This window comes from Phoenix dactylifera, unplaced genomic scaffold, assembly GCF_009389715.1.
Source record: "Phoenix dactylifera cultivar Barhee BC4 unplaced genomic scaffold, palm_55x_up_171113_PBpolish2nd_filt_p 000768F, whole genome shotgun sequence".
NCBI lineage: Eukaryota > Viridiplantae > Streptophyta > Magnoliopsida > Arecales > Arecaceae > Phoenix > Phoenix dactylifera.
This window is the reverse complement of record NW_024068139.1, coordinates 83,419-155,507: the sequence shown is the minus strand read 5'-3', so window position 1 is coordinate 155,507 and position 72,089 is coordinate 83,419. Positions and strand designations below refer to the sequence as shown.

At 40.4% G+C, this 72,089-nt stretch overlaps 1 protein-coding gene and 1 long non-coding RNA gene across 6 annotated transcripts; both read right to left on the bottom strand.

The window, feature by feature from the left end:
* Positions 1–15,592: 15,592 nt before the first annotated feature.
* On the bottom strand, positions 15,593–27,039 carry LOC120107108. The gene is made up of 2 exons (XR_005509055.1): positions 26,836–27,039; positions 15,593–15,815 (listed from the first exon to the last, which is right to left on the bottom strand). It is a non-coding gene; the product is annotated as an uncharacterized LOC120107108 (long non-coding RNA).
* Positions 27,040–29,403: 2,364 nt separating this feature from the next.
* On the bottom strand, positions 29,404–55,502 carry LOC103697189 (probable glucan 1,3-alpha-glucosidase). 5 transcript variants are annotated; one of them, XR_005509053.1, is made up of 6 exons: positions 53,809–55,502; positions 50,912–51,185; positions 50,701–50,836; positions 44,329–44,464; positions 29,646–29,742; positions 29,404–29,504 (listed from the first exon to the last, which is right to left on the bottom strand). XR_005509053.1 is itself a non-coding variant. In XM_008778996.4 (3 exons), the coding sequence occupies exons 1-3, from the start codon at positions 55,411–55,413 to the stop codon at positions 50,697–50,699; spliced, it is 2,019 nt and encodes a 672-aa protein (XP_008777218.2). In that variant the 5' UTR covers positions 55,414–55,502. The 5 variants fall into 5 exon arrangements, 1 of the variants encoding a protein (XP_008777218.2); XR_005509052.1 differs by lacking the exon at positions 29,404–29,504 and adding an exon at positions 29,951–30,420 and having other exon boundaries at positions 44,329–44,482; XR_005509051.1 differs by lacking the exon at positions 29,404–29,504 and having other exon boundaries at positions 44,329–44,482.
* Between the last annotated feature and the right edge of the window lie 16,587 nt (positions 55,503–72,089).

Here is a 72,089-nt window from a genome sequence, read left to right as displayed (position 1 = left end):
AAAAAGATGAAAAAGTGGTGTTGGGTCGACTCAAAGTAAGCCGGAGTCGACTCAGGGCTGAGTGGGGTCGACCCAAGTTTGGTAGGATCGACTCTCTCAGAAAATCCCAGAGAATGGGGATTTTCGGCTCTGTGCTGGGGGTCGACTCAGGGTAAGCTGGGGTCGACTCTCAAATTTGGGGTCAACCCAAGATTTAGTAAAATTTTGGATTAAAAGGGATTCGATCCTTTCGCACACCATGACCCTATAGCATTGGTCCCACGGTGTGTGTAGGATACTCTTGCATCATGATTCATGTAAATTGAGGATTAATTTAATAAGAATAACGGAAAAAAGGAAAGGATTTAGAAAAAGGGGAGTTGAATCAATTAAAGTTTCCTATATTTATGATTGGCACGTAGATTATGGCCCTTGATACAAGACTAAATGTATTGTAAATGCATGTATCAGTTGGGCAAGAAGCTAGGGAACAAGAGGAGAAAGTTTTCCACTATCTGCTGTAGATTTTTGGAGGCGTATCAGGGCTGTGCCGGATTGACAGGTGAGTGGGAGTTTGTACTTTGCACCATGAGCACATTCTTTATTCATTTTCATGAATGTTGCCAAGTGTGACTTGATTCCACCTGAGCTTATTGATTAATTGTTATGGTAGATTCCTTTATGTTTTGTTCTCCATGCTTGATTATTCTGTACATGCATTTGAGGAAACATTGAGAGGAATTACGAGGAGTTGATGAGTAATCAAATTGATTCCGAATTGTGAAATGATTTCTTTTGTAAATTGATTTCATTTTCTCTATTTCAAAGACTTGTAGAGCCTCTTTTTGTGGTATATTGAGTTGCATTGCACTCCTTTAACCCCTCACTCCCAACCCTGATGTTAATTTATGATTGGGTCGGAGTCGAGTGAGTGGTAGTCTTGATTATGCTCCTTTTTAGTAGAATATTGGGAGGGTGCATTATGGCATTATGCATGGCTTGGCAGTATCTGCAGGACACCTATAGTCGATGGGGGTTGGACATCGGCCTGTGTGCACACAGTAGCCTTCTGGGTGGGCGGAGCCCAGTCGCTTCCTAGGGAGGGACACGGCCCTAGGCGTAGGATCGGCCGGTCCTACGACTTATATTCTGCTTGCCGGCGGGCATAGTAAGACCCCGCGAGGTGCAGTATGGCTTTCCGCGGATGTAGAATTCCTGCGAGGTGCCGTTTAGTATATAGATATGAGATAGATTTCTGTTCTGGATACTGGCCAGCATTTACATGATCAGTATGGTGTCTTATCCTGCATATGCATGTGACAGTAGGAAGTTGTTGCTGGTTCGCCTGGGGCGTAAAACCTGTTGGGAATTGTGTCCCAAAGCCAATTTTTATTGTAAGAATAATGTATATGTTAATGAATAATAAAATCTATTCTGGCATTCTTTTCATCACAAGTGTTGCATCTTCAAATAGGAACTCCTGTGTATTGTGATGAAGTCCTTAGGACTAATTTAGTGGATAAAGGAGGTTTTATCATTTAGTCCTTAAATTGGTTCGCGACCAATTGACAAGCTATTAATTGGACAATAGCTATGTCAAGTATAGGTCTTTGTATGCCATTTAGTTGGTTGTCCTCTTAACCAAGGAGTGTGGAGACACTGGTATGGCATATAGGTGAGATGTAGGAGTACATCGTCGCTGAACAGTGACTCACCTGTTGAGCACTCCACTGTCAGGAGTTAGCTCACAAAGCATATGGGCATAAGTATCCCTTAGACCTGAGACTATCACGGTGACTTGCAAGCAGCTCACTGTACTTTGGCACTGAACGATCTGAATTTCTAATTCAGATATTGAAAAGTTGCTGGGTGCAGTCAAGTACTCGCGAAGTCTGTGTATGAGTCAAGAAGGGATTGACCGCTCCATATTATAGGAGTTGATGTTTCGCTGTGTTTCAATTTAGTAAAACCTTGGCCAGGGTAAACCAAGTGATTGGTCACTTGAATTTAATTAATTGAAATACAATATGGATGACCGGACCAAAGTGTGGCAGTTCACTTTAGGTCATCTTGAGCATCGTTGGTCAAAAGGATGAATTATGCGGTAACCATATGAATGGGTTCTTGAATGTTGCTTTGCATATTCGACCTATCCGGACGTCGGGTATCATTGCTAGATGGTCACCTCGATTAGTGCATGAAGTGGTTCATGTACTACCGGCTTAGTGTTCGAACCTATCGGAGTCACGCACATAAGTCAAGTTAAGTAGGAAGGACTTGATCCAATTTAATTGAGAATTAAATTGTGGGTCATGTGAGATTTGGTTTTGTCTATGTTCAGCTAGCACTGAACATGAGGTACATACTGAATTTCATGGATGTGTATTTCATTATGTCTGTATTCTGGCTTAATCAAGTTTCAATTAATGTAATTGAAATTGATTTGGGCTCATTTGTTGAGTATGGTTTTGAATTGGATTCAAATAAATGTAATTGGGCTTTATGATGATTTATTCCATATTTATTCTAGTCCAAGTGTGACTCGGATTGATCTGAAAATTGAACTAATTGGAGTTCACATGAATCAGATTCATGTGGAATTTTTTCGGATCCAAAATCTTTCAAATTGGTCTTCAATTTGGTTTAGAACCAATAATGGACCCAAGCCCATTTTAATTCAGCCCATTTGAATTAACCCATTTAAGAAAAGTCAATTTGAATTGGGAATTTACTTAGATGCCCTCCTGAATTAATTGACTCGTTTCTGTGTTTCTTCTTCGGTCCACATAAGCCTGTGAACCACTTTTTCTGCTGAAACATTCTCCCGTGAACCACGTTTTTTCCCTTCTTCCGAACACATAAATTGACCGCTTGATCTTCCTCATCCTGCAACCATTTGAAGATCCGAAGAGACGTGTCTCTTCGGTTTTCAAAACTCTTTAATATAGTGCTGATTTAAATGAAATCAAACGGTTCAAAAAATTCAATAAAATCATGAAACGTTTGGCGTTCACTCTTCCCTTTTGGCGTTTTCTCTTCCCTGGTTCAGCCTTGTCTTTGCCTATAAATAGGCTAGCTTTCTCTTCATTCATAGCTAGAAATTTTATTTGGGGAGAGGGGAGATTCATGATTTTTTGAGTAGCCTGTAAAAGAGAGAAAAAGGAAACGGGAAGAAAGAAAAAAAAAAAAGAAGGGAAGAAAGAATTTTTGAAATTCTTTTCTTCCAGGGGTTTATTTGCAAAAGGGTTTTTGCACTATACAGACATCATCCTACCTTCCTGCATTTCTTGGCGTGCGTGTGAAGTAGAGGGTCCGTACATCTGGGCCTCGCATAGCACCAGATCCACCAGTACCAGATCCGGCACCAGATCCAGTTTTAGATCCAGTTTCCGATCCAGTACCAGATCTAGCATCCGATCCAGTATCTGATCCAGCACTTGGCCCTCTACCAGATTCTGTTCCAGAGTACCTCGACCATCTTCCACTGCGGGATCGAGGTATGGTAAATATAATATAGTTATGTTATTTATTTATACCTGTTATAAATAAATAGATAAAATTTTAAAACTGATTTTCTGACCTGGCATCCATTTTTATCGGATTTTGCGGGATATTTTTCCTTCAATTGGTATCAGAGCCAGATTGGCCGATGGAATTGGCCTATAATATCTAAAATTATGCATGATTTAATTTTTAAATTTAGATTAGATCTAGATTTATTGATAAAATATCAATCTTGTGCTGAATTATAAGGTTGTCCTGCTATAAGGTTAACCCCTTATAGTGAAAAGGTTGTCCTAGCACAAAATTGAGATTAATTTGTATCATAAAATAAATAGTTTATTTTTGTGAAATTATGCATAATTGATGTTTATGAAATTTCAGTTTTAAATTTATTATGGCCACAAAGTTTAAATATAAATTGTTTATATTTGGAATAAATTGACACCTTGAATCCATGATCATAATACATTTAATAAAGAATTCAAATGTTGAATTTAAAATTTAAAATTTGAATTTCAAATAAAGATTTAAAATTCAAAATTTGAAATTCGAATTAAAATTTAAATTTGAACATGGGTTTTGGGGCATGGGTTAGCACAATCAGATTAGTTGATTAGGTTAGACCTAATGTTAGAATTGAATTGGAATCAATAGTTGTATTAGACTAAATTTATTTTTCTAATTTGATCAAACTCAATAGTTTAGTTGATCATGTCCAAACACTTCAATTGGATCTGATTGTGGCTCAGTGGTCGAGCCTGAGTTCTCAATGACTATCTAAATCAACTTGACATACCATTTGGTGTCTAAGGCAAGTTGGATCTACGGTTATTAATTGGGGCTACCTCTTTCCTGGCCAACTCTGTTGGTGTCTAGGAAAGACGGTTAATGGCAGAACCCTCCCGTAATCTCTCTTACCTGGCCAATGTGGTCGTTCAAGCTTTGATTTAGATATCTTGAGACTTGGTACTCACCCATGTCAATAAGAAAATCAGTATGACTGATTTAGATGTCCATAGACCAATGAAATTCTATGTCCTCTATATGACTCAGTGCAGTCAGTGGGAGGATATAGAATTATCGGTCTCTCTAAAATTCTCTAAATTATTAGGTCCTTAAAATGATATAGTTATATAGATAACTAGGTCATAGCCTCCCATTAAAATGGATGATAATTGGTCCAGTATTTCAGTTGGACATGCAGGACGCTTCCGTCTGGTGTTCATCTGAATATTGGAATTATCCTTCATTATATGATAGCTCTTTGAGCTATCTGATTGTGATTAGGTTGGCCGAGCTTTCCTCGGGCCTGATCATACATTAGGTAGTGTCATCGAGTTAGTTCATTAATGGTTGGATCTGACCAGGATTTTCAGTGGAGGCCTCCGCCTACTGATTACCACCTGGGGCAAAATAAAATACTAGAAATTATTTAGAGAAATAATTGGTAATGTACCTACCCTTAGATGCATATGGGTTGGCCGAGCTTTCCTCGGGCCTGTATACAGTCCATGTGGATTCTAGTACCCGCTAAGGAATTAAAGTAATTCCTCGAATTAAAGGTAGAGGCTAAAAATTTGACTAAAATAGTGGGAGAAATCTTTAGACTGAAGTCCAAGTCTTTAGAATTAAAATAAATCATATACTAATTAGCTTTGGTTTTTCCTTTCAGATATGGCTAACTCTTTGTCCCTCCGAACACTCTTAGACAATGATAAACTTAATGGACCTAACTTCGATAGCTGGTATCGGAAGTTGAAAATTATATTAGAGCACGAGCGGATCCTATATGTGATATTGGATCCAGCACCTGAGGAACCTGCAGCAAATGCACCACGTGCAATCAGAGACGCTTATCAGAAGTGGCTTAATGATCGCACTACCGTACGCTGCATCATGAGGGCTTCGATGAATGACGAATTTAGTCGTAAATTCGAAGAAGCACGGCCTGTGGAAATATTTCAAATGTTGAAAGAGTCTTTTGGGACACCTGATGATGTCGAACGACATAAGACCTCCTGTGTGATTTTCAATGCCCGCATGAGGGAAGAGGAATCAATCACAGAACATGTATTGTACATGGTCGAGAAAATTGATCTCCTGAGTAAACTTGGTTTTCCTTTGCACGAGCAATTGGGCAAGGATGCTATTTTGAACTCACTTCCCAAATCCTACCTGACCTTCCTTAGTCATTATAGAATGACTAAACCTGCAGTATCCTATCATGGATTGCTAGGTTTACTGCAGACCTATGAGAAGGATCACCAACTCTTTAAGGGGTCGGTGAATGTGGTGGGTGGAACTTCTGCAGGTCGTTCTTCCTTTAAGAAAGGAAAGAAAAAGAAGGTAAATAAAGTTCGTGCTGGGGCTTCTAAGCCCAAACAGATTATGAAGCAGAAATCTGATCAGAGTAAGGCAGAATGCTTCTTCTGCAAGAAGCAGGGTCACTGGAAGCGGAACTGTCCGGCTTATTTAGCGTCCCTTGATCCAAATAGGCCAAAGAAGAAAATGCAGCAAACAGTTGCTGCACAAGGTAATTATATGATAACACCTTGTAATTTTTCTGTTTATGATTCTACTACCTGGGTATTGGATACCGGAAGTCCAATTAATATTTGCAATTCTTTGCAGGGACTTCAAGTAAGTAGAAGATTCAAGAACGGCGATCGATTCCTAAATGTTGGTGATGGAAGATCTGTTCCAGTCCTAGCTTTAGGAGTCATTGAGTTGTTTTTTGAGTCTGAAGTAGTTATGTTAGATGATTGTCACTTTTGTCCAGCATTCTTGATGAATGTCATCTCTGTAGGCTTTTTGGCCAAGAATGGTTATACCTTTTATATAAATGAAAGATTTTGTGATATCATTTTGAATGATACTAAAATTTTCAGTGGACAAATGAAATATGGCATTTATACTCTATCATTGCCTGTGAATGTAATGTACACATCTAATAAACACCCTAAATTAGATAAAGTCAATGAAACCTATTTATAGCATTGCCGGCTTGGTCATATAAACAAAAACAGGATAAACAGGTTAGCCCAACAAGGCATTTTAGAAATCAATAATTGTGAATCATTGCCAACTTGTGAATCTTGTCTTCTGGGTAAAATGACTAAGTCACCTTTTTCAGGAAAGGGTGAACGAGCCAGCGATGTTCTTGGCCTCATACATACTGATGTATGTGGACCTATGAACGTAAGTGCCAAAGGTGGTTATGCCTACTTCATAACCTTCACAGATGACCTATCCAGGTTTGGGTATATCTATCTGATGAAGCATAAGTCGGAATCATTTGAAATGTTCAAACGATTTCGTAATGAAGTAGAAAAACAGACTGGAAAGAGTATTAAGATCCTTTGGTCAGACCGAGGAGGAGAATACCTTTCCAGTGATTTCTTGACTTATCTAGAGGAGAATGGGATTCTCTCACAATGGACCCCTCCAGGAACACCTCAGCACAATGGTGTATCCGAAAAGAGGAATCGAACTCTGTTAGACATGGTTCGATCCATGATGGGGTTTACTAGTCTGCCTCTATCTTTTTGGGGTTATGCTTTAGAGTCTGCGTGTATAATACTAAATAAGGTTCCAAGTAAGTCTGTTGAGAAGACTCCATATGAGATATGGACTGGGCGTAAGCCGACACTTTCATACCTTAGGGTTTGGGGATGTCCGGCTTATGTTAAACGTTCTCAAACTGACAAACTGGGTCCTAGGTCCGATAAGTGTTATTTTGTAGGGTACCCCAAGCAAACTAGGGGTTATTACTTTTACCTTTCTAATGAACAAAAGGTGTTCGTAGGACTTAAGGCAACATTTTTGGAAAAGGAATTCCTTGGTGAAGGAATTGTTGCCTCTAAGGTTGAACTTAGTGAAGTTCAGCAGGTGGAAGATTTAACACAATCTACTGAACCCACAGAATCGGTTTTGATTAGATCAAATCCGGAGCCCAATGTAGAAGCACCATTAAGGCGATCCGGTAGAGTACCGCGTCAAGTGGATAGATACTACGGTTTTTTTGGTCCATGACGCGGATCCTATTGAGCTCGATGAGAACAATGAGGATCCGATCACCTATATGGATGCTATGCAGAGGTCCGACTCTGAGTTGTGGCTTAATGCCATGAAATCCGAAATGGAGTCCATGGAAATCAATAGTGTATGGACACTAGTTGATCCACCCGAAGGGATAAAACCCATAGGGTGCAAATGGATCTTCAAAAGAAAGAGAGGCGCAGACGGAAAGGTGGAGACCTATAAAGCCCGTCTGGTTGCCAAGGGATATCGTCAACGTTATGGTATCGATTATGACGAAACTTTTTCTCCTGTGGCAATGCTAAAATCTATTCGGATCATGCTAGCTATAGCAGCATATATGGATTATGAAATCTGGCAAATGGATGTGAAAACAGCTTTTCTAAATAGAGAGCTGGAAGAAGAGGTGTATATGATACAACCTGAGGGTTTTACATCCATAGACGAGTCCAAAGTATGCAAGCTACAAAAGTCCATTTATGGACTTAAGCAAGCTTCTCGAAGTTGGAACATACGTTTCGATAAAACTATCAAAACATATGGCTTCGTTAAGAACGAAGAAGAACCTTGTGTCTACAAGTGGGTTAACGGTTCAGTGATCACATTTCTTATGTTGTATGTGGATGACATTCTCTTAATTGGGAATGACATTCCTGCATTACAAAATGTGAAACTCTGGCTGTCATCACAGTTCTCCATGAAGGATCTGGGAGAAGCATCCTACATCCTAGGGATGAAAATCTATAGAGATAGATCTAAGAGGTTGCTTGGATTGTCCCAATCCACGTACATCGACACTATGTTGAAGCGGTTCAACATGGAGAATTCCAAGAAGGGCTATCTTCCGATAGGCCAAGGAATTTCTCTCTCTAAGAAAGATTATCCGACAACTTCCGAAGAAAGAGAGCGTATGAGTAGAATCCCATATGCTTCTGCAGTAGGTTCTATTATGTACGCCATGACATGTACAAGACCGGATGTTGCTTACTCACTAGCAGTAGCGAGTAGGTATCAGTCTAATCCAGGTGAGAACCATTGGAAGGTGGTAAAAACCATCCTTAAGTATTTAAGAAATACTAAGGACCAATGGTTAATCTATGGAGAATCTGACTTAAAACTTGTGGGGTTTACAGACTCTAGTTTTCAATCAGACCATGATGACAGTAAGAGTATGTCAGGATTTGTGTTTACCCTGAATGGAGGAGCAGTCTGCTGGAAAAGTTCCAAGCAGCATTCAGTAGCCGATTTTGTATGCGAAGCAGAGTATGTTGCTGTATCAGATGCGGCAAAAGAAGCTGTTTGGATCAAGAAGTTTGTAAATCAACTTGGTGTTGCTCCCTCAATCAACGGTCCAGTTCTTTTGTATTGTGACAATACTGGAGCTATTGCACAAGCGAAGGAACCAAAGTCTCACTATAAGACCAAGCACATTTTGCGTCGCTACCACCTTGTACAAGAGATTGTGGAACGAGGTGACGTCAATCTTCAAAAGATCGATGGAAAGGAGAACCTAGCTGACCCATTCACTAAAGCCCTTTCTGTAAAGGAGTTCGATTATCACAAATCGAAGATGGGTATTAGATACCGTACAAATTGGCTTTAGTTCAAGTGGGAGTTGTTGGGAATTGTGTCCCAAAGCCAATTTTTATTGTAAGAATAATGTATATGTTTTATTTAATGAATAATAAAATCTATTCTGGCATTCTTTTCATCACAAGTGTTGCATCTTCAAATAGAAACTCCTGTGTATTGTGATGAAGTCCTTAGGACTAATTTAGTGGATAAAGGAGGTTTTATCATTTAGTCCTTAAATTGGTTCGCGACCGATTGACAAGCTATTAATTGGACAATAGCTATGTCAAGTATAGGTCGTTGTATGCCATTTAGTTGGTTGTCCTCTTAACCAAGGAGTGTGGAGACACTGGTATGGCATATAGGTGAGATGTAGGAGTACATCGTCGCTGAACAGTGACTCACCTGTTGAGCACTCCACTGTCAAGAGTTAGCTCACAAAGCATATGGGCATAAGTATCCCTTAGACCTGAGACTATCACGGTGACTTGCAAGCAGCTCACTGTACTTTGGCACTGAACGATCTGAATTTCTAATTCAGATATTGAAAAGTTGCTGGGTGCAGTCAAGTACTCGCGAAGTATGTGTATGAGTCAAGAAGGGATTGACCGCTCCATATTATAGGAGTTAATGTTTCGCTGTGTTTTAATTTAGTAAAACCTTGGCCAGGGTAAACCAAGTGATTGGTCACTTGAATTTAATTAATTGAAATACAATATGGATGACCGGACCAAAGTGTGACAGTTCACTTTAGGTCATCTTGAGCATCGTTGGTCAAAAGGATGAATTATGCGGGTAACCATATGAATGGGTTCTTGAATGTTGCTTTGCATATTCGACCTATCCGGACGTCGGGTATCATTGCTAGATGGTCACCTCGATTAGTGCATGAAGTGGTTCATGTACTACCGGCTTAGTGTTCGAACCTATCGGAGTCACGCACATAAGTCAAGTTAAGTAGGAAGGACTTGATCCAATTTAATTGAGAATTAAATTGTGGGTCATGTGAGATTTGGTTTTGTCTATGTTCAGCTAGCACTGAACATGAGGTACATACTGAATTTCATGGATGTGTATTTCATTATGTCTGTATTCTGGCTTAATCAAGTTTCAATTAATGTAATTGAAATTGATTTGGGCTCATTTGTTGAGTATGGTTTTGAATTGGATTCAAATAAATGTAATTGGGCTTTATGATGATTTATTCCATATTTATTCTAGTCCAAGTGTGACTCGGATTGATCTGAAAATTGAACTAATTGGAGTTCACATTAATCAGATTCATGTGGAATTTTTTCGGATCCAAAATCTTTCAAATTGGTCTTCAATTTGGTTTAGAACCAATAATGGACCCAAGCCCATTTAATTCAGCCCATTTGAATTAACCCATTTAAGAAAAGTCAATTTGAATTGGGAATTTACTTAGATGCCCTCCTAAATTAATTGACTCGTTTCTGTGTTTCTTCTTCGGTCCACATAAGCCTGTGAACCACTTTTTCTGCTGAAACATTCTCCCGTGAACCACGTTTTTTCCCTTCTTCCGAACACATAAATTGACCGCTTGATCTTCCTCATCCTGCAACCATTTGAAGATCCGAAGAGACGTGTCTCTTCGGTTTTCAAAACTCTTTAATATAGTGCTGATTTAAATGAAATCAAACGGTTCAAAAAATTCAATAAAATCATGAAACGTTTGGCGTTCACTCTTCCCTTTTGGCGTTTTTTCTTCCCTGGTTCAGCCTTGTCTTTGCCTATAAATAGGCTAGCTTTCTCTTCATTCATAGCTAGAAATTTTATTTGGGGAGAGGGGAGATTCATGATTTTTTTGAGTAGCCTGTAAAAGAGAGAAAAAGGAAACGGGAAGAAAGAAAAAAAAAAAAAGAAGGGAAGAAAGAATTTTTGAAATTCTTTTCTTCCAGAGGTTTATTTGCAAAAGGGTTTTTGCACTATACAGACATCATCCTACCTTCCTGCATTTCTTGGCGTGCGTGTGAAGTAGAGCGTCCGTACATCCGGGCCTCGCATAGCACCAGATCCACCAGTACCAGATCCGGCACCAGATCCAGTTCTAGATCCAGTTCCCGATCCAGTACCAGATCTAGCATCCGATCCAGTATCTGATCCAGCACTTGGCCCTGTACCAGATTCTGTTCCAGAGTACCTCGACCATCTTCCACTACGGGATCGAGGTATGGTAAATATAATATAGTTATGTTATTTATTTATACCTGTTATAAATAAATAGATAAAATTTTAAAACTGATTTTCTGACCTGGCATCCATTTTTATCGGATTTTGCGGGATATTTTTCCTTCAAAACCCACCTCCCGATAGCTGTCTAGCATTTATATTATCAGTATGGTGTCTTATTCTGCATATGCATGTGATAGAGGGGAGTTATTGCTGGTTCACCTGGGGCGTAAAACCCACCTTCCGATAGCTGTCTAGCATTTATATTATCGGTATGGTGTCTTATCCTGCATATGCATGTGATAGTAGGGAGTTGTTGCTGGTTCGCCTGGGGCGTAAAATCCACCTCCCGACAGCTGTCTAGCATTTACATTATCGATATGGTGTCTTATCCTGCATATGCATGTGACAGTAGGAAGTTGGTGCTGGTTCGCCTGGGGCGTAAAACCCACCTCCCGATAGCTGTCTTGTTGATGATTCAGCCTATTGACACCTGATTTATATGATTCAGTACTATGACCTGTTGAGCATATTCATGTTATCATACATACTTATTTGATTATTTTATATATGCTCCAGATGAGTTGATTGGGATTGTGATGATTTACTCCTTATTTCTTATGTTGAGTTATGTGTATCCTGTTCTTGACGACTGCTCATATGCTCTTGAGATTTTACCTCGAGCCATGATTATATCTTGTCTCATGTGCATAGTACTCTCTACTCCACTCACTGAGTATTCATATACTCACTCTCCAGTTTGGTGTTTTTGATTGCAGGGCAGGTATTGTATAGAGAGGAGCAGGGTTAGAGATTGCCTGCTAGCTGTGCCGCTCCATAGTATAGTATAATGTAGATAGAGGTTTATACCCTTTTGGTGTATTATAAACCTTCTATTGTATATAGTGTATAGTTACAGTCATAGATCCTGTTGTGGATATGGGTTTGACCATGGATGGAATGGAAACCAGATTTTTATACAGACGAGTTATATGCCTGTGATGATGTATTGATATATATTGTCCAGGTTCATTATGTGACAGATTATGTGATTGCTGCTCTGATAGGGAGTGTTGTTGTATGTATTGAGATAATCCTGACAGGTCACCATAGAAAAGGTGATCATTTTGTGCATGCATCATGCCAAAATTTTTCAGAATTTATTGATGATTGATAGGTAGTAGGGTTCTACGTGGTGGCTAGTGGCCTTATGCCTACCCGCACCCTAGGACCGTCGCGGCGGCCCGCCGGAAGCGGGGCGGGGGTCGTGACATCCTAATCCAATTAGGACTCTAGGAATCCTTCTTCAAGTAGGATTCGTATTTTAAGTCCAACTAATCAATCCCCAGTGTTCCTTCTTCAACTGATTATCAATCGAATTGATTACTCGTGATTCATAATCACATTTCAACCATCGGATCGGTCAATACTTCTAGTGTGTGTGACCCCATAGGTTCTATTCTGACTGGTAGTGAGATATATTGCGATCTCTGTCACAATATCATTGAAAACTCCTTTCAATGGGTTGGAATGATTCCAACTCAACTCATTAGGATTTATCGATCATCGAGATATTCCTTGTGAGTCTCACCATCCACCAGTGACACCTAGCAGCATGTAGTGGCTACCCAGCAGAATAGATTGATGAACCTCTAGGTGCAGTTATTATGTGATACAGTCCTTCTATCGTGGATCCCTACAGGACGGAGGTCATGGATAACTCGTCAAACCCCTTCGTCTGTTATATGTCAAGATATATTCGACTTAAGTTCGAGAGCGGAGAACTCTTTCTCCACTGTGCAATCTGCTCCGGCCGAGGTCTTACGAACTCAGTCTTATAAATCACATAGGATCTCTCCTTATCTATCAAAGTCGATAGATTCCTTATAGGTGCATACCCTACTCCTACAGTGAACCTACTGCAGCCAATCTACACTGCATGGACCCATATGGCTAGAGACCATGTATATGTGCAGTCAAACTACAATAACCTCACTGTGAGTAGCCGAAGCATCGCAGGTCAAAGGACCAGTCACACTACTGCAACATCAAGCAAGTCACTGACGAGTGGATAGACATCCAAGTGACTTCTTGTCTTGGTCACGCTCAGTACCCTTATTCTCTTACAAGCACCTGTACTATTACTTCAGTGTCTCCACACCGTGGACTCGAGTCTCGTCCATCCATAGGGAAAGTAATGTGTGCACTGATCTCATCGGATTGTTCACCGTCCTCGTGATGATCCATCGATCAGGAGCGTTTAGAAATTAATCACTAATGATACATGGCTCAAATTCTCAACTCTTGAGAATATGCATCATCATCTTATTAATTCCTTGGACGATTCATAGACACAATAACAATATGAATGAAAAAGATGCCTTTCATTTATTCAATAATAAATAGTCAAGTACAAAATTATGTCCCTAGAATTAACAATGTGTCAGCCAGATTGGCTTCTAGGGCATACATCTAACAATACAACGAATTTATACCTTATTTTCTTCTTCTACAAAACGATGGAAAATTTTACAAGATAATGTATCTACATTAACTCTTAAACCTTTGTCACAAACACGTTGGGAAAGTCGTATTGAAAGTGTCAAAACAATTAAACATCAAGCTCCTAAAATAAGAGATGCCTTAGTTCAATTAGCGGAAACTAGTGAAGATCCTAAAATAAAGAGTGAAGCCATATGCTTAGCTACATATGAGATTTGAAAATTTTGAATTCTTATTAGGCATAAATATTTGGTACGATATATTGTTTGCTGTTAACTCAGTTAGTAAGAACTTATAATCTGAAGACATGCATATTGATGTTGCTATAGATCAATTAAAAGGACTTCTTTTTTATTTGAAAAGTTATAGGAAAAATGGATTTATGAATGCTTTGATTTCATCTAAAGAAATTGCAAATGAAATGGAAATAGAACCTACATTTCGTGAAAAAACGTGTGACCCGTAGAAAAAAACAATTTGATGAAAATACTGATGATTGAGACAACAAGATTAGCTGAAGAATCTTTTAGAATTGATTACTTTTTATATATAGTAGATCAAGCTATTTCTTCAATTCAAAATAGGTTTGAACAATTCACCATATATGAAGATGTTTTTGGTTTTTTGTTTAATTTTAGAAAGTTAAAATCTTTGAATGAAGAGAATTTAAAAGTGTTGCCTTAATCTTGAAAACTTTTTAAAGCACGCTGAATATTCTGATATTGATGGTCTTGATCTGTTTTCGGAGTTAAACGTTTTAAAAGAAGTTTTACAAATAGAAACTAGGACCCCTATTGATACTTTAAGTTTTATTTAAAAAAACAGATTCTTTCCAAATGCATGCATTACTTACAGGATATTGTTAACAATACCTGTAACAGTTGCTTCTGTTGAAAGAAGTTTTTCAAAATTAAAGTTGATAAAATCTTATTTGCGGTCAACTATGTCCCAAGAAAGATTAAATGGATTAGTTATATTATCGATTGAAAATAGTATTTTAATGAATCTTGAGTACAAAAATTTGAATTAGTAATTTTGCATCTCAAAAAGCTAGACGGATTATTTTTAAATAAATTTTTAAAGTATTTTACACTTATTAAAAATTTATTATTATTATTATTATTTTTAAAAAGGCCTCTCTTAGTAAGTTCGCCTTAAGCCCCCAAATACATTGGGCCGCCCCTGAGTCACATTCACAAGATTCCTCAAGACCAGGTGGAAATATACCATGATTGTCCTTCTAAGTGTACATAACCGAATTTTTTTGATCATTTGTTGATGATTACCCATTGTAAAAATCTATAAATATATCCTAATATTTCTCAGATTTCTTGTGGTAAAACACAACCATTGAATTAACTTTATAAATTACAAATACAGATAACAAGTGACCTTACACCTAAAGGGGAAGAAAATGGGGCCGATGTTCCTCCAAATGATCTTACAAGGATCCTGCATAAGGGCACATGCATCTATTTCTCAACATAAAAATCTTTGAAACACTGTTAATAATCTCTACTATGTGCACCAAGTTTTAGCCATTTGCAACAGCTTGATTACATGAATATTATGCATCAGAGTGTCTAGAGGGTTGTTTTTTATAGCCTGTATGAAGGATTATTACCATCGCAGAAACTGCTGGTGCCTCTGACCGAAAAGTCGTAATGCTCTCGGTTTTGTGCTCAGGCTAGCTTTCAGACAAGAACCCGTTAAAGGAAACATTAGTCTCTGACAGCATTAATTTTTTTTAAAATCCTTTTATGTGTTAAGTATTTGACCAACTGGTATCGATTTATGACAGATCATATTTAGTAAAAGATATGACTTGAAGAGTATATTTAGTAAAAGATATAGTGTGCATTTATACAGATCATGGAAGCAAAAAATGATCCCAAAAAAGTTAAAGCAGCTATAGCAATACAAGTGTGCACACCTTTAAGACTTTGGAGTTTGCAAGACAAAAGGGAAATCCCAAATGTAAAGATTAAACACTCTGGAGAAATGTCCATGGCCCTCTTGCTGTCCCTATCCTGCACATGTTGAACATTTAATAAGGAAGCAGAGAAAATACTCAAGGTGCAGCACAGTAATTAAAAAAAATGTCAAAACCCAAAGTTTGTAACACTCATCTTCTGGACTTCTGATTGTGATTTCTGTTTGATAATCCTATTCTATGGTTCTTGGCACCAACGGATGATATGGTTAATATTCTGTCCATTTTTAGATTATACGCCATATTGAATATAATAATGCATTATATTATGACAGGATACCACTTCAATGGTCCCATAGAGAAGTGCTGTCGGCTCTGAGTAATGTAATGGGATGGTCCCATACCTAGTGGAGGGTGCCATTATGGACCTATGAACAGAATTTTAATTCAAGGTTTACTATAACAGCTGTTATAACAATTGCAGAGCCTTATGTTATACATGTATGTAAATGGGTGATGGCTCTAGTACTATGAAATAACAACCATCACTTGACCTTGTACAGTTCATCTAATCAATACATTATTTCTTTTAAAAAAATAAAACTTCCATATCAACTGAAAATATTATCTTATGTCAAGACTTGCATGATCAAGTAACATTTCATTATTAATTTCCATAACACTACTGGTTAGTAATGGTTTTAAAAGAGCAATTATGTTATTCCAGAGAACTCAATCAGGGACTGGACTAGGCAATAAACGACCATTTTTTTCCATTCAAATAGTAATAGCAGATTCAAAAGTGAACAGTTATGATAAGATAATGACATTGCCAAAACCTTGTTTTCAATGGAATGGAGATAACAACATATTTTTTTCATATTCCATGTTGTCAAAGCATCATTCTGTTACAACAAATCTATTTTGAACTCTGAACACTATGATGAATTATGGATTCTTCCAGGATTGACACTACTGTCATGCATATTAAGACTGACGAAGAATTGTTCTTCCTTTTTAACCAACAAGAGGATGGCTAGCTGGTAGAAAATAGATTTCTTACTGCATTAAAAAGTATAATACCAGACATATTCAAAAATACCAACCATTTCCTTCCAAACCCTATCACTGAGTTTTGGCTATAACATTTTGAAAGATCAGCCAGATCACTTGTCGATTTTAAAGTTGCTAACCATTTCACTATTTCAAAATTGAATATAAGATATTTATATATTCATTGATTTTATTTAAAAAATGTAAAGAGTACTTGTTCTACGATTACACTGCTAAGACGGAAAAGGCATTTGTTGCCACTCAGCATCAAGGGACTTTAGTGATTTGATATGGCAACTAATGTGGTGATGATTAAAAACTATTAGAAGATAATATTATTAGCAATAGAATCTCAAAAGTTAAGTGGACTGAGGTGGTAGAATTTACCGATGGAAAAATTATTTTGACACCCCCTCAACTTAGAGCTAGTTTCATACCGAGTTTAAAAGGTTTCAAAGTAGTCCCTGAAGTTAGCTAAGTAGTTTAATATGATCCTGCCATCCATCTTCGTTTACCCGAGCTCAAGGGATTCCATCATGTGATGGTCATATGAGACTTTTAGGATTGAGATACCCTTATGAGGAGTGATTTAGATGGATAGAAGAGATGAAGAAGGATGGAGAGAAGGGACAAGAATAGCGGCAGGATTTAGAGAGGAGGAAATGTTGGAAGAGGAGGTGGTGGGATTGGGTGGGACTCAGGACCGGGTTAGATGGAGAGAAGGGATGAGGTTTAAAAAGGAGGAAGAGGGGTTGGAAGAGGCGGAGGTGGTGCGAGTGGGTGTGGCTTGAGACCAGGTTAAATAGAGAAGAGATGATGGCAATAGGGTTTAAAGAGGAGAAGATGGTGGGAGTGGGTGACGCTCGATACTAGGTTAGATGGAGAGGGATGAAGATGATGGCAGAATTTGAGAGGAGGATATGTTGGAAGAGGAGGTAGTGGGACTGGGTAAGACTTGGTGGAGCACAAGATCAGGTTAGATGGAGAGGAAATACCAGATTTAGAGAAGAGGACGTGTTGGAAGAAGAGGAGGTGGTGGGAGTGGATGGAGCTCAACTAGAACCAGGTTAAATATAGAGGAGGGATAGAAAGGAGAGATGAAGATGGTGGTGGGGTTTAAAGAGGAGGAGGATATGTTAGAAAAGGAGTTGGCGGAAGTGAGGAGGGATGATAAGAGGACACAAGAGGGCATTTTTTTGATAAATAATCCATTCCAGTAAGGAAAAAATTATCCTTTATGATAGTACTCTGATGGTGTTGGATTCCAAATAGGGTTTAGGACCACTAACTTCAAGGACCACTTTGAAACGTTTTAAACTAGAGAGGTACTAAGTAAAATTGATCCTAAGTTGAAGGTGTCTAGCTAATTTTTCCTTGATCAAATTTACTCATGTAAGAAACTATGAAATGGACCGAAATGAAATACATAATGGACTAGGTCCATGGCCCAGCCCACCACATGAGCCGCTACAATTTGAGGCAATGCCTTCTTTAATCAAAACCAGGGCCATGCCCTTTTTTTCTTTACACCACCATATCCACCGCCTCTCTCCTTCTCTCACAATATCTTTTCCACACACACTCTCTCTCTCTCATCCCCATCTGCATACTCTCTAAGTTTTGGATTGTGGTTCCACACCTCTTCTCAAATCATAGCTTTGCTATCGATAATATGTGGAGCTAGGGAGCATGTCTTCTTTAGAGAAAGTAATTTCCACCTAGGATTTTCTTTAACATTGAGGGCTTTGGATCTGATCCCACCATGCCACGTATAGAATAGGATTGGGACGACAAGGCTCCTCTGGTCCAGGTTGCCAAGCTCCAAAATATAGAATAGGATTGGAATGGCAAGGCTCCTCTGGTCCAGGCTACCAAGCTCCGAAAAGGCTGAGACAAAAGTGGAGTTTGCGAGCAAGAGCAATGGCAGCACTAAGCTCAAGAGCCTCCATTACAAGGTGATAGAGAGTTATGCCTACAGGGAGCGCAGCAAGAGTAGAGAGGAAAGTTGTGGATTTGGTGCTATATATGCATTAAATGGTTGTTTGCTATACTTTTTTGCATTGGTAAGAGGCATCAATCCTTCTTATAGAGATCGGATAATGCATAACTTGTCATGGTTGCCATTCAAATTTGAGTGCTTGGTAGCAGTATTTATGTGATTATTGATTTCATAGTAATTTGGATTGGATTCTTTTAATTCATTCTTTATGCTAATTGCAATGCATGATGCAAAAGCCAAAAGATAAATGCACAAACTAGAGCATACCCACTAAAAGAGACTTGAAATATATATGTCTACAAGTTGAAGGAGATCAGCAAGCCATTCGATTATGGGAAATTGCCTAGAAGATTGAGTGGACCACTTGACTCCTCATGGGTCAGTGAAGCGATTGACCAAGGTTAGGTCGTGCATAGAGCTACATTTATGATAGACTAGGCTTGGCTAGATTAGAGCTTTGGTACAAATAAATCATGACAGTATTCAGAGCTTGCCAACAAATTTTTATTGATGTTTTACAATTTTGCTAAAAGACACAAAATAGGAGCCTTAACTTAGGGTTTGATTACTTTCCAACTAGGATGGTTTTCTTACGGATGGGTCACTCAGCCAATATATTCTTTTAGAAACCCTGTCCAGCTGCAGTTCCCCAACTGCCTAAACACTTCATGACTATGCTTTGTACAATAAGCTTGATTGTCTTTCTCAATAATAAACATATGCAAAGGCCAAGTCACATTATAAGCTACAATGAGCCAACTGCCACTACATATATGTTCTATTCTTGAACTCAATTTGTGCTTTTCTTCTCATTTTATCACTATAGAGTTTTATTCTAGAACCATTATTAACCAGGTAAGGGCTTTAGTGGCTATGTTTTGAAATTATCTATACTTCTTTCTATGTATTAGAGAAGATTGTGCTTGAGAAGGGCTTTCTTGTTTGAACTTAGCATTCGGTAAGTAATCATAACCTAGCTAGAATATTTGCATTATATATCTGTAAAATGCAAGGTCCATCGAACCAGTACCAGAACTATTGACCCTAAAAGATGAATTTTGATGATCACAAAAATAATTGAGTTAAATATGTACTCTAATGATGTTGGTTTAAATGTGAAGGGTTAAATCTCTAGACGAAAATTGCACCTACAAACTCCAAAGAATCAAGAAAAACAAAATCAAGAAATCTGAAAATTTTGTCTGTAAACTGCGTGAGCCGACCCTTATGTTTAAGGAGTTGACCCTCGTGTAGTTCAAAAGAAACAGAGAAGAATCACCGCCTGAGACTAACTAGATGAGCCGACCCTTGTGCTTTAGGAGTCGACCCAATATCTACATGAGTCAACCCCCGACATGGAAGAGTCGACTCTCGAAGCCAGCGCAAGAACTTTATATGAACTGAAGAAATGAGCCGACCTTTGTGGTTAAAGAGCCGACTCGTTATCTACATGAGTCAACCCCCGACATTGAAGAGTCGACCATTTGAGGCTAGAGTAGGAATTTAATATGGATTGAAGGAAAGAGCCGACTCCTATGCTTAGTAAGCCATCTTCCTCAATACATGGGACGACCCCTGAACTTGGAGAGCAGACCCCTGTTATCCTGACAGCTCCAACGGCTACTTTCAACAGTACTTTTGCTGGGTGCCAATGGATAATTTCTTGGTGTGACAGCTATTTGGTACTTTCTGGTCAGTATGTAGCCTATAAATTCAAAAGAACGACAAGGGAAAAGAAAAGAGAAAATCTAGACTCAAAAATCTAAGCTTCCAAAGATCAAATCCTCACAAGAGAGAACTCAAAGAGAAAAACCATTGTGTAAGGAAATAGTTGGGATATTCAACATAGAGTTGTTGGTGTGCTATCAAGACTTTTAGCTGCAGCCAACGACCATCTTCAAAACTTTATATTTACATTTATTATTTTATCTATTTTGAAGCTTAATTTACATTGTTACATCATTTATTACTTAGCTTTAATTCTATTGTAACAGTTTCAATTGTTCTGAAACTGGTAAAGGTTCTTCCAAATCTGAATTGGAAGTTGTTGAATCAGAAGATTCAACAAAGGAAAAGGTTTTGGTTGGTGAACCTGTGAAAACCGACTGGGTTGTTTGTAAGCCCGAAAAACAAACGTGTAAAGGTTTTGGTTGGTGAACTTGTGAAAACCGACCGGGTTGTTTGTAATCCCAGAAAATAAACGGGTTAAGATTTTGGTTGGTGATCCTGTGAAAACCGACTGGGTTCGTTGTGATCTCGAAAAACGAGTTGGATTGTGAGCTCGAAAAACGACCGTGCTGTAATCAGGAAGATTATAGTAAAATTTTCAAGAGTCTTGGAGAGTAGATGTAGGTGTGGGTTATACCGAACTACTATAAATTTTCTGTGTTTGTGTGTGCTTGTCTCTTTACACTTCTGTTCTTTAATTCCTGCCATTATTCATTCACTGCTTTAGCATTAATATCTTTCAAACTGAAATCTCTATTAATCCACTGCATTCTAGCTAAAAAGTTTTTAAAACCCAATTCACCCCCCCTCTTGGGCTGCATATCTGGGTAACAAGTGGTATCAGAGCCCGGAACTCAACCCTCTTTGATCTAACCATCAAGAGTTAAAGATCAAAGAGGCAATCTACAAATAGGCCACCACTTTTAATGGCACCAACTATTAGAAGTAGGCTTTTTAGCTCGTCTTTTTTCTCTTTTCAAAGCCTGAGGTTTAGAAAGTGATGAGTTGTGATTGGGATGTGACCATAGAGCGAGATCTTGAATTTTGTTGGACATGACCTTGTGGTCTTGAAAAATTTCTTTAAAGTTAAACAATTTAAATTATTCTGCAGGTATATTGTAAATTGCTTAAGGTATAGTTATGGCATTGTTTGTAGTAGTTTCGGGATTGGCATTGCATCTAATTGAAGTTTGAAAATTTTAGTTAGTTTTGGAAATTATTACATGTTATTGGCTATTCTTAATTTGTTTTGTTTGGCTGGTTATCACCTCGCATGCTTATGGGACCCAGTCTATTGCATGTGCGGCAGATTGCCACATCCCTCAGAGCATGCCATTGGATCAGAGGCATGACAATGCATGAATGTTAAGGCATCCCCTATTTTTATATTAAGAAATGAGAATATATGCAACCTGTACGAGTTGCACAAATTGAGGACAACACAATGGAAAATCAATTGAGATAGTACATGCATATACAGCAAAAATATGAGGGGCCTTAGTAAGGATTGGAGAGAATGCAGGAAAGAAGAAAAAGACATCAAGTAATATGAATGGTAGCTGTGAGAACAGAAACAGAAAGGTTGAAATAATACCAAAGATGGTCCTAAATAGGAATGCTTGGCAAATAAAGATCCTTAAAGCCATTCCCTAACAGTCAAGATAAGACCGGATGCAAGGTTCGCGGTACCGATCGTACCGACGTACCGGTCGGCTCCGGTAACGGTACGGTACCGGTGCCGAACCGAGCCGAACTGATATTGTACCGATAGGGCACATTCGGCCTGGTTTCGACCTCATTGTCGTTTTTTTTTTTTTGGAGTTCTTTCACTTTTGGATATTTTTTTGATGTTTTTATGTTTAGGTTTGAGCACTCTCGGATATCTAAAATCGGGTCGAGTGGCGATGCTTCTCGTTAAGATCGGATCATCAGCATAATAGGAGGCAGATCAACCCATCCCTCTAACCAAGCGGCATTGTAGTCTTGTATGCTCAATCCTCGAGGAATGTGCGTCGGGTCATAAGAATTCTCGGATCTCTCGCTGAAGCTCTGGTTCTGAGAGGTGTTTTGATAAGGGGCCCATCCGAATATGCCGGCACCAAAATCCGACCCGTAAGACCCTCCGGGCTGCGCAGGATAGTAGCCACCGAAAGATGACTACGATGCACCATATCCATAGATTGGCTGAGGCCGCGGATAATAGGAAAGACTCGGAACTTGATACATCAATGGATCCGACTCCACATGGAAGATCATCTGCACGCATCCTGGCCTCTTGAACGACCTTGAGGAGCTCGTCTTCGATATGAAATGGTATCCGACCAGCCTTATCAGACGACCCACCTGGTCCTATTGTGCATGCGTAAATCTGAGACTCACCGTGTATCGAAAATTCTCCCTCTGGCTGTGTCTCATAAGTACCTACTGTCCTCCACTTCCTCCATGGCTAGTAGTCCATCACCACCAAAACCTTCATCGCTGCTGTCCAAGTCTCCTCTTCGACACTCCATTGGGCCATTTCCTTTCCTTTTCTTCTTGCTGGGATTGATGCCTCCTTCGAGTCGATGGTACTAGAGCGTCCTCTCCTCGCATAGAGGATCATCTCTCTGAACGGAAGCGTCGTACCAGTCATACGATGACTGGCTCCCCTCTAGCCACGTCATATCAGCTATAGGAGTGCGTGGAATGTTGCGTAGCCTATTGCTGTGATCGACCATGGACCTCGTGGCTATGATGCTGGCTGTCGTCGAGGCGATCCTGGTCATCAAGCTCGGGCTCCTGCTGCTGGCCGCAAGCCAGTCGAGCATAGATTATCATATCATCTATAAAAGTTCTATAGATGGATCTGCATAACTTAAGCATATACTTCCTTAATGCATTTAGCCTCAACCGCAGATTGTAGTGCACAATTAGGTCGTTGAGGCGCTTTTGTGTCAAACGATCCTCTGTTTGCTGTGGATGAGGCCGAAGTGGACAGTTGCGCTCACAGCCACTCAAGGAGACTGTTTGGGAGAGGATCCGAATAGCTATTCGCTTAAGATTTTTTGCAGATGCGCCAAAATGAATCCACCATTCAGCTGCAAAAATATTGAAGATAATTATATTTTACATATATGATGGCCTCATAGTTGAAGATAATTCAGATGCAGAGGTGTCTTGCAGATTTGTATTGTCCCTAGATTCATAGTTGTCTTGCTCATGACGCTGGTCGCTGTCCAAAGCTGTGCTGCCCTCTCTAAATAATTTGGTCTGTGGAAAGAAGCTTGTTGTAGTATGTCAATAATATAAGATCCGATATATTTACATATGTTACTAAATCATAGTTACCTCTTCTATACATGACGCGGCGACTTCTGGATCAGGCTCCATCTTTATAAATAACATTATGCAGAGCATGAAGAAGTTCATCATCCATACCAATTCCACTCTCGTACTGAAACCGAGGTTTCAGATAGTATGCTGACATACATGACACCATCTTAGTATAAATACAAATATATCAATCAGTATAATTATCAATATTATCGCTACCTGCTAGATGCAATTTCCTACCCATTTGGGCCCCACCGCCGCTCAATGATGTCGATGTACTCTTGGCATGGGCTACATCTGCCTCCATGATCTGAGCCTTTGCCTTCTCCATCATGTGATACAAAAAGCCCATCTGGGGTACCTCTCGCTATCCACGGCCCGCAGCACTTCATATAATGGTTGATAGCCTTGACTATCGCATTGGCCCGCTACCAGAATGACTGCCTGCTTACCAAGTCTTCCATCCTGCTTCCTTCAGTGCCGGCCTGGGCATATCTACTTTTCTGCCACTCGGACTAACAAACATCTGACGTAGGGCTCCTTTCTTCTCGATAGGCTATCAAGTGCAATGTAATTCGTAGCAAACCGTGTGACTCCTGGTCTAAGAATTTCTCCCCCTGCATACTTTCTCATTAATGAAAAAACCCAAGTATGGCTATAATATACCTCGTGATGCGTTGGGCTATCTCCATCGTATGTTGCACCCTACGGATCTTTCCAATATCCATCAGGATGAGGTCGATGCAATGTGCAAGCACATGGGATCCAGAAAATTTGTAGTCGCCGCTCCATCAAGACTGCTCGGCCAACTTATATTGCGGCCCGTTATCAGTGACGACCTGCACGATATTCTCGTCTCCAATCTGATCAATCACCTCCTCCATAAGTCTGAGGATGTATGAGGCGTTGTGCACCTTATCCGAAGCATCAACTGACTTGTGGAAGAAGGTCTTCGTATCACAGTATGTCAGAAAGTTGATGATTGCCCGCTTTTGTCGGACCGGTCCAACCATCATACATCAGAGTGAGCCCATATATGGGCCACTTGCTCTTATATGAGCAATGCAATTCTCTAGCTCCTCCTTATTGTTGTCAAGAAGCTCACCGTAGATGTCCTCGGGCCTGGAGGATCGACACCGGGACGGCAGATTGTATGGCAGAAATGGCAGACTTGTAGTATGTATTGTCTGCAGCATTCGCTGGAATGTGGTTGAAGTGGAACCAGGATCCAATAGCTCCCACATATTCTTCTTCTCCTTCCACATTGTGTCTACCCTTTGCCTGCTTCGAATCTCTCCTGGGGAAGGCATGCGGATCTACATCATGATTGACGCACCTGGTGGATCCCTCTGGAAGACTTCTTTCGGCCACCAAAACCACCCAGGATATATGCAATCCGGCTACGTCTTCTGCCCTCGCCCTCCTGACTAAGGTTGTCCTTTGAAACTCTGGATCTTATTTGCTTCCACCAGAACCGGCGCCCGACTCGAAAAACGAGGGCCCAAATCGAGCCCGATGCCTCGCCACCTCCTGCTGCCACCGATCATCCAGACTCGCCCGCATGGCAGCCTGGATCTGTGCCTCCTCCTCATCTGGACCCTCGACCTCCTGTGACTCCATCAAGTGATAGGAAGGTGCTTCTGCAGCTTGGCGTTCCACCTCCATTTTCTGCTTGGCAGCCCTCTCCTTGGCTGCTTTGATCTCAGCGATTTTTCCTCATCAGCTGACGGGTGCTCGGTGGGTACTCCGAGCATGCAGATATCTCACGAGAATTACCGGCTAAGTGCTGCTTTAATCTGGTTACTCCTCCTTCTTTGAAGCACTTTGTGGCAATAATTGCACTGAAACTGATGCCGTTCCACCGAGCATCTCCTTCCCATCTCCCAACCAATATTATGCTCTTGGGGTTGCCCTCTCCTTGATGGCTCCATTCCTACGACCACACTAATTTTTTTCAATTTCTATTTTTTTGTAATTAAAAATTAATTTTTAAATTTTTAATTAAATTATAAATTATATAAATTCTGTAAAAACAAAAGTTAATGTCACCATTAACATCGTCCATATATCGACAACATAAAAAAATTCAAGACGAAATGGAATCATTGAATCATTTCCTATTTTTTGGTAATTTTTGACGTAATTTTTTTAAGCAATTTAAATGAAATATTAAAAAAACAATGTAGGGGAAAGAAATTTTACCTTATTTAGTTTTTGCTGGATTTTTCTTCAAGAAAAACGACGTTCTCCGACCCTTCTGATTTTTTTTCACACCTTTCTCTTCTTTTCCTCCTCCTTTCTCTTCTTTTCCTCCTCTTTTCTCTCTGCCTTTTCTTCATCTAAGCTGACGGATTTGGCTTTAGCATTCGGTCGACTTTTATAACCAACCGTTGAGGCACTGTAGCATTTTGAAAAGTGCCACATTTTGCCACACGCGGCATTTTCGAAGTGCCGCACTTTCGAAGTGCCGCACCGGCACTTTCGAAGTGCCGCACCGGCACTTTCGAAGTGCCGCACCGGCACTTTCGAAGTGCCGCACAAAGTGGCACTTTGAAAGTGCCCCAGTGTGGCACTTTTTCTGAAAGTGCCCCAGTGTGGCCAGCCAGAGGCACTTTGAAAGTGCCACAGCGCTGGCACTAAATTTCAGCAGCGAACCGGTACGAACCGAGCCGGTTCGCACCGGTACGAAGCTCAAACCGAACAGATATGGGTCGGAACCGTTTTATATCCCTATACCGGACCGGTGCCAGTCGGTACCGGTCTGGTACGAGCTGAACCGACCTGTACCAGGTACGAGCTGAACCGACCGGTACAGGTCGGTTCAGCAGACCCTGACCGGATGGCTATGGTTATGGTTACACACAGTTTTAGAAGGTGGTTGCAGTATGCTAGTGATCAAGAGACTGCATAGTACATATTTGTTATGTAGGCTGCAAATGCAGTTACTATTTTTTTTAACTATTTAAAAATAAATAAAACCAGCAATCATGTAAAACATATTCACAAATGATATTTGGAAATTTACCTCCAAAAACCAGCAAACGTTCGTAGACTCATGTAGATCGCTAGAGCTACCCAGATTCCAACAAAACCATGACTAGAAGAGAGGACAATCAAGCATAAGATGCTGACAATGGCCACCAGGACCTGAATATAAAGAAGCATCATAAGTAAAAGAAGTAGAGAAAATTTATCTCCATCACAAACAAAACCAGTTCTCTAACTGCCATAGAATAAGAATTGCAAACTCTGATGCTCAAATGATGCCATCGACAAAAGCAAAGCATTAATTGGTGAGTAAGCGCCACAAACTGAAATGAAAGTGCAAATATTAGTCAATATTAAGAGACTGGATGATATAGAATTTCTAAAACCTATCATCAGCAATATTTCAAGGAGGACATATTGGTCATGGATCTGAAGACATTCAATTTGGTTTTATTGCACCAACAGATTCCTGGATTAAAAGCAAATGTAACAGACTCCATCCAAAGGTTTTCTCCAAACTGAAGGTGCAAGATACCGGTATTCTATATGCATGAGTCGCGAACATTGCACCTTGGTAAATAATCTTGACAAACTGCAAGCCAATTCCAGAGGAGGCAACACAGGACCAGACTGAATCAAACTCACTGGAAAACATAGTATAGCAAAGTCATTATTGGTTGAGACTGAGAGTAAATGAAATCGTAAATATGTGCACAGAAAATGAATGACATTGGTTAGAAAATAGACCTGCAAAACACGGATGCAGCAGCTCTTTGCTTTGGAGTGATCCTTTGAGCAAACGCACTCGCAAGAATTGCCTGGAAGATTCGATTTAACTGAGTTTGTTTACAATAAAAGGTTAGGACCATTGATGCCCCACTTATATCCATAAATCTGACCAGCTGAATGAACCTTTTAATGAATTGCTTGCGGGAGGCAGTCTTAAATGTCTAATCAACAGGAACTCTGCCTAAAGGTTTCAGAACATCCAGTGAATTTTTTGGGAATCAGGCCCAGAGTGCGTGGTGTATGTCTCAGTTTTAGGTGCCCATGATTCTCCAAGCATGAGCATTTAACCAGAAAACCAATATAAAATTTTCCTCTTTGGGTGTTGGATTTTGTCGGCAACTTGGCATGCAGATTTTGTACACTGTACTAACAAGCCCTGGAAAAACATTGCGCATATAGTTTGTGTGTGTAAAAAGACCATGTCTGCAGCAAAATTTCTCTAGCATTAAGATTCCATACAAGAATGAGCTTGGAGGTTAACATGCTATGCTCATATAGTATAATATGGTCACCCTTGAGTTACCAAAAGTGGGTTTGGATGAAGGAGTGGACTTCGGTGAGGGTCTAGGAAGCAGGTCTCTTAAAAAATATCCAATAAGGGAGCAACCAGGAAGTGGATGCTAGGATGAGTTTCTAAGGAGATTTTGAAGTGAGTGGACCACCCTAAGCAGAAGATTCCTGTTACTTGGGTTCATCCAAACGCCTCTTAGATTTTCCTATATTTGCAATAATAGAGGTGAAAAATCTTATTCCCAAGCAAGGTTCGCCATCTCAGTACCGAACCCCGTACTAGTACCACACTAACACTGTATCAGTATGGTATGATATAGGGTCTTTTCTACGTACCGAGTGTCGATACGCCTTCTGTACCATGCACAGGTACCAAACTGGTACGGTACCGTATGCTCCGTTCTGCCCGGTATGGCGAACTATGTTCCCATGGGTAATTATTATCATAAGAATGATTAATATGCCCTGGTAGGATGATGTTGGATTAGCAGGAAGTGTAATTACTATTGTAAATGGCTATTCTTCACCTTTTGAATCCATTAGTTATCTAGTCATCTGAGTAACCAATGATCTAAATAAGTATCCTTGATAACATTATGAAACTACGCATAAGTGCTTTTGACAAAGAATAATAACAAAGAACTCGGCATATAGGTTCTCTTTGTATTTATATTCAAGTATATTTATCAAGCAACGAACAAATATAAGAAACAGTGGATTCTCAACCTGTCCAGCAACAGCCAATCCATCGGCAAGAAGAGATGTCGCCAACCAAATCTGCAGGCAGATCTGGAATGCAGCCATGGGAATTGAGCCCTGTCTTGCAGCCATTGATGCTGCCAGTGTCACACAGAATGTGACAGCAATTACCCTCGCAAGTAATAGAAAACCTGAGACAAAGCATAGTGACACAACTAAATGAAAATAAAGTTTCCAGAAAGCACTAAATTCTGGCAGTTTCAAGACATTAGAGCAAGTTAAACTGCATGACATAATATAACTGAGGAGAAGGAAAGATCACAAAGTAATAAGAGATGTGATTGTTCAATAATCATGTGCAGGAAGGACATCAAATAAAGGGAGTTTATTCATTAGAATATTAGATGACGAGAGATTTGTAGTATCATAGCTTTCTATGAGCTGAAGACAGAATTAAATTATATGATAAATATCCAAGTCTTTTAGTAAAGCGCCAAGTCCTATAATAGTTATCATTAGTGCAGGATGGGTGAACAAATTCTATAACATTCAAAGAAATCAGTGATGAGCGTACCGTCGATTCTAGTTAAAAAGGAAAACTTCTTACCATTTTTCAGAAAGCGGTTAAACTGCAGATCTTTGATACTAGGAGGTAACACATCAACTTTTCTCAATAATCTCCACAAAAGTATTAATGCAGTCAAGTATCTACAACATAGAAAACATGGAAAATAAGCAATGTATCATCAATAAACAAGAAAAAAAGGTATTTGATCGATTTGCATAAGGCAAAAAGATAAAATATATCGTTTGGTAAAGTTCATGCGAAAATAGTGAGTTAATGCTTACTGAGAAATAACATGAGCAATAGCTGCGCCACTGACACCTAACTGGAAAGTAAACATAAATATGGGATCCAAGATTATATTGGTCGCATCTCCAGCCACTGAATTATCAGAGAAAATTAATTTGAGTTAGACAGAAATATATATAGAATCCACAAATAAATTTTCAATACACATGGGGCCATTGAATACTACTAGTGTAGAATTCAGAACTAATAAAGAAAACATAAAGGGAAACAATTCGCCAATTATCTGCAAAGATAAAAATGTATCAGCTGAAAATTAAAAAGCAATAGTGTCAAAATGTACCAATAAATTTAATACATGAAGATCTCCTCAATGAAAGTAATGCACTTTCCACTTCTGTTAATCATCCTCAATTAGATATGTAATGTCTGCTGTAAGTTATAAGAAAACTGCCAATGATAACAAAGAAAGTAGTAGAATGGTATTACAATTCCATACCTTTGAATGAATGTGCATTTGTTGATCACCTGATCCATACATATTGATTAAATAGTAATACTATGAATAAAGAGAAGAAATTTTTGAATGTCACCCATTATAAAGGACAATGTAGCGGCAAGAAAAGAAACACGGATACAAAACCATAGGAAAGGGATGGTAACATGGTACCGTTACCATTCCAACACGAACCCGGCAACAATATGGGTCCGGGACACCAAAACCTCTGTCCGTACCAGCCGTACCAACATCTTTCAATTTTCATGTTTTCAATTTGGTACAGACCATCAATTCTGGTGCTGTACCATACCATTCTGATGGGAAAATGGGATGAGGTTCAGTACAGTATCTAAGAAACCTTGAAAGAACCATAATAGTAAGCTTGTTCCTTATCAAAGAAACATTGTCATCATTACATGTATTATGTATACTTTTAACAGATTATGCATAAGAATGTAGCCATTTTGATAATACAAAATTGGCATTTCCCCTAACAAAATAGATTATTGCAGCAATTTGGAACCATTGGACCTTGCTCCAGCAGTTTCATATTATCAGAGCTGATTCCATGCTCCTAAAGCTCTTATAAATTCGAAGATTACTATGCACGACTGAATTATCAATATCTATTGATAGGATGGCACTGCAGAGTTTCCTACCAAAGAACATCAGTTGATCATTAAGAAATCTAACCGTTCTTGCCATATGCCCATTTCAGGCATCCTCAAACCAAGCAGATTTGATGCAAATCAACCAGCAGAAGTCATCCACAAATCTGGATCACGTTGAATCAATGGAGCTATAAGCTTATTGGAACATCTACATTGCAGGCAATGTTTCACCTTTTTTCTTTTTCTCTGGTGTTACCGATGATTCTTGGGAAGGTGCCGGACACACCTCTTCCACTCCATATCTGACCACATAGGGCTCAAACTCATAACCTGAGTATGTTTCATAAGTTGTTTTACTGCTAAACACTTTGTGCCAAGCAAAGCTCTCTAGTTTATTTATATTTCCTGATGTTCCATGTGAAACTTTATATCCTACAGCTTCCACTTTGACTGCATTCCTTGAAATTTTGTGTTTCATTGAGGCATCCTAGGTTTTCTTCTTCCCTCTCTTTTCCTTTTCTGGTTAGGTTTAGTTCAAATCACAGCATGGTCATGGTCACTTATACCCATGGACTGTCGTACCGGCCGGTACGGGCCGGTACATACTAGTCCGGCCCTAGACCGGTACCGGATCCGCATGGAATCCGGTACCGGATTGTCTTTTTAGCAGAACCGACTAGTACGTGCTCCGTACCGGTCGGTACCGGCCGGTACCACTTGGTACCAACCTCGTACCGGTCCGCCGGTTCGCACCGGGTACGCTTTTTTTTTAAGAACCACAGCGCCTTGCGCTATGGTTTTTGAAGCCACTGCGCGGCGCGCCGCTCGTGGTTTCACAAAGAAGTGGCCCAACTGGCCACTTCTTAAAAAAAAAAAAGCCTTTTTGATGGTCTCGGCCACTTCTTTCTTTTCAGGAAACAAAGAAGTGGCCTCTCTCGGCCACTTCTTTCTTGTCAAAATAAGAAAAGAGGTGGCCTCTCGGCCACTTTCTTTTTTTTGTTTTTTTCTAAAAAAAAAGAAGTGGATGAGAGGCCACTTCTTTCTTTTCAAAAGCAGCAGAAGTGGCCGAGTTTTCAAAATGGATCTTGATGGCCGAGAGAGATTATGGTTCTGCGCCTCGGCCTCACTCGTTTCCGTTATAAAAACCGAACGAGAGCATTCAATTCAAACTTCAGAGTAACTCAAATTCAGTGAGCCTCTGAGGAGTAATCAGAGAAGAGAAGATTTGAGAGATAGCCCACAAATTCAGGAGGAAGTCCTACCCAAAAAATCCAGCAGAGACTATTTAAGGTGCGGCTTTTTTGTCCTATGTTATTTCATTAATTTGTTAATAAGTAACTTAAAAAAAAATAGTTAGAAATTACTTAAAAAATAAGATCATGCAAAAATTTACTTCATTAACTTAATTTTTTGATATGTTGTACATTTATGGTAGAAATGAAGCCATCAAGAAAAACGAACCCTACAAAGCATGATATTGGCTGGTCTTATGGGTGAAGACTTAGAAGAGAGGGACAACGACACCAGTTTCAATGCAACTTTTTGCGACAAGATTTTCAAGGAAGGAGGGATAACCAGGTTGAAGCAACACTTAGCCGAAAATTCCGGTAAGGTTGCTACGTGCCCGAATTGTCCCGGGCGAGATTCGTGTGCTGATGAGGCAGAATCTCGCTGAGGTCAAAGAAGCGAAGGAGGGGGCTTCCAAGAAGAGGACGGAGGTTGATCACCGAGCGGCAGAGCCACCTTCCTATCACTCTAGGAAGCTAGAGAAGGTTGAGGATCTAGATGAGGAGGAGGCAGATATTTAGGTGGCCATGCAGGCAAGCCTGGATGATTAGTGGCAGCAGGAGGAGGTGGCCAGGCATAAGGCTTGATTTGGGCCCTCTGCATACGAGTCGGCGGCGGTTATGGAAGCACTAGACAAGATCCAGAGTTCTTGAGGACAACTTCAGTCAGGGAGGGCATCGGTAAAGAACGTGGCCAGATTGCATCTATGCTGGGTAGTTTTCGTAACCGACAGAAGTTATCTAGAGGAATTCCAGAAGGAACGATAATTCATGATGTAAATCCGCATGCTCTCCTCAGCAGAGATTCAAGGCAGAAGAGGGTAGACACAATGTGGATGAAGGATAAGAAGAAAACTATGTGGCGAGCTATTGGATCCTGGTTTCACTTCAGCCACATCCCAGCGAATGTGGGAGACAATACATACTACAGGTCTGTTATTGCCGCCATACAAGCTGCCGATCCCGGTATAGTTCCTCCAGGCCCGAAGGACATATACGGTGAGCTTCTTGACAACAATAACGGGGAGTTGGAGAATTGGATTGACTTCTACAAGAGCAAGTAGCCTATATATGGACTAACCATCATGTGTGATGGTTGGACCGGTCCGACCAGACGGAGCATCAACTTCCTGATATAATGTGATGCGAAGACCTTCCACAAGTCGGTTGATGCTTCGACTTATGTGAATAACACCGGGTACATGCTGAAACTATGGAGGATGTGATTGATCTGGTAGGAGAGGAGAATGTCGTGCAGGTCGTCACGCATAATGGGCTGCAATATAAGGATGCCGGGCAGGTTTTGATGGAGTGGCGACCCCATATTTTCTAGACCCCATGTGCTGCACATTGTATTGATCTCATGCTGAAGGACATTAAAAAGATCCGTAGGGTGCAACAAACGGTGGAGACAGCCCAACGCATTACCAGGTATATTTATAACTATAACTGGGTCCTTTCACTGATGAAAAAGTATGCAGGGGGAGAGATTCTTAGACCAGGAGTCACACAGTTTGCTACCAACTTCATCGCACTTGATAGCATACTCGAGAAGAGAGGAGCCCTACGTCAGATGTTTGCCAGTCCCGAGTGGTATGATAGTAGATATTCTTATGCCGGCACTGAAGGAAGCAAGATAGAAGACTTGGTGACGAGACAGTCATTCTGGCAGCGGGCTACTACAATAGTCAAGGCTACCAAACCATTATATGAAGTGCTGCGAGCGGTAGATAGCGAGATATACCCCCAGATGGGATTTTTGTATCACATGATGGTCAAGGCAAAGGATCAGATTATGGAGGCAGATCCAGCATATGGCCGGTCGTACATCAACATCATTAAGCGACGGTGGAAAGCGCAAATGGGTAAGGAATTGCATCTAGCAGGTAAGCTAAGATATAATTATATTTCCACAATTATAGTGATGAATGTACTTATATAATTATGCTAAGATGGTCTCGTATATGTGCAGCATACTACCTAAACCCCCGGTTTCAGTACAGCATAGATGGAATTGGCATGGATGAAATACTTCTGGATGCTTTGCGTAATGTGATTTACAAGATGGAGCATGATCCAGAAAAAGCGGCCCTATGTCTTGAAGAGGTAATTATGATTTAGTAATTACCAGCATGTGTAAGTATACCGGCATCTTCAATTATTAACATGGTAGAACATGCTTATTTTTCACAGAGCAAATTATTTAGAGAGGGCAGCTACAGTTTTGGCCAACGAGCGGCTGTCGTCAGCAAACACAATATGAATCCAGGTACATGACACATCAGAAAAACATTCACCTGGTGTTACTTAGTTACTAATATGGAACTATCATATATGTAATTTTCATAAATATTTTTGCGGCTGAATTGTGGGTGCATTTTGGCGGGTCCGCGAAAAATCTAAAGCGGATAGCTATCCGGATCCTCTCTCAAACAGTCTCCTCTAGTGGCTGTGAGCGCAATTGGTCCACCTTCGCCCTTATCCACAACAAACAAAGAAACCGTTTGACGCAAAAGCGCCTTAACGACCTTGTTATGTGCCTACAATTTGTGGTTGAGGCTAAAGTGCATTCAGGAGGAAGCGGAGCTCAAGTATACAGATCCGATTTACGGGACCTTCATCGATGATGACAATCTGCTCGGGATAGCAGACAAAAAGAAAAGAAAACAAGAAATAGAGGGGAAGAAGAAGAAACGGAGAGAGAGAAAGAGAGAGGCATACTTGTGATCGTCGCCGTTGCCAGCCCTTGGCCACAAGCATCGCCAAGCTTCAGCCGCAAGTGTTCCCGACCCTCGGGCGCAACTGTCGTAGGGCCAAAGGCCAACAATTTCTCTTTTCCTCTTCTCTGTTCCTGAGATGAAACAGAGGAAGGACTCCACGGCTCTTGGTCGCAGCCGCCGCTGGCCCCCAGTTGGGGCTGCAATTGGGCCGGAGTCTCGTCCCCTTTTCTCTCTTCGGTGGCACAGAGGGAGATAGATGAAGAAGAAGAGGAAAAAAGGGCTTACCGGGATCCTCAACCGTGAGTGCTCGACGGGCGCTGCAGGCCGACCATGGGCGCCGCCGGCCTCGGCCAGCTTCTTCCATGCACTCCAACCGAGGAGAGCATCGTTCCTTCCCTGCAGCCGAGGAAATAGGAAAGCCAGGCCGCGGCCGCCGTGGGGTGCCGCTGGTCGGTCGCAGGCTCCACCGGCCTCCCTCCCGCGTGATTCTGACAGGGGGATCTTCCCCCTTCCTTGGGTTAGCGGGAGGAGAAGAAAAGAGGAAATGAGAAGAACAAAAAGAGAAAAAAGAAAGAAGAAGAAGCTTCGGGAAGAAGAGAAGAAGAAAAAGGAAAAGAAGAAGAAGAAAAGAAGAAGGCAAAAAGAAGAAAAGAGAATGGAGAAGAAGAAGAGAGGAGCAAATAGGGGGGATCAGGAATGGAGGAGAAGAAAAAAGAAGAGGAAAAAAAAAGAGATTCGGGAAGAAGAGAAGGAAGGAGAGAAGAAAAGAAAAAGAAGAAAAGAAAAGAAAAAGAAGAAAAAGAAGAAAACAAAAGAAAAAAGAAGAAAAGAAAAAGAAAAGAAAAGAAAAGAAAATAAATAAATAAATACATAAATAAATATATATATGAATGAATGAATAATAAATAAATAAATAAATATAATAATAAATAAATATAATAAAAATGAAATAAAATAATGATAACATAAAAAAGAGAGTTGCAAATAATCTATTTTCTATGATATTGATAGGTACAGTGGATTTATCATTCGAGCCTAGAGATTTGTGAACGAATCGAGGTAAGTAACCAGGGCACAAATCTTATTGATTTCAATCATTATTTAATTGTAAGTATGAAATAAAAAAATATATATTGGTTATGATGTATTTTCTCAAAAGTAGGATCAAGCATATGATTGCATGTGATTTATGAATTTGATTAAATTGCATCCTTCATGAATTGAGTATGAATTATGGTTATGATAAATTGTATGGAAATGATATTTGTGGTATGCTTATGCATTTTAAAACTTTAAGATGCCATTTGTCATTTTCCAACCTATTTATGAAGGTATGATTTATAAAAAGAATAATGATTTATGAACTCAGATAATTATAACTGGCTCTAGAAATAGAGGCCAGTTGACACCCTAGAGATAGCATCCAACGAATACGGCCCTCTACCAATAGGTTAAAGTTGATAATGAATATGAATTATGAAAACTCGTCGTCTACGAATACAACCCTGTCACGGGATTATAGTGACCATAGCAGCACATCCGTCTAAGAGCATAATTTATAAAGCATGGATAGATGGCAGCATTTTATATGAATTGCATTATCATTTTTATGAAGTTGCATGGCTAGAGCATGCATTGTTTTATGACTTGTTTTGAGTATATTGTCTATGAAATGTTTTACTTTGCTATAACTGTTGTCTTCTTTAAATGATACATTGGCATGAGAAATATTATGCTTAATCAAATAAGATAGTACATAATTACTTAATGAGTCATAAAACTCATTCACTCCATACGGTTTCTTTTTCAGATCAGTAAGATGCTAGGAGCAGAGAGCCCGAAGTCTAGGGTTTGGGGTGATGTACTTTGGATATTCCGGATGATTTTAGAAGCTCTGTGCCGATGTCTTTGGAAAACATTTTATAAATAAATACTATCTTTGTCATGACTTGATTTTGTGGTTTCGTGTTACTGTGGGCAATAGCCTGTAGTAGCACGGTCGTGCCACAGGCCGAATCTGGAGCGTGGCAAATCGGGTCCGGATCTGGGTTGTGACATTTAATGGTATCAGAGCTTAGGTTTAAGATCATTGGGATTGTAACAAAATTGGAGTCAGAGCACAGGTTTAAAACCAATAGAACTGTAAGAGATTATGAAAAATAGAGGTATTAGGTCTTAAGCTATAGGATCGTTAAGATTCGTCGAAAAGTTGGAGAAATGGATAGAAATTAGGAAAGAAGACAAATGTCTTTATTTACTTATGTTATGAATAAATTGGTGTTATTTTATTTGAATTTTGAAATGCAGAATCAGAATGCTAGCAAACTGTGCCAAAATGTGAATAAATTATTTTTTTGGAGATTTCTCGATGAAGTAATTTGTATTTTAGATTATGATTAAATTAGATTTTGACTAATATTAAGTGGAGTACTAGCCATTGAATATTAAAGTACATTGTAATTATTTGTTTATTAGTATATAAGTGATTTTGGAAGTTCAACTTGATACCCGGTACTGTGTTTGAAGTTAATAATATTGATGGCAAGATAGGATTCATTCATAAGTTGTTTAAGGCTTGGACAATCATGCATGAAACATTATATAGAAAGAAAATATATTTCAGAATGAGATCTAAGAGTTTTTCCTTTGTTTACTTGGAATATGGAAAATTAGATCTTTTCAAATTACAAGGCAAATTGGTATTTTGATTGGAAGTCATTTAGTAAATTCTGAGAATAATTATCAATCTTGAAGAATATTTTAGGCTCAAATGTTCTACTATGGATAAAGAGCAATAGTTTATGATCCTGCGATAAATCAATTAAATGAATATTAGTTGATGCTTTGACAAAAAAAATCATGTTGCAAATTTTGGATGTGATTCAAAATTGGGGGAATTGGAACAATTTAGTTTTTTGGAGAAAAAAAGAGCTGAAGAAAAAAGGATGACTATAACTAAAAATATGAAATACTTAATAAATTTATGATGTTTTGAGAAGATCCTCCATGTTAAGATAATTTGACCTCTTTAGATTTACGAGATCATGTATGTTTGCAATATTGCAAATAAAAAAAAAATCCTTATTGGTGGATTTGATCTTAAGGTAAAATCATGGAGCTAAATCTTTAAACCAGATTATTAGATTTTTGTGAGTTGAATATATATATATATATTATATAAAAAAGGCTACATGTTGATCATGGATTTTGTATCACCATAGGTGAAATCCTAGCGGAATTTCATGAGAGTCCTCAATGTGTTTAATCTAGAAGTAAAGATTTGAGGTGGTTGAATATGCTAATGAGTAAGTTAATCTAGAATTTTTACAGAGCATACAAATAATATTCTTAAAAAAGAGATCAAAATCAAATTGTAGAATGAAATTGTCAAGGGAATCTAGAGTTGGCTTAGCTTGAATTGGATCTAGTGTGGGAAGTAAGGATAAAAAAAATTCTGATTGGATATTATTAAAAAAAAGGGGGGATGATGATATGGGGTCATTAAGAAATTTTGGAAAATAATGATCAGAGTTGTGCAACGAAAGTATGGTGGTTCGAGTCATTTTTAAACTAGTCAAAAACATTGACTGTATTTTGAAATATATTATGGAAGACTTGATTTTTCAATAAATAAGGATTTTGTTAATAAGGGAAGGTGAATACTGTTGATTCTCAGGATAATCATGATATGACTATGTTATCTCTCTAATAGATTCTTCTAATGTTGGTATGCTAAGTAAAGTCTTGAGCATTTCATGACTACGGTGGGTTGATCATTGATTAGATATGATCTAAATTTTTAAGTATCCAAATAAACCATGCGTTATTGTCCATAGTTTATGAGTTATAAATTAAGCCTCGTGACATATTGAACCATAGCATCAGCCATCAATACTTTGTCTTCTTAGACTTGCTCTTGTGATTTGATACCAATTATTTTGAGATAGACCATTGTTGTCTAATGATCATCATTACATGTTCATTTTGTGAATTCCATTCCTGACCATCTAATGACTTGACTCTGATTAAGGTTGGTCATTATATTTTGTGAATCAGCATCCTACCATAACAAGTGTATCGAATCCATTTTATTTCATGTTCTACCCCAAATACAATTTAGTCAATCTTGTTGTGAATTAATCCCAATCCAATCTGGAGTGAACCTGCATTAATCTTAGATTTTAGTTAGACACTTATCTAGTGCTAATCTTGCTAGTTTATATCAAATTTTTGATAATTGATCCAAATTGCCTATCACACTGATTTTAATTGAGGAGAACGAGATCTTGGATTATGTTACATAATGAGATGAGCATCCCTCAATTTAGAAGGTCAAGGTTTTTCAAATTTCGAGGACGAAATTTTATTGAGGAGAGAACGTGAGAACAGGCCCCAAAAAGGGCTGAAGTCGGCTAGGCCTCGAAATTTTATTAAGGAGGGGAGAACATGAAAACAGGCCCCAAAAAGGGCTGAAGTCGGCTAGGCCCAAAAAAATATAGAATAGAGGATCGCGATCGCGTTACGGAGGCGGAGACGCCAAAACAGCTCCGCTGCCTCTTGAATGGCTTCCGATCCCGCTCAACCACCGCAAGCATCATGGCGATGAACGAGCTAGGCCATTTCGAATATTCCCTATTAAAAAAAAAGAAAGAACCCCGATCGCTCACCATCCCAGTCATTTCCAACTCTTCCGCTCTTTTTTTCTCCCTCCATCCTCGGCTAGGATTTTCAGAGCCCTTACTATGCCGCCGGAGTGGGTGGTCGCAGCTTCTTCCCGGAACTAGGTAAGAGTCCCGATCTCTTCCCTGCCTTCTCTCCTCCTGATCTACTCGGGATAGTAGACAAAAAGAAAAGAAAAGAAATAGAGGGGAAGAAGAAGAAACAAAGAGAGAGAGAGAGGCGTACATATGGTCATCAAGGTCGCCGGCCCTCGGCCACAAGCACTGTTGGGCTTCGGCCGCAACTGACCTAGGGTGGAGGCTAGCAATCTCTTTCCCTCTTCTCTGTTTCTGAGATGAAACAGAGAACGGACTCCACGGCTCTCGGCCGCAGCCACCACCAGCCATCGGCCGGGACTGCAGTCGGGTCGGAGTGTCGTCCCCTTTACTCTCTCCGGTGGGACAGAAGGGCGGCCCTCACCTCTTCCCTTCGGTGAAGAGAAGGGAGACGGATGAAGAAGAAGAGGAAAGAAAGGCTTACTGGGATCCTCGGCCGCAGGTGCCCGGCGGGTGCTGCGGGCGCCACTGGCCGGCTGTGGGCGCCGCCAGCCTCGGCCGGCTTCTTCTGTGTGCTCCGACCGAGGAGAGCATCATTCCTTCCCTACTGCTGAGGAAGAGGAAGGGAGGTCGGTCGCTGTAGGCCGAGTCGCGGTCGCCACGGGGCGTTGCTGGCCAGTCAAGGCTTCACCAGCCTCGGTCGGCCCCTCCTGCGCGATTCTGACAGGGGGATCTTCCCCCTTCCTTGGGTTAGTAGGAGGAGAAGAAAAGAGAAAATGAGGAGAAGAAAAAAGAAAGAAAGAAAGATAGAAGAAGCAGCTTTGGGAAGAAGAGAGGAAGAAGAGAAGAAGTAGAAGGAAAAAAAGAGAAGAAAAAGGAAAAGAAGAAGAAGAAAAGAAGGGAAGAAGAAAAGAAGAGAAAGGAGAAGAGAGGAGAAAATAGGCGGATCGGGAATGGAGGAGAAGAAAAGAGAAAAGGAGAAGGAAAAAAAAGATTTGGGAAGAAAAGGAGAAAAAAAAGAAAAGAAAAAAAAAAAGAAAAGAAAGAGAAGAAAAAGAAGAAAAGAAAAGAAAAAAAGAAGAAAAGAAGAAAAGAAGAAAAGGAAAACAAAAGAAAAAGAACAAAAAATAAATAAATATATATATATTGAATGAATGAATAATAAATAAATAAATATAATAATAAATAAATATAATAAAAATAAAATAAAATAATAATAGTAATAATATAAAAAAAGCGAGTGGCAAATAATCCGTTTCCTATGATATTGATAGGTATAGTGGATTTATCATCCGAGCCTAGAGATTTGGGAACGGATCAAGGTAAGTAACCCTGGCACAAATCTTATTGATTTCAAATCATTGTTTAAATATAAGTATAAAATAAAGAAATATATATTTGTTATGATGTATTTTCTCCAAAGTAGTATCAAGCATATGATTGCATGTGATTCATGAATTTGATTAAATTGCGTCCTTCATGAATTGGGTATGAATTATGGTTATGATAAATTGCATGAAAATAATATTTGTGGTATGATTATGCATTTTAAAACTTTACGATGTCATTTGCCATTTTCTAACCTATTTATGAAGGTATGATTTATGAAAAAGAATAATGATTTATGAACTCTCAGATAGCTATGCCCGCCTCTAGAAATAGAGGTTAGTCGACACCCTGGAGCTAGCATCCGACGAATACGGCCCTCTGCCAATGGGTTAAAGTTGGCAATGAATATGAATTATGAAAACTCGTCAACTACGAATACAGCCCTGTCATGGGATTATAGTGACCATAGCAGCACATTCGTTTGAGAGCACGATTTATAAAGCATGGATAGATGGCAGCATTTTATATGAATTGCATTATCATTTTTATGAACTTGCATGGCTGGAGCATGTATTGCTTTATGACTTGTTTTGAGTATATTGTCTATAAAATGCTTTACTTTGCTATAACTGTTATTTTCTTGAAATGATGCATTGACATGGAACACTGATGCTTGATTTGGTAAGATGGTGCATGGTTGCTTACTGAGCCACATAGCTCATTTGTCTCCTTATGTTTTTTCAGTTAAATAAGATTGCTAGGAGCGAAGAAGAGCAAAAGAAAATGGGGTTTGAAGCATAGATACAAGATTTCATAGATGTAGCCATATTAATGAGTTTGGTTTGTAATCTTGCAGACTCAAATACTTGATTTAGATGCTGTGTACCTGCTTCCTATTGAAAATGAAATTGATGAAATTTTATCATATTACATATAAGAATTATTGTTATCACGGGCTTCGTGTTATTGTGGGCAACACCCTACAGTAGCACGACCGTGTCACGGGTCGGATCTGGGGCGCGATAAATTATGTCCAAATTTGGATCGTGACACTAATGGTGGTGCAAAACATTAAGCAACAGAACATATCCATCCTTATTAGGTGGGCAACGTGGATATTTTTACTAATACTTGGCACGTGCAATACATGTATGGATCTAAAGTGAATGATTGTATGATAACTGTGTCCTCATCAACTTGTAAAAATTTTCAGGTTAATGTTTCACCATGAGATAGTTCAACGTAAAAGGATTGATTGATACACCCAAATGTACTTGGCATTCTTCGTGTGTCTCCTTTAAAATATTACATGGAGAGAAATAAATAGCTGGGTTGGTGGGGAGAGGAGAGGGAGGGAGGGAGTGTGGGGCAGGAAGGGAGTTGGTGTCGGGGGGTGTGAAGGTAGTTAGTTTAACTAAAGAATATGAGGAAGCTATAAAGGTAAGCCCCATGACCTCATACAAATTGGCATGCAACAAAATTATGGGAAAAATTATCACTAAAAAAATGTTATCATACACACTTTCTTACATTCTCACTTTCTTGTCTGTAGCTCTCTCCAAACAGGGCAAACTCATGAGGGCAACTCAAGTAAAAGGAGAATTAATCTACCATTCTTCCTTTATAAAAAAATAAAAAAAATCAGAATTGCCACAGGCCCTTAGGTAGTGAACAAGGATCAGAATTTAGTTGAGGTAGGAATCAAACCTAAAGAGGATCTATTATGAAATGAGTGCATGATCATCAAAGTTAAGAATGTTGTAATCAACAATCCATGAATTGGTGTCAAATTCCTGATGAGAAAATTATGGTCAAGAGAGAAGCCTGCCATCAAAGCAAAAACATAAATTGGGATATCTTATTTCTTATATTATTTCAGCTCATCAATGCCATGGAAGGAGTCTAAAGCAAGCCTACAAAACTAGTACCGAAAATTGTACCGATACATTATTGATTTTTATGGGATGGCACACACCCTATACCAATACAAGCTCCCAACATTTTTTTCAAGGAATGTTGAACCAACCCGAACCGATGCCAGCCCAGACAATTTGCTGATTTCTTTAATTTGGGTTATAAAAGGATCCCTCACCTCCCTCAGGATGAACGAGAGCTTCGAGATCGTTTGAGGTCTCTCTCGCGCTCTCTCTTCGCTCTCTCCACCTTGCGATGCTCAAGGTCAGCTCCCCCTCTATCTTAGTCCCTGTCCCCATCATGAAGTCTCGGCCATGGATTAAAGCTACTTCAAGCCCTCACTCCTTGTCATCGAATGCCTTGACCTCATCTCTCTCTCTCTCTCAAGTAAGTGCAAAGGCCTTAGCCTCTCTCTCTCTCCTTGCCTTTCTCCCTCCCTCTCCATTCTCTCCCCCCTCTCTCCCTTCCGCTCTCTTCCTCCCTCTCCTTCTCCCTCTCCCTGTCCCTCTCCCCCTCCCTCTTCCTATTTCTGTATGCTCCGACACAGCACATACAGACCCATACCGTATTAAACCGGTCACTGGTACAAGTCCTAATACTGGTTTAGCAAACCTTTCTCCTAACCATGGTACCACCCGAAACCAGTGTCGCAGGTTCGTATCAAGTGGTACGAGATGGTTCCGCTCATTTTGACCCATATAAACAACTCATAAATTGAATCAAAACTACCTTACCGGTACAATCAGTATGGGGCAGTACGAGCCAGTAGGGCAAACTTTGGTCTGGAGGAAGAAGAAATAATTTAGCATACTCTTGAGGTAAAGCCAATCTAGGCCAAAACTCCCTCAAAAGAACAAAGAAATGGATTGTCAAATTAAATGATTTCTTTATATGCAATGAGACAATATGTGTTTCTAAGGAGATATATGATACAATTGAAGGGTCATAGGCCTAAAAAAAATATACAGGATTGAAGTGAGCTGACTGGACAACAAGGGACAGTTTGATGGCATAGCGACTATTGATAGAAACAAAAGGCTACTTCAATAACAAAAAAAAAAGATAGAAATGAAAGCCAAAAATAGACTAGCATATGGAAAGATAATTAACTGCAGACATAATGCTGGATATACTTATGATATAATTGTTGTTCGTCTACATTCTGCATTCAATAAAAGTTGCATAATTAACTAATAATTTATTCACAATTTGGTTGTCATGGTGGTGAAGATGCCCTTCTAGGTAATCGTATACACATCTATGTTATAGATAAAAATTGAATACTTGGATAATTAAACAATGGACAACTTGCAAGTCATGCTTTTGATTCTAGAGAATATCAGCAGAATTGCATGAAATTCTTAAGCATTGTTTGAATATTCAATACCTAAAGAGATGCATGATATCTACTATTTCAGTGCTAAGCATTCACATCCGTGGCCTGCTTCCATGTTATTGGATAATGTATAACCTAGGTAGACATTATAATTTTGGTTCATATATGCGCAACTGAAATATGAAAGTACAGTATGACTTAACCAATCAATAGGAATATGTGTTGATGTAAGAGGGCCATTCTTCAGCAACAAAAAAAAGCACTACAAAAATTTGCTGGAAATAGAGAAAGAATATCATTTGCTTTCATACCAGTTGCATATAAAGGAGTTCTTGTATCCTTGAATCCTCGAAAGACCCCTTGCATGGCCAACGATAAAAGAACAGCCGGAGCACCAAGAGACCTCAATGTCAAGTATTGACATGCTGGGGTCAACATAGGGGAATCCTATTGAAACAAAAGGCCCTGTTATTATATATAGGCAATAGTTTATGTTACAATTTTCAACAAAGTTGGAAGCATGAAACATAGATACATAGAGAGAGTGGTGTCTTTAAAATTTTCAGCAATAAAGACTTAGCAAAGAATTTTCAGCAAAATATATGCTATGAAATACATTTAATAGTAACTAGAGGACAAGAATAACTTAGCAAAGGATTTGTTGGGCATGTTTGCAACATGCATCTAACACACTATATGATACTTTTGTTTAATTATGATAACTCCATAGTTGTATGAGACCAACTGCAAAAGAAGGTTCACATTGAAACACACAGAATGCATAGTTGAGTTGCACAGTATTCTACATGAGATTTTGATGTAGTGAGAATTGAAAGAACTAAGTACATATTGAGTCAAGATAATTTATGATGGCAATGGATGAAACTTTGACCTAAAGTAGGTCTCTGGTTGTTTTGAAATATGTACTATTGAACATGGATGAAAAACTTTGACTCCCGCAAGCATATGTGTAAATTAGGAAGAGGCAGGGATTGGGGCTTTTAGCCTTTAGTTTGAATAAATGACTTCCAATTCCCCATCTACTATTTTAGTGATCCAAATAGCAATATTTCAAAATAGGGAGAAAACATAGCCTTCAGAAGTAATTGGTAAAAAATAAAAAATAAAGATGATTTCTAGTTATGTCTAGAGGGTGAGCCTTGGCGCAACAGTAAGGTCGCTTCATTAGCACCTGGAGGTCACGGATTCAAAACATAGAAGCACCCACTCTGTACGGTGGGTTAAGGCTATGTACACCCTTCCTAGATCCCGAAATTGTAGGAGCCATAAGCATTGGGCTGCCATTTCTAGTTAAGTAAACCTGATGCGTTGATGACATAGATGAGAATCATTGAACTAAGCAACTTCTTTGTTGTAGAGATTGCAAACTTGTGTTTAGTATCTTAATGTACATAACATTCTAACCATAGTATGCCATACCAGTTCGAACCAGACGGTACGGGGCGTATCGTAACATATCGGTTCGGTACCTGTATCTGGTACATGTGGCGTACTAATACTCGGTACGCCAAAAAAATTTGTACCATACCGTACCGACACTGTGCTAGCATAGCACTGGTACGAGGTCTAGTACCGAGACGGCGAACCTTGATTCCAACTAATATTCATAACTATGAGAAACACAATGACACCAATTGAGGAAACATGTGCAAAAGCATGTTGGGCACCCCTCAAGTCAGACAATATATAACTTCCTTGCCAAAATTCCAACAGTCACCGACATGTCTGTCAATAAGTAGTGTTCGATGAAGATACTGGTAATATAAACTGTCATTTAACTAAAGAACTTAAATGTCAGCTAGTCACTGCTGGTTAAGCCTTCGTCTGTGGCAGTCCAACCCCCTTTCACCTTTGCTATCAGCTGCTTGAGGTGGAATCTGCTAAAGTTGTTGCCCAACTAAACTAACACTAAGTTGCATGCCAGCAACCCATACAAAGATATGTTTTTCTTTCCCAACACTTCTAGATCATAATTATGCAAAGCAAGTGTAGAGATGGAACTAATATACGTAAAATAGCAGTGAGCATTGGTCCTAGAAAATGACAGAGCAGGGAAGTGCCAAAGGATCCACCACTGTAATGGATAAATTATAACCTTATTCCATCAGAAGGTTATATCGCATTTTGTTTCTACTAGTTTAACGGATTGTACACAAGAGAACATGTGAATGGCTGTAACTCCTTACCCTCTCATAATTCAGACAAAAGCAGAAGAAAAAGGAGAAAAAATGTCGTTCCTCTTAGTCAAACCTGTGGCTTCATCTATTGTATACAACAATGGGGTTAGTTTAAGCTAGGAACAATCAAGCCCAACCCAAACTTTTCCTACTAACTCCAATCATTTCCTACGTCTGTCCTTCTTTCCATCCCCAACTAGGAAAGTGAAACCACCCTCTATAGAAAGTGAGATAAGCAAAAGGATAAAAGGAGGAAAAAGCATCATTCCTCTTCCTTGTTCCTACACATTTTTCTTCTTGGATGAAACGTAAAGCCTGTTCAAGTATGGACAACCAAACGCAAACAATCTTTACATGGTCCAACACATTAATTTATTTAACCAACTATATTAGAAACCAACCTCAGTCCTATTCATTTCAAACTTGCACAATTATCACATTATGCCTATTTACAATTGTTATTTTTATCATATCTCGGATAAAATAATATTGATTTTTCCTAGAAATAAGATATTAACTTATTTCTTCAAAGCCTTCATTTATTTTTCAAATTATATTTTTAATTGCTAGAACTAGTGGCTATCATGTGCGATGCATATGCAAAGAATATCTCTTGGATGAGATTTCCCAGTCATGAGCAAAAAGTTTAGCACATGCTGAACTCTATTTTTCACACACACACACACACACACACACACAGAGAGAGAGAGAGAGAGAGAAGCGAGGCATCTGAAAGTTTGGAGTCTAGGAGGCACTAGACTCCTAGCCTTTGTAGGCATAGTATGGCGGCCTCGGAGTCCAACATGTATGTGCCGCCCTACAAGACTTTCCATCATATATAAAGATAGTACTTTGCTTGTTGTTATATATATATATATATATATATATATATATATATATATATATATATATATGTATGTATGTATGTATATCTATATATGTATGTATGTATATACACACTTTTGTTAGATAATATCTTTCATATACTAATAGTTCAATCTTTATTTTTAATTTTTACTTATCTTAATCCTATTTATTAAAATTTGATACTAAAGTTTTTTTTCATTCCCTCCCACATCGTGGTGGTATTTTACTATTTATATGTGAGTCTGTGAGTGTATTCCAACTTTTGAAAGGTACAATCAAGCCAGACTCAAAACTTCTGTGTTCCATAATACCATAAAAAAGGAGTTTTCTTATTTCTTTGTTAGATCCGTAAGTTCACTACATGCATGATATGACCTACCAAGATTTGCCATAACAATCGGTACCGTACTAGTACTGAACCAGTACGTGGTGCCCTACTGTACCGACATTCGGTATGCTAAACCTTACCATACCATACCGTGTACCAACACTATAATAGGGTAGTACCAGTACGGGTCCGGTACCAAGACGGCGGACCTTGTGACCTATTGGTTGTTAATTTTAGGGCCAACAAAGATTATGCTTTAATTTCAAAAATAGAAGAACGTTACAAATTATTTGGTGAACACAAAAATATATACCCTTGGAAATGCTTAACACCATTAAATCATTTTAAAAGTTAATATCAAGGTGTCTTTCTATTAAATTTCTGCACAAATTTAGCTGTTAAAGAAACAAGAGTCAACATGGAAAGGCTAAAATGACAGATTTAATAGATTGAAGTACCAATAATTGTCATCAAACAAACTATAAGTAAACAAGGTCCCCTTCATCATTACAAATGTTACAAATTGCATTGGGCTCCCTTGAAGACAAAAGGCTTTTTTCCCCAAACCTAGATCCACCAATTTCAAGCATTTGGTTGTTCATAAGTATTGTCCACTTAACACACTGGTCAAGTAGATTGTTGTCTTGTTATTAAACATAAAAATATAGATGTAGTCTATGTAGTCTAAGCGGTTGCCTATGCCATTTTCCAAGGCAAGAAAAATCTGACATTACTTGAAAATGACTGCAAGAAAAAATTGACCAGAATCCAAATATGAGGCTCATTTAACTTTATATGAGGCAAATAGGTCTAAAAACATTTTATTAAACAAAAAGCTCCTTTGAACAAAAGGTGGTACCATTACTCTTCATTTGAATGGTAAGATGATTAAAGTAACCAAGGATCGCCGAACTGGTACCGGTAGGCATACCGGTGGGCCACCAGACCGGTTTGCTACCGGTTTTCGAACCGGTACCACTGGTTCGGCCTGACTCACGCATCCAAAAGCCCAAAAGAAAAAAATAGCCTAGCCGGTACCAGCCAGTACAGGCTAGTACCGCTTTTTAACGCCGAACTGGACCGATCAGAAACCGAACCGATTTGTTACGGGCCGAACCGGCCGTTACGGGCCGGTTCAACATTCCTTGAAAGTAACACATAAAGATGAAGATTGATATGATGGATAGGATTCCCAAAATAGATGTGTTCCATAAACCATCGCCGATCCAAGAAATGATCAATAATCTAGCTAGTATGAACCAATGGGAGCTTCTAAGATGCCCAACTTACCTTGCTAGTATAAGTCTATTCCTTGGAATGATCCAAATAGCTCTGACAAGTAACAACCTTTAGCAGGGTTTGTTTAGATATTCCAAAGTTGATGCATAACTGATGCATGAAATCTATTATGATGCGCAATTGGTATCAAATATCAAGTGACTGGACCATGCAGGTTCCAGGTCAGTACAGTAGATACTGTTGTTTATCAACCTTGGGCTGACCAACCCTTAATACAGCCATTATTAGCCTCCAATTTTTCTTTTTTTTCTTGATGCAGCGATCATTTTCTACAAAAATATGGTAAATGTAGTGATTTAAACACTAGAATCATTCTATCTTATCTGTATTGAAGTTTCGCATTGCTATTTAAATGTGTCTTATGGTGTAATACATATTTTCATATAACTTATCATAAAAATTATATTAGACAACTGACAACTATATTTGTGCATTTATACAAAGCAAAACAGCACAATCTAGCACTTGGAGAGCTCTTCGCTGCATCTCCCTATGTCGCCTTCACATGATATTGAAAACAAAGTAGGCGGATTATAGCTTTCCTACTCAACACCAAGAGGTTCAGCCTCAATTTGCCCCGGTCTGGCACAATCTGGGTGGTTCGGCTGCAAATTATATATATACTAGGCTTATTAAGGCCCAAAAGTACTTGTTCAACCATATTGGTTGGTACAGGGTTAGGGCCAATATACCTAGTAAATCTTGTGCAGAATCAAGTTAGCTACTTATACTACTTGATGAGTAAAGTGAACATAAGATGGTACAATAGCTTATTTGAGGGCCAATGCAAGAAAGCAGTGCTCTTGAAAATTCAAAACAAGGCCTGCTGAATTAGCCTGAACCGCCCAGTTTGGGTTGTACCGAGCGAAACTGGCAAGGATTGGGTCAGTGCGGCTGTGGTATTCAGAACCAGCCTCGAACCGGATGATTTGGAATGGAACTTGTGTAAACCGAGCGGTTCGCATGGGTTCAAACTAGTTCCTCTCTCCTCCCTCTTTTTAAGTAGTGACAAGGCCTGAGATGTAGAGGACACCTCTCAGAGCCAGAGCTACAGTGAGAGATCCAAGATTGGTTAAAATCCAGAGCGTGTTCTTTATACAATGAGCGTACAAGACTATAACGCCGCTTGGTTAGAAGTGTGAACTGATATGCCTCCTGATTATGCTAATAATCTAGATATCTACAAGGGACATCGCCACTCGACGAGATTTTAGAAATCAGTATGTATATTGTAATTTAAATATACGTAATTAATTATATTATTTTATATTTTGTATCTCACTAATTGATTTTAGGATATTTTATGTTGCTTCTTCTAGCATGCAACATCTTATTAATCATTTTATATTTTGCATCACTCTAAAACATTAAGATGCATCATTTAGAATGTATCAGGACCATTGAAACATCAAAAAATATCAAAACAAATCAAGAAACATCAAATTATACTTCAAATCATTGAAAAAAATTTATTACCACTAATTCAAACTTAAAAAATATTGAAAAAAATTAGTGTGCTGGCTCGAAACCGGCACGCCATTGCGTTCCGTGTGTCAGTATGGTACCAAACAGTATCGTACTGTACCGGCCGCTGACCGGTATGAGTTTCGGTACCAGTTCAGTGATCCTTGGTCCAGAAAGTAACATTTATCCATATAAATAATTTCAAAATTCAAAAATAAGTAAATTTCACCTATTTGTGGTAGTTTTACACTTCATAAGTGAATCCGCTGATGGTACATCAAACAAAAAGAAATGAATGAAGAAATAACAAAATAATAGTATGCCATGTCAAACTCTAGCGATAAAAGATGATTGCTTGAATAGCTAGGAAAAAATGTCAGGGAGCAAGTGTAAAAGCTAAAGCAAGATTTAAGTTGGTATGACAACCTAAGTTCACAGTTGCTAAGCCTCTGTGAATAATATGGCATACTAGCAAGCTACATCAATTCGGACATACAGATTCCATGGGACATCTATGAATAAATTACCCAAATAACCAAGGTTCCCGTCTTTTAGTGTCTTGATGGGCATGAGCTCTAAAGAAAGGATAGTAAGCACCCAATTGGTACCAACGCACTAAGAGTTCAGGTTCTGGGTTGCCAAAAAATCCACCAACATCCGCACCTATAAAAAATGCAAATATCAGATAAGTCCATCGAAAAGTAGGCAAGAGCTAAGTCTATTGAACAAGTTAATCACCAGAGAATGACAAGCCAGTAAGACCAAGTGTTAAAATCATGGGAACTGAAGCTCTGAGTTGGTCCCAATTTGCAGAATTATCTCCAGTCCAAACTGTACCATATCGTTGACTTCCAGCAAAGAAAGCCCTTGACAAGACAAATGGCCTATCCTTTCCATTACCACGCTTTAGAAGTCCATTTGATGTAGCCATATGGAAGTAGTATCCATAGGCATTATGTAACTCCCTATGCTCTACATCTCCATAATGTATGGCATCCCTCGGCATGGTAATCTGATAAAACCAAATATAATTTTTAGATAGCAGCATTAATAAAATATGTTGCTTTAAAGCTGGAAACTCACATACGCATAGTGTTCATACAAGGCACTGCAGCATAGTGTTTGATAATTGATAAATTGATATGGCTAAATGCCAAAAGAAAGAGCAATTGAATGAATAAATGCCAAACAGCTCATTTTGAGTCAAAAAGGCAACACTCCATGTTTGAAGTAGTCTGATGTAGTAAATAACCAGGTCTATAACAGTAAACTTACTGACCAGTGAAAGGAAATAGGTTAAGAGTTACATTTGTAGTCTAAATATAGCACGTAGTAAAAACTCATATGACATGAAGATCCAGGCTAAGGATCAAAACTACATTTAATTATATGGTTTTCTATAAGACTCTAGAGCAAAAGAGACAACTGTTTTTTGACGCTCCATGTGTTTGCTCGTATTTTTACAAACTATGTTCTAATGGAAGTAAATATGCACCACACTTATACTTCATATTTTGTAAAAACCCACTGTTCTATATGGGTGAGGGAGCAAATTGAAAAATATGTGATACCGATTTTTTGTTTTTTTGTTCAATTTAGATTTAACACAAGATCCTTCGATTCAACCCCAGTTATTCTTCAGCAAGTACTCAAAAGCATAAAGATAAACAGTGGTACAAAAATTCCAACAACATATTATCTAAGCAAAGTTTCAAGTGTTGGTCCAAATTGATCCTTTTCAGCTGAGAATGAACCTATGCTGACCTCAAGTTATGAGTTTTAGTTCATTTTGGTGAGGTCAGTTTCTGCTGAAACTAACTAGAATGGGTTTCATTTTCAGTAAAACCGACCAAAACTAGCCTACATAACCTTTCTACGTTTAATGTTAGTGTTTACATACATTGAGTTTTATTCATTTATTTATTTAAGTACATCAGCTATATTAGATAGAAGATTGTGATTTTGTATTTTTTATTTCTTTTTCTTGAGTTAAAAGAGGAGATGGCTAATAGGTTTAACACTTGACAAGCCGGCCATGCAGAAAAGAACACTTATTATAGTATCTTATAAAGAATAACATGAAGAACTCATTGCAAGTCATTTCATCCTATTAATATTTTTTATATAAAATAAATATAATAGTTTATGACTACATGCATTTGATTGAACAATTGCTTAACAACAAAAATGCTAAAAAAAAGCCAAATTCAATATATTTGTGAGTTCAACTAAAAATGATAATGAATTTGCAAAAATTGAAGCTCAAGGAGTTACACATAACTCACAACATAAAACACCAGTATATTTAATTTCACTTATTGTAACATCAACTTGAGCCATGAATTGTCGAAACTACACAAGTAATGAACCTATGTAATACAAAATAATCTAAAATGTTATAATAGTTTTTCTTTTATAAAATTTTTCCTATTCTTTCCATTATTGATTTTTCTTATTTTTTTGATTGAAAGTCCGAAACTTGGAGTTAAACCTCTAAAACCATCGAATCTGCCAAAACTGAAATCCCAAAGACTAGCAAAAAGCAAAACTATAGTCGAGCTTTCAAAACTTGTATCTAAGAAGATACATTTGAGATGACTTTCTACTTATTTAGCTTTTCATTTCATGGATTTGAAACTTGATGAGTAAATCTCATTTCAATTCTCACTTTTGCTAAAATCTGTATTAATATGTTCAATTTTTTATGACATGGTAGGTTATCTCTGGTAATATGCAACCATGGTAACCTTCTTATATGGATCATCTTTTGGTTAAAAGTTCCCCGCCAGGGTATGATCGGAAGTTTGAATGTGTATAAAAATCTGCTACAGGCTATAGGATTGGGTGAGCAGGAATGTGAGCAACAAATTGTGGAAAAATTAGGAGGCCCACAATTTGTAGTTATCATTTTTTCGATTATGGTGACAAATGCATTTTAATAAAGCTAGTTTGCACTAAATACAAACATTTTGCTGCTGTTGCAGTTGTAAAAAATAGACAGCATGAATAAGGTAAAATAGGTGATGAAAATCCAAAATGCAAAGTTTTTCCCTATGTTTGTCATTTTTGCATGGAAATTTAACAGTTTGATAGTAGTATTCCAATTGAAGCTGTATAAAAGTTTTGTGAGATATGATTGGATTTGTTTCCTTTTAAATTTGCTCCATGGTTTTAGAATAACTTTTGCAGTCAACTATACTATTTAAATCCAATGTAAAGACTGTTCAGATGGTTAAGTTTGTGTATCAATCACATATCCATAAATTTCTACATCTAAGGGTCGGGTTTTAGGTGTGTCACCAAACACTGGACATGAGCATCTGTGTGATTAACTAGGGGGAGAACCACTTCGACTAGAAGACTGATGCATTTGATATGTTGGTTCATGTTGCTCGCTCCTTGTTATACTGATCTAATTGGTAATTCCAGAATTGTTTTAAAAAGCCAATAGCCTTTGAATTCAATCCACCATTAGGACAGTCTATCATCTCCTTGTAAATTGCCCAACCTTCAAATATGGCACAACATCAACCTGATGACAAAGAAGTAAATTCTTTCTAGAAATATGCCCATAGTTATGTTCTGTTTTAGACCATAGAGTTAACAAGTCACAACACAGCTGCACAGTAACATACCTCAGGGATATTGAAGACTGAAGGCTCATTCATGTCGTTCCATATGTACAACGTGGGAGTTGAACCTACATAATTCTGGAAGGAGAACTTCTCAGCCCACCATTCCCGCACTTTTGGATTCAAAACATCCCCATACGACGAGGAACCCGCCCAGCACCAGCCATCAAAATCCTTCCCTGTGGCATCCTTCACATAATAACCCCTCTCGGTGGCCTCCTTGTGTATGTAGAAAGAATCATCCCGCTTGATGTGAGGGTCGACAATTGTCACCATATGCCTCCCCTTCGCCGCCAGCTTCTCCTGCATCTCCTTGGGGTTGGGGAACAGCACCCGATCCCACGTGAAGTACCGCTTCCCATCAGTGTGCTCGATGTCAAGCCACAGCACATCATATGGTATATCATGCTCATCGAACCCAGCATCCACGGCCGCAACATCCTGCTCATCCCGGTAGTTCCACCGGCACTGATGGTAAGCCACAGCGAACTCCTGCGGCATCGCGGGGGTCCCGGTGATGCCGGTGTACTGCCGCAGAACGTCCTTAGGCTCGGGCCCGACAAAAAAGAAGGCATCGACGACCCCGGCCTCGCTCATCCACAAAGTGTCGATCCTCCCCTTTGCCGGCGCGGCCGGGTCGTCCCATCCGGGAGCGAGGACGTCGATTTGCATCTCGGCGGCATTGAGCCAGAAAAAGCCGGAGGAGGATCCGGCGCCGTGGGAGAGCATGAAGGGGATGGCGCCGTAGAGCCCAAAGGGGGAATCGGCAACGTACTCGAAGACATCAAGATTGAAGAGACGATAAGGCTCGGAGTGCTCGACGCCAGGGCCGCTGGTGGGGCGGAGAGAAAGGGACGACGAGGCGTGCTCGGGGATGCCGTAGACGAAGTCGGCGCTATGGAAGGAGACGTCGAAGCTGATGGACTGGGGTCCATGGGGCCGGGTGTCCGTGTGGCCGCGGAACCGCTCCTCCCAGTCCTCGTCATCGTTCTTCTTGGCCCTCAGCTGCTCGAAGTCGAAGAGGCCATGGGAGTTGAGGGAAAGGACCGGCTCGCCCGATCCCTTCCAGCGGACTTGGATCTCGAAGGGGTCGTGGATGAGGACGGCCTCGAAGCCGTCGGCCAGGTAGAAGGAGGAGGAGGAACCGGCTGCGGGAGAGGAGAGGCGGGGGAGCCAGAGCCGGCGGTTGTCGAGGTCGGGGAGGAGAACGTCGGGGACCTGGAATCGACGGCGGGGGGCGGAGGGGTCCTCGTCGATCTGTAGGCGGAGGACGCCGCCCGGATAGACGGATAGACGGAGGAGGAGGGGCCGGGGGGGATCGCGGTCGGACTCGGGGTCGTCGCCAGCGGTGGCCTGGCGGAGGGGCTGGGATGGGAGGAGGCGGGCGGAGACGGCTCCATCGGAAAGGGAGACGTCGGCGGCGGAGAGGGAGGGGATGGAGTGGGGCTTGCGGCCGCGGGCGCGCTTGCAGAAGGGGGTCTGCTCGCAGTTCCGGAACTCGTCCTTCTTCCAGGCGGAGGCGGCGGAGAAGAAGAGAAGGAGGAGGAGGAGGAGGAGGAGGAGGAGGAGGAGGAGGATCGGCGGAGACCGATCGGCTAGCGAAGGCATGGCGACGGTCGCGGTGGCGAAACTGGTGGTGACAGTGGGAGATGGACCTGTGCTTCTTTTAGTCAGCGGCTATGCAGGACCATACGAGTGCCAGGGGAGAGAGATATCATTACAAACTAATTTAATAATAATAACATAGTTAGCAACGAGAAAAAAAATATATTTATATATACAATATTTTTTTTAGTAAAAAAGAATTACACCTATATTAATTATTTTTACCCGGCAATGATAATTCTTGATTTCGTTAGAATCCATCGATTATTATTTTTTATAAATATACTATTAGAAAAGCATAGGCCAAAATGATGAAATATAATTTTGATATTAACATACGGCAAAGTTTAATGATGGTAAAGAACTCATCATAAACACATCTTCTTCGACATAACAAAGTTATACCCTATTTTATTTTCATTAGTTTGAACTTTCTTCTTAGAAGAACACTGTTCCTATTTAATGTAACCAACTTAAGATTTAATGTAAAATTCATGCTATTCGATAATACACAAGACTAGGCTCTTTCAATCTTTTCGTCCTCAGACATAAGAAAAGATTAGAGGAATAGAGAGTTAGAGACCTTTAAGCACTCTCGCCAGCCCTAACGGTGTACCGAGTTCGGGTCGGATCATAGGATAAAAAATCTAAAATTGCTCCAAAAATCAAATGGGTTAAGTCGGGTCAGAATTTAGTAAACCCAAATTCAACCCAAAAAATAAAACAGATCCAATGTTAGAATCCGACCTGGCCCCACGAATCCTTTAAATCGCCCGGGATCGAGACTAAGCACGTTGGGGCGAGACGGGTCACAAGTCAGCCCGAGTCACCATTTGTAGCCTTAGATCTAGCTGCCTTCTAAGATTGGATCCTTTGTACTGATGGCTACTTTGCCTGGCATGATATCCTTGAGATAAGAAAGGTCCAATTTGTAAAGTCCAAGCTCAGGAGTTCTCCTCATTTTTGCTGGGAAACCCTAGAGCTCAATTACGTGGTGACCTATGAGCCACGAATTGCCACATAGGGACGCATGAAAAGAAGAATTCTTTCCATCAGTTATTCCCAATGATTATACTTATGAATGCTATCCCTAGAGAGGCAGCATGTTAGTCTAAGGATACACCAATGAGCTAGAGGACTTGACAATCATAACTAACTTTGTTGAGATTGAGCTGTAGAAGGCTATGCAGGAAAGGCCTTCATCCTGAAATCTAGCAGGAGATGCTCGTGCCAGAACCAATGATGGTTGATGAGGACTCATCTTCTATCCTCAAGGGTCGAAGTCTTCGTGAAGACCCAAGGCAAGAAGTTCGCCTTCAAGATGGGAAAGGGGGAATCCTCTTCTTCAACTATCACCACCACTGCTCCACTAAAGGAGTATCTTCTCCAGCACAATGCCTCTAAAGTTGCACTTGAACGGCACTTGATCAGAACATTATTCCTGCTAGAGACCAATGAAGATACGAGTCAGGGTAGAAAAGAAGCAATGCTCCTATAAAAAGTGTGAATAGTTTGGCCATTATGCATCAAATTTCCCATAAAGGACCTTGGCCGTCACCGATGTTGAAACTAAAGTAGCAGAAGAAGATATAGAACCAGAACCTGAAGATAAAGAAGGGACACTTATCCTTGATGATAATGAATCCAGCTCCTCTCATATCCTTAAATCAGTGCTTTCTGCTCTAGAGAAAGAACATTCTTATCAAGGAAGGAACATCTTCTAGCATTGCACCATTTGCAATAATAAGTTGATCAATGTCATCGCAGATAGCGACACCAATGATTGCATGACTTTGCAAGAATTGGTTGACAAGTTGGGTTTTGAAACTATCGAAATCAACAAACCTTATAGAGTTGCCTAGGTTGGTTATCAAACTTTCATTGCTAGTTGCAGGTGTTTGGTCAATTTTTCATGGGGAAAGGGACAAGAAATCATGGAGTAATGTCCTACCCATGAAAACATGCCACATTCTACTAAGCAGGTCATGGCTACTTGATCATGATGTCACATACAAGGGATGTGACAGCACATGTACAGCTTTACCTTGAAAAGCTAGAAGATCACTCTCGGCCTCAGCAAAAGACGTCTAACAAATTTAACACGAAGACTTTGTCACTTATGGTTCATCAACCCAAAAAGCACCAGAAGAAGTTGCCAATTCAAGCTATTTCAGTATAATTTTTCAGAAGCCAAAATTTTCAATCCCATGAGATTCCTATAGGTCAGAAATATCCTACCTCAAAAGTCATCCCTAGACCATTTTGGGTAACCTTGAGAAGCCTAAATTGATGACTTAGCATGAATATGTGAAGACACTTGACTCACAAAGTGTCGATGGAGCTTAAATGTTTGCAACCTTAGAAATGTATCATTAGTAGCAGAATTTTAAAAATTCACTAAATATATTCACATATAGTATTTTGGCATGAAATACTTCCAACGTGTCCATCATCTAGCAAACTTTCCGATGCAAGTTGAATAGCATCAATCAGAGGTTGGATGACAATATTATGGCTAGAAAACCAAACCTGTATCAATATAATTCTAAGCTGTGTACTAGATCTTACCATCATCAATCTATTAATGGTGATTGTTGCTGGAAATTGGACCCGGGGGCGACGATCGGCTGAGAAGGAGGAGCTCCGGTGCTGGATAGGCGGGAGGAGGCGGTCCGTCGGCGAGCGGCGTCCTCCGGTAGATCTGCAACAAGCCGATGGCCGGGGTTTCCGGCGCCGGCCCTCCGATGCTTAAGTTAGAGGGGGAAGATATAAGTAGAATCAATAATATACCCAGAGTTTCCGCGTCCAGCCCCCTTTAAGGTAGAGGGGTTCTCCTTTTATAGAGAGGTGTCGGGTTACCTGTGACGTGACGGGGCCAGGCTGCCGTATGACTGAGCACGTCGCGTGAATTAGTACACGATCGTGTGAATTAATGCCTTGTCATAGAGGATGAGGTCGGAATCAGGGAGTTGTCACGGTTGATTGAACGTAGCCGAGCTGACTTGCTATGGAGGACTGGAGATCCGCAGACAGCAGGAGCCATGCGCATTAATTGTTGAGTAAGCCGGAGGTCTGCGGAGACCATGCACATTAATTGTTGAGTAAGTCGGGGGTCTGCAGAGACCATGCGCATTAATTGTTGAGTAAGCTGGAGGTCTGCAGAGACCATGCGCATTAATTGTTGAGTAAGCTGGAGGTCTGCAGAGACCATGCACATTAATTGTTGAATAAGTCGCTCGGGGTGTGGTCCCAAATCGGGCCGTAGGAGGACGTGACTGCAGTGGGCAGTCGGTGAGGTCCGATTTCTGGGATCGGATACCTTTCAAGATCGGACGTTCCGAGGTTAAGAGTTCTAGGGTTGGACGCCTGGTCGTCCGCCAAGTCGGTCGTCCGAGGTCGGGCGCCGGCGTCCGAGGTCGGGCGCCAGGTGGGTCGTCTGAGGTTGGGCGCCAGGTCGGCCGTCCGAGGTCGGACGTCCGGGTTAGGGCGCTTCCAATCCCGTACTGGCGATGCGCCCACGTACTTGGGGGGACTTGTATTTTCCCCAACACTACCCCCGACTTTCGAGTTCGGGTTGCTCGCGAGCTCGGACGCAGGAAGTAGTTGCTTTTATTGCAGTGATGGGGGTCAGGGAGAGTTAAATTATGCCGGCGCTCCGCGTGCTTCGGAGTGCTTTTAATGGGGGAAGTGGGGGGCGACGCCCTTTCATTCTTCGAGGCCGTTTCGTGTAGCAGGCTCATGATGAGGCCCCGAGATCCAACAGGACGGTGCCTCGATTCCGTACTCGAGGCATCCGTCCTAAATAAATGCGCTGCTTCGGTTTTCGGAGCCGACACGCGGCGTAATCCGGACGGAGGGCGGGGTCCAGCTCCGCCGATCTGGGCCGTCAGGAGGGTTTATAAAACCCCTCGCGTTAGCCCTAGAAAGGTCCTGCTTGTTTGCTATTGCTGCCATCTTTTCTTTCTTCTCTCCCGGTTGCGACTGAGCTTTCCCGGTGACGTTCAGAAGCGATTTCCGGCAGCATCCAGAGACGGTTTCCGGTGACCCTATAGTAGGTCGTCTTCCCACATTAGCTCGGAAGTTTTTTTTTTCTTTTCTTTAAATTCCTGTCTCCTTCTTCTTCTTTGTCTTCGTTTTTTGCTCCTTCCTTCCTTCTTCTTCTTTCTTTCGAGATGGGTCTGGGTCCCGGTGAAGTTGGGTCTACCCTGACCGAGGAGGAACTGGAGCTAGTCCGTTCCCGGTTCTTCTTCCAACCCGAATTTCGCCTCGAGCTCGCAGGGTCGGAAGACCGGGTGACTAGGCCTCCACCAGGTCGGATCGGAGTGTACGTTGATACGCTCTGGGCCGGCCTGCGGTTCCTCCTTCATGAGTTTGTGAATGACCTGCTGGTGGAGTACCAGCTCGTCCCAGCGCAGCTCATTCCAAACTCATGGAGAACTATCGTCGGGTTCGTGTCCCTCTGCTTTGTGCACGGGATCCCGACCTCGGTGAATGTCTTCCGCCGGTGTTTCATATTAAAGACGAACCCGACGGATGTAGAATGGTTGTACTTCGTCTGGAGGAGCGGTATGTCGCTCTTCCGAGGTGCCCCTTCCTCAATTCATGAGTGGAAGGGGAGATTTTTCTTTTTTTCTTCCGAGCTCTCATGGGGGTTCGATTCTGAAAGTGAATCCTAGGTTCTTCGGTGTTAAGCATGCGGATTTTTTTTTTTTTTTTAAAAACCATGGCTGAACCTGATCGGGTTGCCTACGTACCCCTTCATAAGGGGGATCAAGCCATACGTAGTTCTTTTTAAGTTTTAAAACGCAGCGGAAAAATCGAATCAAACAATTTAATTCATACATGCTTACAAGATCAAATCTAGAAATCAGCACCTTAAGAACACATAGGATTATGCCGGAATCGTCTAAACAATTATGCTAAAACTTTCATGCATGATTAACTATCAGATCTGAAACTTAAGAACTCTATTCCGATTAATCTCCGAATATCCATTGAATGGATTCTGGAGATATCTCCGTGAGGAGCCCCAAAAGAGGGTAAAACCTCGGGAAATCAGACCTAGATCTTGACACCATAATAAAAGATTAATGTAGGATTAATACCTTTTATGATGGATGAAACTTGTGGATCTGATCCTCGACTTCGCAGCCACGCACACGAATGGCCTCTACGAGAAGTCCACGCGAAGTTCCTGAAGAGATCCAATCCTGCGGAAGTGCTAGCTTGCGCAGAATTTCTTGAGGCTGAAATTTGATCTTCCAAACACTATCAACTTTTGATCCGCCTTCTTGGAAGAACTTGGAGGAAAGGTTTAAAGGGATTGAAGAGGACTTAGATCTGATCTAAAGACTCTTATCAGGGACCCCTAACACTAATGACGCGATGGACTTAGAGGAGGAAGAAGTCAGCTAGATTGAATGCAGAATTTTTCCATGCATGAACTAGGGTTCCTCTCTTTTCTTTTCCCTTTTTTCTTCTTCTTTTTCTCTCTTTTTTCCTTGAATTCGACCACCAGATGATGGAGGTCCTTTTAATGTTGCTCTCCTACCTAACTTCATGCCATCCATCCCATATTTGTGGAGGATTTTGTGGGGTTTTGAATTTTGAATTCAAAATTCAAGTTCATGTGCCATTACATGATGAAGCTTGATCTAATCTAAACCTGTGGAGTGATCGATTAAAACCCCGTTTGATTTTGATGAGCTCAAAGCATTGGAGTATATCTTGTGATTACTAATGAATTCAATTGAGTGTTTCAGTGAAAATCCTGTCCAAGTGTCTCTAGACTTGGTTCATAGCATTTTGGATAAGTTAAGAAGTCTGCATGAACCAATGTCTGAGATACGAGTCAACTCCCGAGTTTCACGAGTCGACTCCAAGCGTATCAAGGTCACTGGCACGAGCTCGAGTCGACTCCTGATCAGTACGAGTCGACTCCGACTGAAAACAGACAGAAGGACAGAAGAGCAGTTTTTCAGGTCTGAGATTCGAGTCGACTCCAGTGGAACGCGAGTCGACTCCCAGCGGTACACACAGAAAAAGTCAGAGAGCGTTTTATGGACTCTGAGATTCGAGTCGACTCCAGTGGAACGCGAGTTGACTCCCAGCGGTACACAAAGAAAAAGTCAGAGAGCGTTTTATGGACTCTGAGATTCGAGTCGACTCCCGCAGTACGCGAGTCGACTCCGAGACTGTGCGACCATCGACAGACAGAAGACCATGTTACTGCCTCTGAGATTCGAGTCGACTCCCAGACAGCTCGAGTCGACTCCAAGACAAGCTTCACGTCAAAAGGCAGAAGACCAACTTTCGGAAACTGAGAGCCGAGTCGACTCCAAGGAAGTTCGAGTCGATTCCAAGACTGGATGAGCCAAAAGACAGAGAATCGGGAGTTCGGGCTCTGAGATTCGAGTCGACTCCCAGGACAGTCGAGTCGACTCGAGTGGACAAAATTCAAATTTGGATCCACGGACTACAGAGGATGAGCCGACTCCAAAATTGCCAGGTCAGCGCCAGAAGTTGGCGAGTCGACTCCGGGTCAAGACGAGTCGACTCCCAGTCAAGACGGCAACTTTAATTCAAACTGGGAACAGTTGCCGAGTCGACTCCGGAAAAGCTCGAGTCGACTCCTGCTACAGCCGAGTCGACTCCTGATCGCGCGAGTCGACTCCAACCCACCAACGGTCACATTGTCAGGCTGCGCAGAGTGTGCAGAACGGCCAGAAAAAGCAGAGTAACGGCTAGTTTCCGTGGGGGTTGGCTTAAATAGCCACAGAAGACTGTAGCAAGGTAGAGAACACACATTCCACTCCTAGCATTCAAGTCTTCAAGCTCTCTAAGTGCTCTTCAACGAGAAAAAGGGAAGATCTGCATTTACTGCTCCACCAACATCTTCCCAGCATTCAAAGCTTCCTCCTCCTGCTTTCAAGTCGATCACTCTTTCAAGAGGAGACCGGAGTTCCAGAAGCCACACCTCTTCACCATCTTAAAAGCGTTTGAGGGCTTCTAACTCCTTTACGATTGTATTGTTTTAAATCTGCTTTTTAAGAAGCTATTTTCTGTTTTCTTCTATCTCGTGTATTTACTTGATTCAATCGGGGGATTGAATCAAGGGGATTAAGGTTGGTTGGTGAGCCGGTTTAAAACCAACGAGTGTAAGGGTTTGATTGTGAGCCCGGGAAAACAATCGGGGTTGGTTCTAGTCGGTGAGCCTGGGAAAACCGACCGAGTTCGTTGTGAGCTCGTAAAACAACATGTTCGGTTGTGAGCTTGCAAAACAACCGGCTGTAATCCAAGGGGGTTATAGTGAAATTCCCAAGTGAGACTTGGGGAGTGGACGTAGGAGCAAGGGTTAGCTCCGAACCACTATAAAACTTTGTGTTTGTAGTGCATTGTCTCTCATCTTCTTCCCCACACATTACTCACAGCACTTAGCTTTAATTAAATAACTGGCTATAGTATTTAGTTAATCATCCACAAAGTTTTAATTAGCTAAGTTAATTTAAAAACCCAATTCACCCCCCCTCTTGGGTTGTCTATCTGGGCAACAAGTGGTATCAGAACCAAAAACTCTTCCACTCAAGAGTTAAAAGATCAAAATGACAACCCCATTTGGATCTTCTCACATTGAGGGTCAGTCCACCCAAAGACCTCCTTTCTTCAATGGATCCGACTACTCATACTGGAAGGCTAGGATGAGAATATTCATCCAAGCCCAAGACTATGAGATGTGGACCATTGTAGTGAATGGCCCATACATCCCATCCACATATGTAGAGGGTGTTAAGGTACCCAAACTAGAAACGGATTGGGATGAACATGACATGAGGAAGGCACAACTAAACTCTAAAGCAATGAATGTGTTTTATTGTGCCTTAGACCGTAATGAATTCAATAGAGTTTCAACTTGTAATTCTGCAAAAGAAATTTGGGACAGACTTGAAGTGACCCATGAGGGCACGAATCAAGTCAAGGAATCCAAAATAAACATCTTGGTTCATAAATATGAACTATTTAAAATGGATTCAAATGAAACAATCACAAGCATGTTCACTAGGTTTACTGATATTGTCAATGGCCTAAAAAGCCTTGGCAAGAACTATACTAACAGTGAACTTGTCAGGAAAATCCTTCGGTGTCTACCAAGGTCGTGGGAAGCCAAGGTGACGGCGATCCAAGAAGCTAAAGACTTGAACAAGCTTCAACTTGAAGAGCTCCTTGGATCCCTGATGACGCATGAGCTTACCATGAAACAACACAACGAGGAAGAGTCCTCCCATAAGAAAAAGGTAATAGCTTTAAAATCTACTTCTTCTAACAAGGACCTGTCTTGCAGCAGCAGCAGTGAAGAGGAAGAAGATGAGGAAGATGGTGGTGAGGCACTTCTTGTGCGCAAGTTCAAGAAGTTTATCAACCACAAGAAGACGTATCATCAAAGGAGAGGTCCCTCAAATTCCTACCGCAGAGACAAAGGTAAGGAAAGAGAAAATGAGGGGATTGGGTGTTACGAGTGCAAGAAGCTGGGACACATAAGAGCAGAGTGCCCCTTACTGAAGAAGGGGAGTAAGTACAAGAAGAAGAAGGCACTTGTCACCACCCTATCGGACTCCGACGCATCATCTTCATCATCGGATGAAGAACAAGAAGAGAAGGCCAATTTCTGTTTCATGGCCAACGAAAATGAGGTAATTTCCGATACGCATTTTGATTTTACATTTGATGAACTTTATGATGCGTTCAATGAATTAATGATTGAGTATAAGAATATAAATGTTAAAAACAGAGAACTAAAAGTAACTAACCAAAGTTATATTCATAAGCATGATTCATTAATTAAGGATAAAGATAATCTCACCAAAGAAAATCTAGAACTTAAGACAAGCAACCAACTCCTAATTAAGAAGACTAACACCTTAACGAAAGATATTGAGAAACTAACAAAGGAATTTTCAGATCTCAAAAACCATAAACAAGTCTTAAACAAGGATCTAACTAAAGAGCTAAATGATCTAAAAACCGAAAATCAGACATTAACTAAAGAACTAAACAAATACAAACCCTTAGTTGAAAAATTCACATATAGTTCTGAAAAGTTAAACATGATACTTAATAATCAACGAGCCGTATTTAATAAAGCGGGTTTAGGGTATAAACCAAGGAATAAGCAAAAACTTCTTAGTAACTTCTTTGTTAAAGCTGGGGAAACTAAAATTAAGAAAATAACTTGCTTTTGTTGTGGAATAGTAGGACATAAAGCAAATGCATGTAATTTTAGGAAAAGTAAAACTAAAAGAAAAAATAAAAGGGTATGGGTTCCAAAAGGAACCAACTTGACTAACCATGAAGGACCCAAGAAAACTTGGGTACCTAAGATGACATGATTTGCTTGTGTAGGAGTGTCTTGCAGCCAAGGTCAACAAAAACTGCTGGTATTTGGATAGTGGCTGTTCAAGGCACATGACGGGTGATAAAGATCAATTTTTCACCCTTGAAGCTAAGAAGGGAGGTGCTGTGACTTTTGGAGACAACAACCAAGGTCACATCATTGGTATTGATAAAGTTCAAATCACCCCTTCTACCTTTATAGATAATGTTAGATATGTTGATGGTCTTAAGCATAACTTGTTAAGCATTAGTCAATTATGTGATAAAGGATATGATGTTATGTTTCAACCATCACTATGTATTATAACAAATCCTAATGATAATAGTTTAGTTTTTAAAGGGATGAGACGTGGAAATGTATATGTGGTAGATCTAGAAGACCTTACAAAACATAACCAATGTTTAGTTGTTAATGAAACTAAAGAAAATGATGCTAGTTGGTTATGGCACCGTAAGTTAGATCATGCAAGCATGGACACAATAACTAAACTAGTTAAAAGAGACTCCGTGATAGGTTTGCCAAAATTAAAATTTGAAAAGAACAAAATATGTGAAGCATGTCAATTTGGCAAACAATCTAGAAACTCTTTTAAATCCATAAAATGTGTCTCTACTTCTAGGCCTCTAGAATTACTACACATGGACCTATTTGGTCCAACTAGAACAACAAGCCTAGGTGGAAATAAATATGGTCTAGTTATAGTAGATGATCACTCTAGGTACACATGGGTCATGTTTCTAGCGCATAAGGATCAAGCATTTTCTATGTTTAAGAAGTTCCATAAGGAAGTAACAAATGCTAGAGAGTCCTCAGTTATAGCTATTAGAAGTGACCATGGTACCGAATTCGAAAATCAATTATTTGATGAATTTTGTAGTAAAAAGGAGATAACCCATAATTTCTCAGCACCTAGGACACCACAACAAAATGGAGTTGTGGAAAGGAAAAATAGAACCCTAGAGGAAATGGCTAGAACGATGTTATGTGAAAGTAACCTCCCTAAGTACTTTTGGGGAGAAGCCATTAATACTTCTTGCCATGTATTAAATAGAGTTCTATTAAGACCCATCATAAAGAAAACACCATATGAACTGTGGAAAAACAGAAAACCAAAGGTTAACTATTTTCATGTTTTCGGATGTAGGTGTTTTGTACATAATAATGGGAAAGATAATCTAGGGAAATTTGATCCAAAATCTGATGAAGGAATATTCCTAGGTTATTCTACAACTAGTAAAGCCTATAGAATCTTTAATAAAAGAACCCTAGTTATAGAAGAATCTATACATGTTGTTTTTGATGACTCTAGTGACATCTCATCTAGTAAGAAGGTTAATTTTGATGATGATATTGAAATACTTGAAGAAAAGATAAATGAGATGGGATTACAAGATGATAATCAAAAGTTGATTGAAGGAGAATCATCAAACCAAGAGCCTATAGTGGATCATGGGCTAACTAAAGCTTGGAGGTATGCTCATGGGCATCCTAAGGAACTAATTCTAGATGATCCATCCCAACCCGTTAGGACTAGAGCATCCCTTAGAAATTTGAATAACCATCTAGCTTTTGTTTCACACTTTGAGCCCAAACATATAGAAGAAGCCGAAAATGATGTAAATTGGATAAATGCAATGCAAGAAGAACTAAACCAATTTACTAGAAACAAAGTGTGGGATCTAGTAGAGAGACCTTCTGAATATCCAATTATAGGTACAAAATGGATATATAAAAATAAGCTAGATGAAAATGGAATTGCTATAAGGAATAAGGCTAGACTAGTAGCAAAGGGTTATAATCAAGAAGAAGGTATAGACTTTGATTAAACCTTTGCTCCCGTAGCTAGACTTGAGGCTATTAGACTATTATTAGCATATGCATGCTCTAAGGACTTCAAGCTATATCAAATGGATGTAAAAAGTGCTTTTCTAAATGGATTTATTAATGAGGAGGTATATGTGGAACAACCTCCTGGTTTTGAAAATCATCAATACCCCAATCATGTGTATAAACTGAACAAAACACTTTATGGACTAAAACAAGCACCTAGAGCATGGTATGAGAGACTTAGTAAATTTCTATTAGAACATGAATTCTCTAGGGGAAATGTAGATACAACATTATTTCTGAAAAAGAAAAATAAGGATATGTTATTAGTACAGATTTATGTTGATGATATCATTTTCGGTGCTACTAACAATCGCCTCTGCGAGGAATTTGCTGATTTGATGCAGAGTGAGTTTGAGATGAGCATGATGGGAGAGCTGAACTACTTCCTCGGGCTTCAAATCAAACAATCTGAAGGAGGCATCTTCATCAATCAAGCCAAATATATCAAGGAGATGCTCAAGAAGTTTGATATGGAGGGAAACAAGTCAATCAGCACCCCCATGAGCTCATCATGTAAGTTAGACCAAGATGAATCAGGTAAATCTGTAGATCAAAAACTTTATAGAGGTATGATAGGTTCTTTACTGTATCTTACTGCAAGTAGGCCTGATATTATGTTTAGTGTGTGCATGTGTGCTAGATATCAGGCTAATCCTAAAGAATCACACCTAGCTGCAGTTAAGAGAATCTTTAAATACTTAATAGGAACTAAGAACATAGGGCTGTGGTACTCTAAAGAATCTAGCCTAAACTTAATAGGGTACACAGATTCAGACTTCGCTGGATGTAAGCTTGATAGAAAAAGTACCAGCGGGTCTTGTCAATTTCTAGGAGAAAACCTAATCTCATGGTTTAGCAAGAAACAAAACTCGGTTGCATTATCCACTGCAGAAGCTGAATATGTTGCAGCCGGGAGTTGTTGTGCTCAAATCTTGTGGATTAAACAACAATTAGAAGATTATGGCATTAAACAAGATAAAATCCCCATTAATTGTGATAATACAAGTGCCATAAACCTAACTAAAAATCCAATTCAACACTCAAGAACTAAACACATTGAGATAAGACATCACTTCATAAGAGATCATGTATTGAATGGTGATGTGACTCTCCAATTTGTTTGTACTGATAATCAATTAGCAGATATTTTCACAAAACCCCTAAGTGAAGAGAGGTTCAGTGTACTTAGGAGGGGATTAGGAGTGATTGACCCATCCTAGTGGGAGTTTCCACTAGATTAATTGATTTTGATGGTTAAAATGAGGTTAAAATAGAGTTTCTATTCAATGATCATCAAATCAGATCCCAACTAGGTGATTTTCCCTCATTTGGCACGGTTATAGCATGATTTTTAAGTGCGTGCCAAGGTTAGAGACGACTCGAGTAAGTTTCAGAGCCGGCTCCTAAGGGGGAGTCGACTCGCGCATTTGGGGGAGTCGACTCGCAAAGTTGGCAGCTGAGGGGGAGTCGACTCGCACATTGTCGGGAGTCGACTCGAAGTCTACAGGCGCATAAGGAGAGTCGACTCGCGCATTTTCTGGAGTCGACTCGAGGTCGAGTCGACTCGCGACTCAGGGGAGTCGACTCGCAGTCGGGATCCGACTTTTTAACCCTAGGTTTGTCGTTTCGCAAACACTTTTTCTCAAGCCGCCACTGTTCACAAAGCCCTAGAGCCGACTCCTAGGTCATCCTCGATCGTCTCCAAGCCCTTTTCCCGTCGATTCTTCGCCGGACATTGAGTTTCCGTCCGTTCCTAGGTCTTTTCAGGTCAGTCCCGAGCTTCCTCTATCGATCCTTCTTCGTTCTCTAGGTTTTCATCTCGTTTAGGTCAAGATGCCTCGCAAGGGAGTTGTTAGAAAGAGGTCCCGTCCCGTGGCCGGTCCCGAGCGGCGCTCCAAGGCGCGGCACGATCCCGCGAGGCAACCTCCTCCGGATCGTTCCCCGCCTAGGGTGGTTCATGTTAGGCCGTTGGCCGGAAAGGCCGTCACCTCCGGGAGGTATGTCACTTTCGACTATCTCTCCCGGGAAGGATTCACCATAGGCGATAGGCTTAGAGCCCAGGGTCTAGAGTACTTCCTCACCTTGGACCTTCCCACCTATCCTGGCCTAGTTCAAGAGTTCTACAGTACCGTCCATCGGGGAGATGGAGGTATTGAGGGCACGGTATTAGGTGTCCCATTGCGTGTCACAGAGGACCTCATTGCCCATATCCTCCACCTTCCATTAGTAGGGGTGGCTCCTGCACATCCTGAGGATAGATTTGAGGCCCTTACGATCGTCTTAGGGCATCCACCTCAGTCTCCCCTAGATGAGGTATCTGCTAGCTCACTTCCTATTGAAGTGAGAATCCTTTTGAGCATTTTGTCCAGGTCCATCTTCCCTAAGACAGGGAGATTTGATTTTGTGAATGAGAGGGACCTAGCTATTATGTCTTACATTCTTCAGGACACCCCGGTCAACTTCCCCAAGCTCATTTATAGGTATATGTGTGAGCCCCTGGATAGACCTAGGCTCTCCCTCCCATACGGAATGATATTCACTCTTCTCTTTAGGCAGTACGAAATTTCCATTCCTGAGAAGGAACCCTCTTGTGCCTTGCGATGGACTGATCGCTTGGGTACGGGGACCATGCACAGGATGGGATTTCGGAAGAGAGAAGGGATCTGGGTTAGGAAGTCCACTCTCACCGCTCAGACCACCAGACCATCACCCAGTCCTGAGCCAGATTCTGACTACCCAGAGTCCCCAGACCATCCAGACCTTCCATCCACTCCTCCTGCTCCTACCACCTCTGCCGGACCTTCCTCCTCAGCTCCACCATCTATGGAGGTCCGTATTGATCCAGAGCAGCTCCGGGAGCTGCGGCAGGAGATCGTCCGAGATTTGAGGGACGAGCTGCTCCGGGAGCTCCGAGGTTCCGTGCCAGCTCCCACTCCTGCACCCACTCCATCCTTAGCATTGGTCCCATCCTTGACAGCCGTGACAGACATGACGGCTGAGGTGCGGCAGGAGATCTACAACATTAGGACCCTGGTGCAGGCCCAGTTCCACAGCATGAGCGAGGTCACGAGCACCACGAGGAGGATGCGGGATGACATCCGCCGTGACATGCACACCACCACCGAGGGGGCCGAGCGCTTGTCGAATGTGCTCATCGACAAGCTGGACGCACTTCAGACCTCGGTGACTGGGCTTCAGACGTCGGTGACTGAGCTCTCCACTACACATAGCAGAGCCACCACGTCTATTATCACGCAGCTGGGCCATGTTACAGAGGCAGTCGCCCTCCTCATGGAGCAGAGCCGATTGAGAGGAGGAGTCACATCCTCGAGAGGAGGAGCTACATCCTCCAGAGGAGGAGATGTATCCTCGAGAGGGGGAGCCACATCCTTCAGAGGAGGAGATGTATCCTCGAGAGGGGGAGCCACATCCTCGAGGAGGTCATAGATGATTTTGAGTTGTGTTTTGTCTTCTTTTGTATTGTTCTTGCTTTACCTATTGTATGCTCAAATGTATTCACCTTCATATCAATACAATGAGTAGACATCTTATCTTCATTTCTGTGCCATTTGATGATTGACTGTGCCATTTGTGCCATTGATTGTGTGTGATTACCTCCTTTTTGGTATGATGACAAAAAGGGGGAGAAATGTGTAAGTATAAAATGTAAAAGGGGAGAAATATTAAAAAATATGTAAAAGAAATCAATGGAAATAAATAAAACGATAAACTCTTAAAAACACACATAAATTTGTTCTAAGTGGATTCGGTACCTCGAGGCTCATTATCTCTCTTTTGGGGCTCCTAATGGAGTAATCTCCAGAATCTATTCAAGGGATATTCGGAGATTAGCTGAATCCTACTCAAGAACAAATTGACAGATTTTTCCTCTAAAAACAAAAATTTTAGTTCAAAAATTTCAAAGCATTAAAAGGAAATTCAGAAAATCAAAACATAGTTGAATGCATATGTTGAGGGGGAGAATCTGAATTTTAATCAAGCTAAATCATTAATGTCATATAAGCCAAACAATTGATTGCAGAATATGAAGGCTTATATAATTCCAAATGAAAGGGGGAACTTTAACTCCAAAATTTAATGTTTCACTCCAAAACTTCGATTAAAACCCCGTTTGATTTTGATGAGCTCAAAGCATTGGAGTATATCTTGTGATTACTAATGAATTCAATTGAGTGTTTCAGTGAAAATCCTGTCCAAGTGTCTCTAGACTTGGTTCATAGTATTTTGGATAAGTTAAGAAGTCTGCATGAACCAATGTCTGAGATACGAGTCGACTCCCGAGTTTCACGAGTCGACTCCAAGCGTATCAAGGTCACTGGCACGAGCTCGAGTCGACTCCTGATCAGTACGAGTCGACTCCGACTGAAAACAGACAGAAGGACAGAAGAGCAGTTTTTCAGGTCTGAGATTCGAGTCGACTCCAGTGGAACGCGAGTCGACTCCCAGCGGTACACACAGAAAAAGTCAGAGAGCGTTTTATGGACTCTGAGATTCGAGTCGACTCCAGTGGAACGCGAGTCGACTCCCAGCGGTACACAAAGAAAAAGTCAGAGAGTGTTTTATGGACTCTGAGATTCGAGTCGACTCCCGCAGTACGCGAGTCGACTCCGAGACTGTGCGACCATCGACAGACAGAAGACCATGTTACTGCCTCTGAGATTCGAGTCGACTCCCAGACAGCTCGAGTCGACTCCAAGACAAGCTTCACGTCAAAAGGCAGAAGACCAACTTTCGGAAACTGAGAGCCGAGTCGACTCCAAGGAAGTTCGAGTCGACTCCAAGACTGGATGAGCCAAAAGACAGAGAATCGGGAGTTCGGGCTCTGAGATTCGAGTCGACTTCCAGGACAGTCGAGTCGACTCAAGTGGACAAAATTCAAATTTGGATCCACGGACTACAGAGGATGAGCCGACTCCAAAATTGCCAGGTCAGCGCCAGAAGTTGGCGAGTCGACTCCGGGTCAAGACGAGTCGACTCCCAGTCAAGACGGCAACTTTAATTCAAACTGGGAACAGTTGCCGAGTCGACTCCGGAAAAGCTCGAGTCGACTCCTGCTACAGCCGAGTCGACTCCTGATCGCGCGAGTCGACTCCAACCCACCAACGGTCACATTGTCAGGCTGCGCAGAGTGTGCAGAACGGCCAGAAAAAGCAGAGTAACGGCTAGTTTCCGTGGGGGTTGGCTTAAATAGCCACAGAAGACTGTAGCAAGGTAGAGAACACACATTCCACTCCTAGCATTCAAGTCTTCAAGCTCTCTAAGTGCTCTTCAACGAGAAAAAGGGAAGATCTGCATTTACTGCTCCACCAACATCTTCCCAGCATTCAAAGCTTCCTCCTCCTGCTTTCAAGTCGATCACTCTTTCAAGAGGAGACCGGAG

Excerpts from the sequence above, each read along its gene's own strand:
- LOC103697189 (XM_008778996.4), bottom strand. The coding sequence starts at position 55,413 with ATGCCTTCGCTAGCCGATCGGTCTCCGCCGATCCTCCTCCTCCTCCTC. Across the intron at positions 51,186-53,808 it reads CAGTCTTCAATATCCCTGAG|ATTACCATGCCGAGGGATGC; the intron begins GTATGTTACTGT and ends TGGTTTTATCAG. Across the intron at positions 50,837-50,911 it reads TACTGGCTTGTCATTCTCTG|GTGCGGATGTTGGTGGATTT; the intron begins GTGATTAACTTG and ends CATTTTTTATAG.